The 72,089-nt window shown below is 39.8% G+C and overlaps 1 protein-coding gene and 1 pseudogene across 1 annotated transcript; one reads left to right on the top strand and one right to left on the bottom strand.

Moving 5' to 3' along the window:
- Nucleotides 1-28,634: 28,634 nt before the first annotated feature.
- LOC124101088 (RNA exonuclease 5-like) lies at nt 28,635-31,061 on the bottom strand. The gene has a single exon (XM_046456806.2). The coding sequence runs from the start codon at nt 30,933-30,935 to the stop codon at nt 28,635-28,637; it is 2,301 nt and encodes a 766-aa protein (XP_046312762.1). The 5' UTR covers nt 30,936-31,061.
- A 9,105-nt stretch (nt 31,062-40,166) lies between these two features.
- On the top strand, nt 40,167-66,316 carry LOC124101087 (rho-related GTP-binding protein RhoU-like; annotated as a pseudogene).
- The last annotated feature ends 5,773 nt before the right edge of the window (nt 66,317-72,089 follow it).

Here is a 72,089-nt window from a genome sequence, read left to right as displayed (position 1 = left end):
AAAGGAGGGTTATAGATCAACAGAATCTTTTATCCATTCTTGGTGGATGTAAGTTAAAATACAAACTCAGTTTATAGTTAGATAGTTTGGCATTACCTGGAAAAGTTAAACATGAACATGCTCTTTGTCCTGATAATTCCACTACTAGACCTTCCCCTGGAGCTCTGCTTCTTCAACTGAGTTCTTACCAATGAATGTATTTTGAAAATTGATTTAATGTGTTGCGAGTGGCATTATTTTTTAATAGATCAGTATTCATAACCTATGGTAAAGTATTGTTTTTTTGAATTGTTTTTTACAGTTATATACTCTTCAACTATGTATGTTTCCAGGTTGTAACATAAAATGTGTTAATTACTGTTTGCCATCATTAAGAGTTTGTAAGCCTTATAGTCTAGTAAAAATAAAATTATGCTATTGAAAATTTATCAGCTGAAATTTTCAAGCAATTCTTTATTCTGTAAAAGTGAAGTCAAAACTTCTGATTTTAGTGGGGCCAGAGCCAGCTACATGAGACTCCATGCTCATAAGAGCCCTGTGCTTGGTTTAATGTTCTGCTGTTGCTCTCTTGAAGTTTTTATTAATTTCGACACAAGCGGCCCCTCATTTTAATTTTGCACTTAACTTCACAAAGTAAGTGCCCAACCTAGATAGGGTCAATAGCATACTGATATATAATAGGACAAGATTTCAATTAAAATTGTTTAGTGATGATAAAAAAAAAAAGAGTTTGTAAGCCATCAATAGCCCTAGAGACACTGGTGGCTATCTCGAGAAAGGAATCTTACCAGAGACAAGTACAAAATGTTAATAATGACTAGAAACAAATATCAATGTTCATTAATACTAGAATGAATCAAAGGTTGTATAGCATGCTTGTCCCCACCCTCCCCACCCTCTGAATGCCAATACAGACAGTAATTATAACAAATACAAAAAGTCCCTCCATACATTTTCAAATGTACCTTTGACCCATGGGAACCCTGGCTAATACTTTGTAAGCAATAAGTGATTATGTGTTGAATGAATAAATTCACTAATACAAAGATAAGTAGCCTAAAGCACCTGCCTTTTCTAGAGTTTATCCGCAGGGAATCAGTGCAAGCTAAGCCACTGAAAACATCACATTTTTTTTTCTTGAGTAAATTGTTTGTCTCTTCCATGTTTTTGTGGCTCTAAGGATTCCTTGGCCTGGGCCTGTGAGACTCCAATCTGCTCTATTTTATAAGAGCCTGTGTCTTTCTCCCTTCTTTGTGTCTGTGACTTCTTTTCTAAGGACACATTTTATTGGATTTAGGGTCTACCCTATCCCGGGATGATCTCATCTTAATATCTTTAACTTAATTACATCTTTAATTACTCTTTTCCAAATAAAGCCATATGGAAATATTGTGGGTGGGGCATATTTTAGTTTTGGAGAACAGGGTACCAACACCAAAGCCATTACATGTCTTTTAGAATGATTTCGGTTTAGTTGTGTCTTCTCCATCTTGACTAAATAGGATAAATTCATACAGTTTCATATAATCAATGCTAAACAGAAAAAAATAATTATTTTGTTTTTAAAGAATTCATGTTATTTTCCCCCACATTTTATTGATGCATTATGATGATGGGATTTGCTGTCATATATTCATATGAGCACACAATATAATAATATAATTTGGCCAATATAAAAACCAATTCTTAACATAGAAGAGTTGAAAGATTTTGTACAAGAGCAAGAGACATCTTTATTAGAGTTCTATCTGCCTATGGGAATTGATAATGTTTATCCATGCTATTTATTCTGGCTTTTGATAATTTATCATATCTGTTTATGTATGAAAGTCAGTGGCAAAACATGAAAAGGAATGAGGTTGATATGGATTCAGATACAAGCTCAAATATTTCTAAAATGTGTAATCTTGGGAAAGTTGTTCAACCTCCTTAAGCCTCAGCTGTTTCATACATGAAATGGAGATGATTGCATTATATCACAAAAAAGTTTTTTATTTCAATGAATAAAAATAAGTTTATTAACAATAAGAAATATTATTACCTCATATAATTTGAAGTTCATGAATCAGGCAAGCTGAGTATGTGGCCTACAGGGTCCAAGGCCCTACATTTATACTATCACTTCACTCTGTCATTCTCAGCATCAGCTTCAAACCAAGACTGGCTCTTTTTGTGGTCAGAAGGACAAGGCATTCATAAATTCTTATCCAGACAAGACAACATCCTGAGGAAGAAGAAAAACCATCTCTTCTTATCATTCTTCCTAATGAAGGAGGGAATTTTTTCAGTAACCTGCTGAGCAGCCTTCCCCTCATATCTCAGACCTCCCAGCCCACATTAGCAAGAGGAATTGAAAGATCACAAATGGCTTAGAATCATCCAGTATAGGAGAGAAGTTGAGGATTCAATCACAAATGGCTAGTATAATTCCCCATACCTAATTTTTTCTTTTAGTTGTAAACAGACACAATACCTTTATTTTATTTATTTGTTTATATGTGGTGCTGAAGATCCAACCCAGTACCCCACACATGCAAGGCAAATGCTCTACCAACTAAGCTACAACCCCAGCACCTCATTCCTGTTTTACCTATTTAATAGTTGAGGAGAAAATATGTATTTACTGAGCAAATTTTCTGCCACCTAGAAGGTATTAAAACCACACCTGCCTGTATCTATTAAAGAACTGGGTTAATAATTAATAAGTTCCTGAAACAGAAAAAAAAAAAAAAAACAGGTCAAGATGGGTTCAGTAGTGAATTGTACACAATTGGAAAAGAAATCACACTAATTCTCTACAATCTCCTCAAGAAGATTGGAGCAGAATAAATACTTTCTAATTCATTCTATGAGGTCAATATTACCTTAATACTAAAATCAGACAAAGATATTACAAGAAAATAAAATACAGAACAATATTTCTTGTGGACATACATGAAAAAAATCCTCAAAAAATTCAATCAAATTCAACAATATGTAAAAAGAATCATACATTATGTATGTTGTCCGGTTGATTTAACATTCAAAAATCAATTCATGTGCTGGGCACAGTGGCACATGCAGCTTGGGAGGCTGAGACAGGATTGTAAGTTCAAAGTCAGGCTCAGCAAAAGCAAGGTGCTAAGCAGCTTGGTGAGACTCTATCTCTAAATAAAATACAAAATAGAGCTGGGGATGTGGTTGGTGGACAAGTGCCCCTGAATTCAATTCCTGGTACAAAAAAATAATTAATTGATTGATTAATGTAATCCATCCCATTAATAATCTAAAGAAAAAAATCATGTGGGCATATTAATACATGCAGAGAAAACATTTGACAAAATCCCATACCTAGTCGTGCTAAGAAAACTCAATACAGAAAGAAGGGAACTTCCTCAACTTGATAGAGAACATGTACAAAAACAAACAAACAAACAAAACCCTACAGTTAACATGATAGTTAATGAGGAGAAACTTGAGATTTTCCCACTAATATTGGGAACAAGGCAAAGATATCACCTCTCATCATTTCTTTTCAATATCACATTGGAAATCCTTGCTAGTACAACAAGACAAGGTTGCAGGGCACCAGGTTAATATACAAACTGAATCACTTTTAATGCTAGCAATTAACAAGTGGAATTTGAAATTGAAAACACTAACATTTAGCACCCCCCAAATTAAATAGTTACAAAATGTTTACAAGAGTATATAAAGAAAACTACAAAGCTCTGATGAAAGAGAGCAAAGAACTAAATGATGAGATATTCTACATTCCTGGGTAGAATGACTCAACATTGTAATTATGTCAGATATTCCTGATTTGATTTATAGCTTTGACATAATCCTATTTAAAACCCAAGTAGGCTAATTCATAGACAACAACAAACTGATTTTAAAGCTCATATGAAGAGGCAAAAGACCCAGACTAGCCAATTTAATATTGAAGGAGAATAACAAAGTTGGAAGACAGACTCTACCCAACTTCAGGAACTACTATAAACTTACAGTAATCAAGACAATGTACTATTGGCAAAAGAATAGACAATAGATCAACAGAACAGAATAGAATAGAAAGCTCATAAATAGACCCACATAAATACAGTCAATTGATATTTGACAAAAGAGCAAATATAAGGATTAAAGATACTCTTTTCTATAAGTGATGTTATAACAATTGGATATCCATATGAAAAAATAAATGAATCTGGACATAGACCTTATATGCTTTACAAGAATTAACTCAAAACTGATCACAGATAAAAATGCAAAATTATCCATCTCCTAGAAGAAAATATAAGAGAAAAATCTAGATGACCATAGGTATCATTATGACTTTTTAGATAAAACACCAAGGGCACATTCCATGAAAGAAATAATTAATAACCTGAACTTCATTAAAATTAAAAACTTCTGCTCTGCAAAAATCAAGACCAAGTTAAGACAAGTCACAGATTGGGGAAAACATTTGCAAAAGATACATTTGGTAAAGGACCATTATCCAAAAATATCCAAATATGTTTGAACTCAACCATAAGTAAATGAAAATCCAATTTAAAAATAAACAAAAGACATGAATAGATACCTCACCCAAGAAGAAATGAAGATAGCAAGTAGCATATGAAAAGATTTTCAACATCATATGCCATTAGAAAACTGCACATTAAAACAACAGTGAGGCTGGGGATGTAGCTTAGTGATGTAGCTTGCTTAGCACATGCAAGGCCTTGGGTTCTATTCCCCATATTGCAAAAACAACAAGAAGAATGAGCTGTAATTATATACCTAGCAGATTGGTCAAATTCCAAACACTGACAATACCAAATGCTTACAAGAATGCAGAGGAACAGCAGCTCTTGTTCATTGCTGGTGGGGATACAAAGTGGTTCAGCCACTTTGGAAGTCATCAGGTTTGACAGTTTCTTACAAAACTAAACATAGATTTAACGTATCTAGAAAATGTACTTCTTGATATTTACCCAAATGAAACTGAAAACTTATACACACACAAAATCCTATACACAGGTATTTATAGCATCATTTTTAAAAATAATTTCCCAAGACTTGGAAGCAACCAAGATATCTTTTAAGAGGTGAATGGATAAACTACAGTACATTCAGACAATGGGCTATTATTCAGAAAGAAAAGAAATGAGCTATCAAACCATAAAAAAATTGGAGGAAACTGAAATCTTCATTATGAAGTAAAAGAAACCATTGTGAAAAGGCTACACACTGTATGATTCCAATTATATTATACTCTGGAAAGAGCAATAAAATGATCAGTGGTTACCAGAGATTAAAGAGTAAGGAGAATAAATAGATGAAACACAGAGGAGTTTTTAGGACAATGAAATTACCTCAGATGATACTGCAATGGGAGATACATGTCATACACATTTGTCAAAGCTCACAGAGCGCACAATAGAAAGAGTGAACTCTGATATAAACTATGAACTTTGGGTGATCATATCAATGTATGTTCACCAACTTTAGCAAACACACCATTCTGGTGAGGATATCCAAGGTCGGGGACTACCTATACATGTGGAAACAGGAAAATATGTGGGAACTCTCCATACTTCCTACTCATTTGTGTGTAAACCTAAATTTCTCTAACAAAAAAAAGGTTAATAATTTTTTGTGAATCACAGTCTACAGATGCTGAGATGTGTGAAAAGACCCTTCTCCTTGGAAATAGTATTGTCAAAAATAAAATAAATATTTCAGTTTTTCACCAGGCAAAGTGTAAATAATATAGCTTCAGTGCTGTAAGTGTGTATGTGGGCTCCTCTCACATACACACACACTTTTATATTCTGTGCTAAATCTTCACTGTGGGGGTTAAACTTTTGAGGAGCAGAACACAGCTGTTAGGTGCCACAAATACATATTAAGCTACAAAAGTCTATGAAGGCAATGTTTCTGAAAAAGGCTCATCACCTCATCTGTGATAAGTCTTAGAGCCTTTCACTTATTATAATTAGGTCCAACTGCCAAATAAAACTACTACATGTAAGCCTGACAACTGAAGGTCATGTTCAAAGTTGGAGGGAGGACACAGGGAGTTTCTATAAAAACTTTCCCCTACCCTTTGGAGTCTTAATACACAAAATCCATGTTTGGTGATGGCTATTTGTTTTGTCCTACAGATACTGAGACAAAATCATGTTGGGTGAATCTTAGATAAGGAAGAAAAATGGACATTTAAAAATAAAATTACAATTATTGGATTTTATTGAATAACTACAAGCAGAGTAGTTGTAACACATTTGTGGACAGTAGGCAAACTTCCATCTAAAATCCCAAACTTTCATTATATCAAAGATATCTAGTATATAACTCTCAATAAATCCAAATTTTAAATTTTGCAAGGAATTTTATCATCTTTACTGACACACTTTTCTTTAGGTAAGCCCATGAAATCTTTGTAAGCTGTGAGCTTACAAAGCATATACTACTCAATGAATAAAATGTCTAAGACAGCTGATTTGCCAACATAGTCCATTTTCAACATGCTTTAAGGTAGTATCATTTTCTTCATGTTACAGATGAGGAAACTGATCTGGAAGAGCATAGGAATAGTCCTGGGATCATCAGACCGGTAAAGAACAGAGTCAAGATTCAAACTTAACTTGGTCTGGCCTCAGGGCCCAAGATCATTCATCCATCCTCATCCACCAAGGAAACATGGGTCTTCACAATCTCCAATCCCTGGATCTGACACCAAACATTCATTGATTGTCTGTAATTCAATAGTAAGTTCATCATCTGCCTTGGAAAGTCCTGTTCATACATGAGCACCCCACCTTTGACAGTGGTGTCATTTCTCCTCCTAACTACGCAGTCAACAACATGAAAGCACAGGGAGCTAATTCCTCTACCCTTGTTCTACCCTCCCCAGCATCTGGCCTGCCCACCGTCCACAGGGGAGGCAAGATGACATTATCAAGCAACACTCACTAACTACAAATGTAAAGTGTCTGTGTGAAAGTCAAGGACAGGCTCAGTTTTCTGTAAATATAATTCTACTGAGTTAAAAGTAAAATTTTATATGGCAAATTATTGTATGTATCACAAGCTAAATCATATCAAAATAAATATCAGATCAGACTATCCTTCCCTCCCTGGAGGCTTCAGTAGAAAGAGCACATCTAGACTCTAAAGAGAGTTTGTGTTTGTAGACAGATAGAAAGATGAAGATGTTATGAGAAAGAGAATACCTGGAAGGTGGAAAAATATTAAAGAGATTATGTCTCTAAAATACTCTAGCATAGCAACAAAGGTACAGTCTATTTTCCTTTAAAATTTATATTTTGGCATAACTTCAGATTGTAAGTAAAATTATAATAGTAGTACCCAAATTTCTATAAATTCTTTAGCCAGATTAGTTAAATGTTAATATTTTAATATATTTGTTTTCAGTCCCCCCTACATGTACACATACATACATATACATGCAATTTCCTCCAACAGAGTTTGAGATTAAGTACTGATGATAATCCTAAACCTCTAAATTAATTAGTGTGTATTTCCTAAAGGCACACACATTGTTTTAGATAACCACAATACAATTATCATAATCAGGAAATTAATATTGAAAAATACTGAAGCAATACCATTATCTAAGGTGAAGATTTCACTCTGTTTCACTCTGATTTTGCTCATTGACCCAGGTAAGTTCATTTATAGGAAAAGGAGGCCTCAGGTCCTGGTTTGCATTGACTTATATGTCCTTTAACCTGGAACGATTACTTACTTTTTTGTGTGTTTATTGACATTGATATTTTTGATGAGCGCAGGCCAGACAGTTTGGCATTGTCTAATGTTCCCTCATGATTTGATTCTCCGGTTGGTACTCTTGGCAGGAGTTGGGGAGGCTGTATTTGTCCCAGTGTGTCATATCAAGAGGCATTTGATACCAGTTTGCTTCATTAATGGTGAGATTAACTGATCAAGAGGTACAGCAATGATTGCAAGGTATCTCTACCCCAGAGTAACTATTTTCCTTTTGTAATTAATAAGGATCTTGTGGGGATATATAATGTCATTTTTAAATATGATTTTAAATACCAGAAATTAAAAAGCGACTGCTTTCCCCGCTTTTTGTTCTTATTAGTATAATACAAGCATCTACAATTCTCATTTTTCTAAGAGACTAAAAATATTCATTGTATTTGAAATACCCATGTGTTTTAAATGATATTAAGTTACTGTGTATCTACTCTATCTAAAATATGAACTTTTCCATACATTTTTATGGGCAAAAAAATATGGTCTCACGTTAATAGGTTAATAGCAGCTTGAGGACAGAGAAAACATTTCCACTTTTATAATCATCCTTGTTATTTTTGAAACTAGAACCCTATTCATCTAAAACAACTTAGATGGAAACAATTATAATTCAATGTAAGGCAAAGTCTGTTATTATTTTCTAAGAAATGTTTGTTTTGAAAAAGTGCCCATCTTATCCTACAGCATTAAATACATATAATCTAATTACCTGCAGAAAAATTCAAGATTAGTGATAGTTCAGAATTACTATGACTTTCCACTGCATAAAGTATCCCTGACTTTGTTCATTGGCATGTCTGCAGACAGACCCCCTCAGCAATCTTTTTAGCTAACAAAAAAGTCTATGAGTTTTGCAAAGATCATTCTGACTGCTACATGAAGAATGTGTTTGAGAGGAGGAAGGAAACAGGGAGGCCACGGAGAGGGCTGCTGCAGTAACACAGAGAAGAGATATGAATGCCAAGTTGAGATGAGTCAGAGAATAAATGGATAGGAATTAATGATTATTTGGATATAAGAAATAAGATACAGAGAGATGTCAAGACAACTCTCTGGATTAAATTTGATCAACAGTGTAGACATTTACCAAGAAGGGGAGACCAGAGAGGTGGGAGGACTTTGGCATATGTTGCTTTTGAGATACCAAAGAGGCGTCCAGGTGCATCTCTCCAGGAGGTGTTTGGAAGTAGGAGTCTGGAGTGGAGGGAGGTCGGGCAGAATCACTAGCCTTAGTGCTCTCATGTGTTGACAACAGTCAATCAGCCTCCAGCAAATGCTCACAACCACCATGAGAAACCAGATGAAGTGAGCAGTAACCAGGTTTTCAGCAAGGTTGCCCTTGGGGGATGGCAGAGCCAAGACAAGCTGTAATCATACCTTTAGTGAGGCATTCTAAGTCCTCTTTCTCATTTAGATACTATTTTTAGTATTAACAAGGAGAGACTGTACTGACCATTGTGAAACATCATCTGACTTTGATGTCATTCGAAGCTATGGACCTGTCCACACACAAGCTTCTTTCTCTAAAAGTAATCTACGTGGCCCTGCCATGTTCTTTTCCCCACTACTGCCTTGAGCTTCCTATTCCTATTTTCTCTATGTTGATAAAATATGACCCAATTTGCTCTCCAGACTTGATTGCTATAGTGAGGGAAGGTGGTACTACATCAAAGTTTTGCCAACATTTTCCCCCAGGAATTTATGATCAGAGTTAAAGATTTCATTCCAGGGTAGGTGGTCTCTGGAACCAGGGAACATAAATGGAAGAGAAGATTGTGCACCCATATTTTACACTTTGGGCACAGAACATCATAAAGAGCTGATGAGCAAGAGAGGCCATATGACACTGGTGCAAAAAAAGAAGCAGAGTCAATGAGAGAGAGAGTTCTGGGGGCTCTGACTCCTGAGACAGACACATGGCAATCTTTGGGGTCCAGGAAATACTGAGTACCCTTAGTTAACTCAATTGAAGTTGAGTTTAGTTTCTTACACTCATCAAGGCTACCCCACTGCTGTGAGCCCCATCTACCAGCAGCAGGAACCCCCATCAGGATCTCAATGTGGAATCATCCCCTGGGTTGAATAGGCAGTGCTGTAATTTCAAGCTGATTGCATTAGAACCCTTCTATTATATAAGATACACCACTTCATTCTTTACCTTATCCACATCATGGTATTCTATACAACATTGTTTCTGATCAAGAAAATTACTTCAAAGAAAATGATATGCAGCAGTGGGCTGAGGCAAGGATCTCCAGGAGATAATCAGTATCCAATATATGATACTATTTCTCCCATAACCTGGATTCATAGATCTAAGAATCAATGGGTAGAAAATTGCACCACTTACTATTATGCCTCGTGATACACAAGAAAATTTTTTTTTTCTTTCTCTCCCTGCAACCTTATATTCTGCTAGAATAGAAGTCTTAGTTCCCATAGGAGGAATGATTTCATTAGGAAACACAATAATTTCATTGAAATGATATATTAGACTTTTATCTTAACTATTAGTCACTTCAGGCTCTTCATGCCTCTGCAACAGCAAGCAAAGGAAGCAACTTCTGTTGGAAGGTGATTGATCCTGATCACCAAGGGGAAATTGGGCTGTCACTACCCAATAGAGGAAAGAAGGTATATGTCTGCAATACAGGGGATCCTTAGGGTATATCTTAGTACTACCATGTTCTCTGATCAAAGTCAATGCAAAACCACAACTATACTATTCATGTAAGGTTATTAATGACTCAGACCCTCCATAAATGAAATTGTTTTTAAATTTTGTTTTGTTTTGAACAATAACCCAGTGAGGTATGTGTTAGAGTATAGAATGTATGGTAAAATAACAGTTTAAAATAACAGCTATAACCATATGACTGTTAGCAGAGATGAGGGTCATATATTTCTTCCTTATTTTATTTTACTTTTGGGTGTGTATATATATGCATATGTATGTGCATATATATGTATGTCTATATATAAAGTAAATATTTTTCTTTCCTTCTTATCCCCTTATTATCTATTATAAGATGTATTAATGATAGTTAACTTTACATCACTGGATTTTAATTATAGTACATTAAGAAGGGTGAATATCTCTGAATTGAAAAAACAAACCTTTCAATACTAAGTGTTGGTTAAGATATGGATTCACTGGAACTCTTATGCACCAATGGTGGAATGCAAAATTGTACTGCCACTTGAGAAAAAGGTTGGCAGTTATGTTTAATTACCATATGACCAATTCATCCTATGCCTAGATATTTATCCTGGAAAAACAGGAAACCAGCTAACAATAAAAACCTCTGTGAAAATGCATAAAGTGGTAGTATTCATAATCACTAATACCTGGAGATGGAAGTAACACAAATGCCCTTCAGTAGATGAATGGGGCACACCACAGGTACATGCATAAGATAGAACATTACCCAGCAATAAAAGGAATGGACTATTGGTACATTCAGCAACATGGATGAATCTCATAAGCACTATGATCATTAAAAGTCACCAGAGTCAAAAGGCTACATACTCTATTATTCCATTTATATGATTTTCCAGAAAAAGTACAACTACCCAGATGGAGAACAGATCAGTGGTTGCCTAGGGGTAGAGTTGAAGCTGAGTTTGACAACAAAGCAGTATCATGAGGGAAGTTTTGAAAGAGGATAATTGTTCTGTATCTTGATCATGATGGTAGCAGTTATAAAACTCTATGGATCTGTCAAAAACTCTACGGATCTGTCAAAAACAGAACTGTTCAACAACTAAAAAATGTGAATTTTAATGTGTGCACATTTTTAAAGTGTCCTCTAAAAGGACTTTAAGCAAAGATGTATGTTTAAGAAAGATAACCATAAAGAATGAATCAGATGCACCAAACCCCAGAAGCATAAAGCCTGGTTGGGGGGTGTTGTATTAATCCACTGAGACAGTACTACAGTCTTAATTAGGGTCACAAGAGAAAGGATGGAGATAAGTAGATACATTTGAGAAACACTATTGTAAAATTTGTAGAATGTGAGGAAGAAAAGGCAATGCTCATGTTTTTTACTCAAATAAGTATTAACTACTTAGTTAATAAGTATTAACTACCAAGATTGCAGGCAGATATTTACATGGTGTTATGGCTGAATTAAAATACTAGTGTTCTGAGTAATGGTGCTGAAGAATGACATAATACACTATAATTTTATAACTGACATTTCCAGGAACCCAAAGAAGTTCATTAAAAATGCAAAGTGTGTCTTTTCAATTCACTGAATTACTCCTCCTGGAGACATTTCCAGTTTGGGGACCCGGAGCCTTCTGCACATTAATTTGTTGTCCACACAGAGGTGCAAATCTGATGACTTGAGTTTGAATAACAAGGGCAATTACTTCATTCCCCAGAGAAGCTTGAATCTCTCTTTAGCTCATGCCAGTTATTAGCTCCACTGAGAGCAAGCTCTTCAGACTAAAGGGGAAAAAATTAAAAGCTGAGAATAGGACAGATGTTTTCAGAAGTCCTTGAAAACCTTACTTTAACAATAGGTTCTAAGGTAATCTTTAATTTTATAGCTCAAGGACAATGAGAACAAAAAAAAGTCTGCTTTTTGTCACATAATATTTCTCAGTAGGCTTCACTATGTTTATGGTACTTAATACTTAAAACAACTGGTTGAGTTGTTGGTCTCATTAGTACAGGCAGTAAAACAACACCTGACCTGCACGTGCTCACTTTTATGTCATCCAATGACTTATGTGTCATGTCCTTACTATTCTTCTCAACAAAGTGAAAATGCCAATAAAGCATAAGTGTTCTCAAAGTCACAGATGGCAATAATTGTTTCTATGTTGTTTTGAGTTCTTTTAATTATTTCATCTGTATAGGTCTGATCTTCATGAACATGATGTTCTTCAAGAAGCAGTGCTGGCTACACATTCAGAATTCAAAAAGTCCTAATTGCTTGCAATGTACACAGGTTTATCTTAAAAGGTTCTTAATTGACTCAAAGGTACTTATGTCTATAGTGAAGTACTGTCTTTCTCCATCTTGTCTGCTCCTGTCATACTGCACCTCTCACCTCAACCCACACACAAACCATTTTTAGTCTCTTTCCTTCACTCATTCCCAGGTTCCTAAAGGTAGGGAGAAATCTGCCATAAATGTTAGGAAATGAGTCAAAATCTTTATGGCAAGCATTTCTAGTATCTCAGAGATTCAGCTGAGCCTGATTGGGATTCAAAGTCTGTCTGGTTGTGGGAACTGGTGACTTTCTGATACCCTCTGCCCTACTCTGGAAAGATGTCCTTTGTGGGGAAGTAGGAGAAAGCAAATAGGACTCAGAGGGAGACACTTTGTATACACATGGGCTCATGGCACAGAGGAGAAGAGGAGCACTAGAAGAATAGGATGACACTGGTTCCCTAAGTCAGACCCTGAACTAGGTCTGATTCCCAGGGAGAGGGAAAGTCACAGCTGCTTAGCAAACTCATCATTTAAACAATTCTTGAATGATTCTATGTGTCATAGGATCCAAGAAGAGATATTTTGTGGCCAGGATAACCAATTTTTTACCTTCATTTAATGACCTTTAATGACTTTTCAAAGACATTTTCAAGGGCCCTTTCAGAATATGACCAGGAACTCCATCCTCCTAAGAAAATGAGACGGAATGATTGAGTAGGAGGTTAGTCAGGTAAATACTGAAAAGGTAGGGGAAAAAAACAGAGAGAGCAAATGAAGTATAACCTCTAAGACTGGAAGAATCTCAGGTAATTCAGGATTCATGAAGCTATCTAAAAGCTGGGATTTCACCTTGAAAGCCAGGTGTTATGGTTTGGATGGGGGATGTCCCCCAAAAGCTCATGTGTGAGACAACACAAGAGGTTCAGAGAAGAAATTATTGGATTGTGAGAGTCTTAAACCAATTGGTGAATTAATCCCTGGTGGGATTAACTGGGTGGTGACTAGAGGCAGGTGGGGTGTGGCTGGAGGAGGTGGGAATTGGGGTGTGGCTTTGGTGTGTATATTTCTATCTGGAGAGTGCAGTTTCTCTCTCTGCCTCCTGTTACCATGATGTGAACTGCTTCCCTCTGCCACATTCTTTCACCATGATGTTCAGCCTCACCTTGAGCCCTGAGGAATAGAGCCAGCCTTCTCTGGATTAAGACCTCTGAAACCACGATCCCTCAAATAAACTCTTCTTTTACAATTCTGCGGGTTGGGTCCTTTAGTGACAGCATCAAAAAAGCTGACTAAAACACCAGGGATTGCCAACTTCAGTTCAAGGATTGTGGCTGCCTAAATATCTGAGTTAAAAGAAGATGGTTTTTGTTTAGCTTTATCAAGAATGTCAGTATTAGAGGCAAGGGAGGAGAGTGAGAGCATAGACCAGGTCTTGATGCTCCTGCTTAGACAGTGAGAAGACATTGACGACTCTTTGCCTGAAATGAATGTGATCTCATACACATGTTGTACATCTTCAGATTATGTCAATTAAATTTGGCCTATTTTTCTAGATCTTGAAAAATCTTTTATGTTCACAGCATCCACTCTGCTCCCCCTTGTTCCCTTGGGGTCTCCTGGTAGGGCTGAAATGTATACTGATTTAGCCAATAATATCCTGATTCCTCAGCAACTGAGTGGCACAAATTTCTGCTGAGGCATGAGATCTATAGTTCTTAATCCTCCCATCTCATTGTGAACTGCAGCTTAAAGAGTCTCTTAAAGGCACTGAAGTTCACCTGCCAATTAGGAAGTCATATTATTGCCTTAGAGAAAAACCTCAGATTTATCTAATTCAAGCCATATAGACTTGACTTCCCATTTTTCAGGGTTTTTCTTGAGTTCTCCTCTCTTTAGATATAGAGTCAAAGAAAGATCTCCACTTGATTATAACCAATAAACCAGTCAAATTAAAAACTATAAAAGTTTTACATTATCTTAAAATGTTACCTGGAGTGCCGTATATTATGCAGATGTTGAGGGAGGGGTGGCCACAGCAAAACCTGACTTGGAGGTACACAATATAGGTTGTTAATTGAGCAATGGCCTATTGAAGCATAACCTGTTCCAGAGAAGAATGCAGGTGAGAGGAAAAAGATAACTGATTTAGATTAGAAAGATCTGGTTGTATAAATGTGGAGCCTTAGCCTGTAGTACATCATTATTAAAGTATATATTAAGAATTGATCAATAGCCTCTCCATAATAAAGGTCTTTTAAGTTACACTATATTTAAGCTTTTAAGATTTTATTATTTAATAAATGATCGCAAATCTTTCAATGTTATGGTAGGCTTTCCTTTCCAACCATTTAATTATCTTTATGGCTTACCACAAAGTTTCCTGCTTCTCTTACATTTTTGTGCACAAAATTGAAAATAATACAACTGCCTTGGCTGGCTGATTTTGATTTTTTTTTTAACTTTTTAATTTTACTCCACTCTTTGATGCTCTCATGCTGCTAGGAGCTTTCTAGAGTCCTCCATTTGGCTAATCCACCCTCAACCCCTACACAGTACCTATTCTGTTCCACCATCCTCCTCATATTGGCTTTCACCCTAAGACTCTTTCTCTAATATAGCAAGACAGCTGCTGCAGTATAAGCAACATATTCTCACATGACAGTACCCCAAAAGGAGTACTGAAGGAAGGAAGGAAGATGAAGGCAAAGTGTGTTTTTCTCCAATATTATCAAGGAGCAAAAGCTCTCCATGAAGCCATCTGATGACCAACCTACCATTTTGTTCATGAGCCAAAATGAGTTGAATGGCCCCTCCTCCATACAGAAGAAGTTGGGGGAAAAGAGTATGACAAAAACGAGAAAGGTTACCAAGATTGAAATAACTAACTCATAATTCCTCTTTTTAAACTTGGTGTATGAATGCTCATAAAGGAAAAAAATCAGGAATAGCTATCGTTTAGCCCACCAATTCTTGAACAGTTGGAACTGGAAAGTAATGTGAGTAAAGGTTTTCTTTCTTTAGAAATCTGGTAGACAATAAAGGATGCCGGAAGATGAGAAAGTCTGGGTGTGATAAGAAAGATGATTTTCATTTTGGACATATCAACTTTGAAATGCATATGGTGAATTGAGGTGGGTGTGTCCAAGCAGGTGGGGGAAGACATGGACCACATGTTGGAGAGAAAGGTGTGGGCCAGAAAAGACTGGAGAGCCGACAGTGGACTTGATGGCATTTGAAGTCAGGGATTTGAAAGGGACCAGCCTTGGAAAGTCTAAAGAGAAGGAACAGGAACTAATATGAAAAATCACAGTTTAAGCATAGGAAGAGAAATTGAGATCCTGGAAGGCAGCTCAGAAAGACAGAAATAAGGGGAAAATCAGGTGAGAACAGTGTCTTAAAAATCCAGAAAGAATTTCAAAATATGATTTAACAGAGAGTCAAATACTGTGGAAAAGTCAAATAAGATGAAGATGGAAAATAATGATACAACTCAGGCTGTTAAGACATCATTGTTTGGTAGCAGCATTTTCAATAGAATGATTAAGAAAAAAGACAAAGTATAGGAGGTTGAGTAAATGAGAACCAAGGAAAAGGAGAAAAGTGTTTAGTAAGTTAACACACACACACACACACACACAGAGTACAATTACATACAATTATCACTAAGGTTTGTAATATCTTTAAAAAAGAATGAAAATTGTAGAAATTTTAGGCACTATGGGTTTTTTGTCATTGTTGTATGTGTCTTTTCCACACACCCTCTAGTTTATCTGCAGTGTCTATGTGAGGACACGTGTATTTAGTATGAACTTTTCAATCTCATAAGTGCTATAATTCAACCTGAAATCTAATAGTACTTTCAATCCTTACTAGCTTTGAGATCTTAGGCTATGTGCTTTGCCCAAAGTCACACGTCTAGTGTGTAAAGCAATCAGGCTTTTTAAGCTCAGATATGACTCCAAAGCCACATTCTTCACCACTGAGACCTCTGGTAAGCCAAATGAAGGATGAGTCAGAGCCTTTCTTTATCAATGCCAGCAGACTTTAATTTTTCCACATGAACCTAACTACCCTCCCTTCCACAAAATGAGAGTTAAAAGAGAAGATGTTAAATAGAGGACCTCTGATTAAGAAACTTCCAAGATGTAGGTGTGGAAATGGTGGTCTCCATACTCTTAAGGATGAGAAGTCCATCCCTTCCTCCCATCCAACTGCCCACTTTCTTGGAATTTCTATGGATAACTATAACTGAGAAACAGATAACCTGCTCAACAGAGAAACTCTTTAGCAAAGAGCTGTTTGAAAGAGGAGTGTAATTCAGAGTTGTAGATAACAGCAATCAATCATATGCAAACTTTACAAGTCATGCCACATTCACTGTCCAGGTCTTCAGCATCACATTGTTTGTGATAATAGGCAGTATGTTAATTATGTCATCATTCGAGTGGGAAAAAAAGTGTGGTAAATAAAAAGCTCAAAACATTCATTTGAAGTCAAGAACTCATATTTTAAGTGGCTGGCAGTGCGAGAAAGAAAATTATTTTTCAGTGAAATAGAGAAAAATAATTTATTATGAGAAGTTTCAAGAGAAAAAGGATTGTTATCTGAAACTTCAGCTTTTTTAATGAGTTTTCCATGACCAAGAGCTTGTCTTCTTTGCATTTAACTTTCTCTCTTCTCTTACTGAGGAAACAAAACAAAACAACAACAACAAAAATGACAGCAGCTAATGCCAGATCTTCTGAGCTATCACTCTATAACAAAGTAATTTAGTGAGGCAGACAAAGGATGGAGTCAACTTTTATGAGAAAGCTGTTCATGTTTTCCTCTGATACAACTTTTCCATTCAGATGTTTTATGACAACTACAGCCTCTAAGGACTCACTATACAAAGACTGATATTTTAAAATGAGACTTCCCTTATTACTTAATCACTGCAATCTGACAATAAAACCATCTGCCTATCATGGGCCAACTTTACAAACTGCTCAAGTCCTGAAAGCTGAAAGGATTCATTGTTTTAGTCTGGGATGCCAAATTTTACTCTTAGACAGAAATCTTAAGACTGAATTTTTCATGCCACCAACAGGATGCAACATTTTGCTATTTCTTCTCAACTGCAGGCATCTAAGTAAAAAAAAAAATCTGATTCATTTTACACTAGCTGATAAAAGTCATCATCAAAATTCTTTTATAAGTTCTACCTTTGGTAATCTGTTGTTCTACCTTCTCAATAGCAATGCTTCCTGAAATTTATTAGGTTGTTAAGCTAGCCAGTATGCCTTACATGCAATTTACCAATGAATGCATGCAAAGACCTTACAGGATAGGGAACATTATTATATCCATTTTATGGTGGAGAAAACTAAGGCTAAAAGTTATTTCCAAAGTCACAATTATTAAAGGGTAATGGTGGAACTCAAGCTCTGAGGTTTGAGATCAGCATCCAGAACTTAACTCCAAGGAAAACAGAAGGCATCAATTACTACAATCAATGACAGCTTTCATTTAGGTGGCCTCATCAAATGGCTAATAAATTAATGCAACTGTAAGACAAGGGGCTAACAAATATTCATTTAAACTCTAGATAGCATGGAAGAGACCTATACAATGAGCCATTTGTTTTCACTTTCCTTGTTAGTATAAGAGACAATTTTGAAAAATAAACAAGAAACTAAATGGATGACTTAAGGTCAAGAGCATTTTCAGGAGACAAAATCTTGGTAAGAAGAGCCAAAGACTTAGAAACTTTTCTAACCCTTTTGCAAGAGAGTTGTACCTTAGCTCAACTTATTAGGTTTTTAAAGATTCAAAGCAGGGGAAAAAAGTAAAATATGCATTTTGTTCTAGTGATAAACTTTTTAATCATGGCATCATTTCTTGGACTGATGCTTCAAAATCAGGCTAACAGACTCCTTATGTGACTTGTTAGCTGAAGGCCCATTATTGGTCCATACAGAACGGAATTAGAATAAGATGAAAGTTATGGTCTCTGAGGTGCCCATGTTTCATCAATTGGATTCTGTTTAAATTTGGATGAACAAAATCTTAGGGGTCATTCTGAATGGCCATATCTCCTCAGCAGTTTCTTCTCTTCAAACTGGTGATGAGTAATATTTTTGAACCTTTGCCTTTTTTAATGCAAATTTTACAAAGTTCATACTTGCAGTTCTGATGAACTTCCCAGTTTACCTATTTTAATAATTCAAGGCTGTACATAGAATAATTTTCATCGTTCTGTTTTATGTTTTCATATAGAACATTCTTCAGATTCCTCTTTCCATAGGGAAAGAAATTACTTCCTTTCAGAAGTTTGGGGTGTGAAGCATATACTGTGCAAGAAAATCTCTGAGGTTGGACTCACTTGACTCAGAAGGAATTGCTCCACACTGGAGATCCTGTAGCTAACTTTATCATTATCACACCTCTTTGCTTATATTTGTCCTTAAAAATGTCAAGAAATTAACCAGTATTTTAATGAGATATACTGAAAAGGATCAATGAAAACCTCACTTCTCATTCTAACCAAGAGCTCTAACTAGAATCATAATTTAGTACAAACTTGTAAGAGAAGAAACTAAATAGTTCTTTGGTCATGAAACTGCAATGGAACTTCATAGCTGAAGCATGAATTTTCAATTCAGAATGATGGGGTTTAATCCTAGCTCCACAACTTAGCTGTGAGGATTGATGATCAATGGAAAAGGAAAGGAGATTATGGCCAGGAAACAGAAGTTACAGCCTGCTAGAGATGTTGGAGCATGTTAGTTCTCTAATCAATTCATATTGAAGATGTGAAGTTAAATAGAGTTTTAATGGGCATGGAACCATGAAATAAAGGTCATTGTAGAGTGGAGAACAGGTTCAGAGAAAAACAATAAGCACATGTTCAAGTCTTCCAGAAAATTACACACAGTCAGGAGGATGTTAAACGAGGCAGGTGACAGCAGTGATAATTTGAAGGTGTTTTAAAAGAAGATGAACTTCATTCATGAGAAATGGGAATAATGGCCATAAACTTAATGAGCCCTAAACCTGACAAAAACTAAATGCTTTATATGCATCCTCTTACTTAAACTTCACAAGTCTATGAACTACATGCTCTTCTTATACCCATGTCACTGAAGAAGAGAGGGAGATCCTAAAAGGCTAAGTACTTTGCCCAAGGGCACAACATTTAGTGAGGCCAGAATTTGAGCTAAGTTCTTTTTTTATTCCAGAACTTTTGCTGCATCTACAGCCATACTGGTACCTCTGTATAATAAATCCAGGGTAGGATGAGAGAGGCCCTGCTCTGGGGATTGAGAAAGGGCTTACTCTCTAATGACAGCAATGAGCTGTCAGGATTTTGCAAAAAAGGAAGATAACCACAGATAGCAATGTGGAGGATAAAAAGTGTGTCCAAGATAAAGTTATTAGGATGTAGGTGTTCAGAGCTTTCCTCTTCTTTTCTCTGGTCTCTGAGGAAAGCAAGGACAAAGTCTAGGTGAGTGAATTCTTACAAGATAAGCTATCAGAAGAGAAGAATTACACTCCCTAGGAGGACTTCAATGTGACACAAAAAGAAGGTAGGAGCTGTGATCATTACAAAAGAGGGCTTAGGTTAAATGTTTATTCAGGAGAAAGGTCAATGGAAATTATAGGATTTATGGAGGAAGGATTAAGTTGGACTGTCTACAAAATTTACAGTCCAAACTGGGGCACTTTTGAATGAAAAGAGTCACTATTCATGGTTATGATGAGTCAGCAGCTACCACGCCATGGACATCATCCTAGCTAATGCCTCCCATTTTGTTTGTGCCCGCTTCCTGTTGAAAGTAGGAAAGTGAGACTTGTCATGGAGTTTGGACAAGCTGGAGAATCCAGGAGGTCAGGGACTTTGATAAGAGTGGATGTGTACAAAGTTCTTGGGTCCTGTTTGAGATAAGATCGAAATTCTTGTTTGAGCCATGTTGCTTTAAATGCAAAACCACTCCAGAGCAGGACTAGTGGGTCCGGGTTTAAGAGTTTTACTGGAGTTCATACATAAAAGAATCCACTCATACATGTGGACCTAATCAGAGTGAGGCTGGTAGAAGCTAGTGGATGAAGCCCATGTGGACACAAGTATGAGAAAATAAAAGAGCACTGGAGGATCTGAACACTGGAAGAGAGCAGGCAGCTCTCTTCTGTAAGGAACAGACTTAGGTTCCCCCTGTGGTAAATTTTCTTGTAGGACACATGCTTGCCACAGTCTGGCTGGGCACAAATGCCGCAGTCTGGCTGGGCACACAATCACGAGCCACCACACAGCTTGTAGATTCAAACAGCAACTCTTTATTCCCGAACTCACACCAGCCGTCTACAATCACGTTCTGGGGAAATCCAAGTTCTCTGCCCAAATCCACCTCCACTGGGCTTCTATCTCCAAAATATACTGTCTGAATCCCGTGAGAACTCAAGGGGAACTCAGGCAGCAGGATACGCCCTATTCCCAGCAGGAATAATCTTAAACCTTAAACCTGGAACCTAAACCGGGAACGCCCTAATCCGCCTTGGTCCTTGAGCAAGGTCACCTACATTCAATGTCACTGCAACCTGGGGTACGCTGGCAAGGAAATTGTCATACCTACTTGGCTAATGTCTCCCAGCACATGCTGAAGTAAGAATTATGAGACTAATCACCAAGTAGCCTTTGTTTATAAAACTGTATAAACAACCACAAAGTTTGGCTTCACAAGGAAGGAAAGTAAATTCTGAGACTGAAAGCTTGTTTAGAATCTAATGTAACTCCAGACACCGGTTATCTCGTCCCCCTGAGCAGCAGGGGCTCCATTCTCACTCTACCATGATGGCCACTCATCTGCCTTCTCTGCCTGGAAGACATTGGTTTCTGCTCTGCTCCCCAAGGACTCCCTCCTTCTGTGGGTCTGGCATTCAGCATCTCCAAGGCAGAGGATCCAATTTATTCCTTCACCCACCATCCATGCAGAGCTCCTGCTGGGAAGAGGGGTTGTGTGAGAAAACCTCATCTGCTTCTAGTTAGCCTGCAGACTAGCTGTACTTAGATCTGTTGGGAAAAGTATAAACGGCAGCCATACCCCAGAGAAAAAACCCCAACATGGCGCCTAAGCACCTCTTCTTCCTACCTTCTTCTTTTCTGCAGTGGTGCGAAAAGTTCCCGCCCGTGTGAACTCTCCCGCCGGCGCCAATTTCAAATCTCGCTGGCGGGGAACCTTAGCCCCAATGAGAACTAATTCCTGGGCTCCGGAGCTGATATCTGAAAGAACTTGCCAATAAACGGGTTGCCTGCCATTTATCTAAACCCTACCATCTCCCCCTTAGTTCTATATAAGCACACTACTTTTTGCAATAAAATTGGAATTCTCCCGGCGAAGTGTCTTTGCGTGGGGAATTCTTTCAAGATCAAATGCCTATTTCTTTCCCAATAGCCATGACCAGGTCATGGGGTCACAGCAAATAGAAATAAAATGTGGTTTCCCAAGGTCCTGGGACATCACATGCTTCTAATGTCCTACCACCTCTCCAGCAGCTCCTCACATTTTTATCAGGCTCATGCTCCTCTGCTCAGGCATTAACTTTTGAATTTCCTCAAGACTGAGACATCGCCCTTGTTCTCTTTTCCCACTTGTTCTCTCTCCTTATGTCATTTCTTCCATGTCCATTGCTGCAGGTCCTGGGTCTAGTTCCTGCAGACATGGACCATTATTTCCCAATGTGCATCCCTGTGCTCAAACTCTCATTTGAATTTCAGTTCTGATGTCCAATGACCATCTGACACTTCCACTTTTATGTCTCAGAGGCATGTCAGATGCAACATGTTCTGGAGTTAACAGATACTCTTCTGCCTCAAACTTGCCTGTCTTCCAGAACCTTTCTTTGGTGGAACCATGCCTATTTGTATTTACTATCATATTCTCAGAGGCTGGTACCTGGAAAGTACAGACTGAAGATCACGTTTTAAATGGACAGATGGATAGATGGATGGATGGATGGATGGATGGATAGATGGATGGATGGATAGACTGATAAGCAAATACTTGAGAAATCATCATGAGCTATTGATCTCAATATAGGAATAATACACTTATCTTTGAAGTTTATCTCAGTCCATCTGGGCCACCATAACAACATGGCTTTTAAGCAAAACTATTTCTCTCAGTTCTGAAGATTGAGAAATCCCAGATCAAGGTACCAGCAGGTACAGTGTCTGGTGAGGACTCCTTTCTTGGTTCATAAATATCCGTCCTCTCATTATGTCATCATGATAGAAGAGACAACAAATTCTGAAGTCTCTTTTTATAAGGTAACTAATCCCATCCACAATGCCTCCATCCTCATGACCTAATCCTCTTGCAAAGATCATACCTCCAAATATCATCACATGAGGGGTAGGTTTCAACACATGAATTAGGAGGGGCACAACCATTCTGTGCATTGCAACTGGATTTTTCCAGCCTGCATATCACTCAGTCTCCTAGATTCCTTGTAAGATAAGCAGAAACAACAAAAGCAAAAACTATATAAATTAACTAGTGTGATATTACTGTGATCTCAACAAAGTTCAAGCTCTACGCTAAAAAATGTTATTAATCTGAGATGAGAAAAAGGTCAGCCTATGCTTTGAATTAAATATGAATTTAGAAAAAAAAGCATGAGACAAGCAATATAAATAAGAAACATAAATAATTAGATCCTTTGGCTTGAAGTAGAGTGGTAATTTGTGCTTTTAGTGACAGACATGAGATTATTTTAAAATTCTCAATATTACATGGATGCTACAACATAGTATTTATGTTGTGAATAGTCTACTCTAATACCAAAGACAAAATACGCAGGTTCTAATATTGAAAAATTGAGAGAACTTAGGAAAATTTAAATGTTTACATAGTTGGATGAGAAACATGTTATACCAATACAACTGTCATAACTTTGTGGCTATGGAGTTAACATGTCTAATGCACTAAAACTGTTATAACATTTATTATAGTTATCTACTTTATAAAGGACACATACATCTCTCACTTAGAGACCAAATTCTTACAATCCTGATAAGATAATGTAAGTATAATATTAAACATAAAAAGCATATTCAAAAAATTTATAACATATTTGATATTTTTATAACATATTTGATGTTATAAAAATATCAAACTTCTGAAAATTATGAATAAGCAGCACAACTGTTATGCTTGAATTCTGGACCCCCAAAAGACCACAAAAGACCAAGATCGATGTAAGCAGCAAAGAAGTGTCCACTGCAAGGTAGCTGGGTCCTCTGCGCACACACAAACAAAACCCAATCCAGAGTGGAACTAGGACCTAGGAATTAAACCAGAGACCTTGGGTCTAACAGAAGAAAAAGTAGGCTCTAATCTTCATCATGTGAGATTAGGCCTCAACTTCCTTAATAAGACTGCTTTAGTGCAAGAAATGAAATCAAGAAACAATAAAACAGATGGATTCCAACTAAAAAGCTTCTTTGCAGCAAAAGAAACAATAAGAGAGGTGAACAGAAAGGCTACAAAATAGGAGGAAAATTTTACCACACAAAAAATCAGATAGAGCATATATATATATATATATATATATATATATATATATATATATATATATATATATAAAGAGTGCTCTGTGGGTCTTTCCAAGGACAAAGGTCATGTCCCTTCCTTGGGCAGGCTTTGCTCTGAGGTAGAAGCTGGTTTTTCAGAGGGGCTTGGAGGTAGGAAAGATGGTGGAAAGAGACAGACATCCTTACCCTAAGTACATGTATGAAAACACAAATGGTGTGACTCTACTTTGCATACAACCAGAGACATGAAAAATGGTGCTCTACTTGTGTAATATGAATTGAATTGCATTCTGCTGTCAAATATAACAAATCAGAATCAATAAAAATTTAAAAATGCATCATAAAGTAAGCGAAATATAGAAAAAATTATGATACATTTTATAACGGAATATTGTGTGACTGCTAAGAAGAATGAGAAAAACTATATGTCCACTGAGGTAAGACAATCTCTAAGATATCAGGTGACAAGAACGAAGGGCAGAAGGGTGTACACAGTGCTATTAATTGAAAATGAGGGGATGTATGTATGCAGAGATGTACTTATAGATGCAATATAGATGCAATGAACATTTCTGGAACTGGAACCATCGTTATGGCTTCTGTGAAAGTCAGGAAGTGATGGAAGGAGACCTTTTTTTTTTTTTGTTAACCTTATATGCATCCCGTTTAAATATTTATCATCTACACTTATAACATTAAAACATAAGGATGAAAAGCAGTCAAACCAAAACAGAGAAGCGCATTTGAATCAGGCTTTACAAGAAAAATAGCATAGATCTCTTTTTGGCTCATGCTTCCAGTCCAGCTAGGTCCAGAGATGCAGGAAGCTCCTTGATGGAGTAAGCCACTGAGCAGATGACTCGCCTGAAAGTGGCTGTGTTTTGCAAATACTTATCTGCCAGCACTGCTTTCTTGCAAGGGAGTCCTTGGGCTGGCTCTGAGCCTCTAACTGGACCTTCAGGACAGACACAGGCAGGATCTGGGCAGTGTCATGGAAGCAAGGGGCATAGGAGGAGTCATGAATGTGGATACCGCCCAGAGCCAGGGACCTCGCTAGATATGGAGGCAAGCTAGGCAGAAAGCGGGTGGCAGGAAGCTCTGAAAAAATTAGTTGAGATAGGCGCAGTGTTCTAAGTGATTTTTCCTCTGGTGTTTGGAGACATGTTAAAGTGCCTTAGAAAAGTCTACTCATTTGAAAGAGGACATCCTTGTTCCAGTTTTTAGAGGGAATGCTTTCAATTTTTCTCTGTTTAGGATGATGCTGACCTTGGGGTTTGCATAGATAGCTTCCATGAGGTTGAGGTCTGTTCCTTCTATTCCTAGTTTTTCTAGTGTTTTGAACATGAAGGGTGCTGTATTTGTCAAATGCTTTTTCTGCCTCTATTGAGATGATCATATTATTCTTGTTTTTAAGTATATTGATGTGATGAATTATGTTTATTGATTTCTGAATGTGAACCCCACTTGACTGTGGCACACTATCTTTTTAATATGTTTTTGTATGCTATTTGCCGGAATTGTATTGAGAATTTTCGTATCGATGTTCATCGTGGATATTGGTATGAAGCTTTCTTTCCTTGATGTGTGCTTGTGTGGTTTCGGCGTGAGGGTGATATCAGCTTCACAGAATGAGATTGGAAGGGTTCTCTCCTTTTCGTATTCCACGAAACGTTTTGAGCAGTATTGGTGTTAATTCTCCTTGGAAGGTCTTATAGAACTCGGCTGAGAATCGATCTGGTCCTGGACTTTCCTTGATTGGTAGACCTTAGGTATTCCCACCACAAAAATCTAACAAAGAAAAGAAAATGTTAACTATTCTGAAGTGATAGATATGTTAGATGATTTGAGCTATCATTTCACAGCATTTACATATAGCAAAATATCATGTTATGCAACTTAAGCGTAACTGACCACATGTATTTTGTCAATAAATTTTGTCACAAAAAAAAAAAAAGGGCTGTGACTATGGATTTCTTTCTTGAATGAGTAGAATTTTCTTTTTTAAAAAAATCGTTAAAATCTGTTTTAATTAGTTATACATGACAGTAGAATGCATTTTGATATATCATAAATAAATAGGGTATAATTTCTCATTTTTCTTCTTGTACACGTTGTCAGATCACATCGGTCATGCAGTCATATGTGTACGTGAGGTAATAATGTCTGTTTCATTCTACTATTCTTCCTATCTCCATATCCCTCCCCTCCCTTCACTCTCTTCTACCTAATCTAAAGTAACTTTATTCTTCCCTAGCACCTTGGCCCTGATTGTGAATTAACATCCACATATCAGAGAAGGCATTCGGCCTTTGGTTCTATGGGATTGGCTTATTTCGCTTAGCATGATATTCTCCAACTCCGTCCATTTGCCCGGAAATACCATAATTCCCTTCTTCTTTAAAACTGAGTGATATTCCATCAAATATTATATACCACATTTTCTTTATCCAACCTAGGTTGGTTCCATAGTTTAGCTATGGTGAATTGAGCTTCTATAAATAAATCTTGGGCCTCCCAGGAATACCATAAGGCCGGTCTATTGCCCCCAGGGTTAGCATTTACCAAGAACTCGAGACACAATGGGGATGAGTCATCTCATGCCTGGTCTTAACAAGACAGGGCCATACACGATGGGGGTGAGTCATCACTGGTGTTGCAAGAAGGCAGCTTAACCAGCTTTTCCAGGTTCGCACAAGAGGGTGGAGAATTTCCTTGCGGGGAGGGGTGACAATATGGCATAGGCCGCTCCCCTTCCCGACTTTTTCTACCGCGTGTTCCAGGACAGGAGCACTTGGTGTGGGACCCAGAGGACCAGGCCAGGCATCAAAAGGGTCCAGGAGGCCATTGTCAGAGTGAGGCTTTAAGCCTTTCTCCTCCTGGGCAGTGAGAGGACTGACTCGCTGTGACCCAAGTCGCTCCTCAACAATGGCTTCCCAATACTGCTCCTCATACTTAGTGTGAGATTGCCCCATCTTTTCGGGGAGACCCCTACCTCGAAACTCTCTTGGCTTGGCTTGGCGATACTCTCACTTTTGGTGAACCGACTTCTTAATGCCCCACGTTGGGTGCCAGATGTGTGTGAGGGGGGGTTAGCCCCCCCACCACCACACCCGCTTCCCTCCTGACCTGCAGGAGAGATTGGGAGAGCACGCCCCGACCATGAGGAACCCAGAAAGGAAGGACTGACTGACGCCCCCCCCCCCAGCACCCAGCCCTCCCCCACGGGAGGACAATCAGACAAGCCAGGGAGACCAGTCAAAGCAGGATCTCAGTTTATTGAGAAAACACACACAGCTAATACAGGGCACAGGAGCCAATCAGGATAATGGTCAGCAGGGTGGGGAGAGTTCACGTGTTCACCCATCTCAAGGGCCCTAATGGGAGACCCGAGCTGTCCAGAGGGCGGAAGGGTTCTGAGCCTGTCCTAGAGGTCATCTGGTTTTTCCTCACAACCCAGGCAATGCCCTCTGGCCGGTCCCCAGGCGCTTTCTTAGCCACAGGTGGCCCCAGGACCCTGAAGCGGGCAGCAAGTTCGGTTTCCTCCTTTCTGATGCAACATGCCCCACATGTTACGTAGTGCCCTAAGTCTGTGTTTCCTTTTTCTTGCCATCATTGTCAGAAATTCAGGGAGGTCGATTTTACCATTACCACCAGCAGCTACTCCCTTAATCGCGTCCTGAAACTTCCTGTGGGATTCCACCCAAGAGACCATCTCATTACACTTCCCGATTCCTTTGTTAGTATAGTATAGTTCCATCCCCTTTCCTGTCAAATAGTGGGAAAGCTTCTTTGAATTCTGCAATCTGCCCTTCGGTCAGTTGGTCAGCCACGCTGCAAGCCTTACCAGTTTCTGAGACTCAACCACATAACCACTGGGCTCATTCGCTCCACTCAGATCCCATCACATTTCTAAAGTGTCACATAGCATGAATGGAATTTTAAACGTCTGAAGATATCAAACACGTTTCCATTTATTTTGGTTTAATAATAAGTTGTGTTTATTTTGTTTCCATTTTACTTTATTTTTAATCATATATATATATATATATATATATATTTTATTCAATTGGCACATAGTAATTGTACAGACTCATGGGGCACAGTGTGGCGTCTTTTTTTGTTTTAGTTTCCCGCTCCCCCACCCCCCCTGTCTTAAGATGAGGAAGGCTTGAATTTTAGGCATTCATTGAATGCTTGTGCATGCCATGTCAATGGATTAGACCCGTTAGCCGGCACACCAACTTCCCACACAAAGCCGTCCACTGAACCAAGAGGCCCAGCAGTCTCTGGAGAAGCTGCAGCCTGACCGTCTTCTCCACCATCGCCCAGGAAGGATGAGACTCACAAACCCATGCTTGGGCCGGTGCTTTCCTCTTCTTCATCTTTTATTCCCATGAGTCCCAGGCCAGAGAGAGATCCATGAGGGCTAGCGGTTCCTGGCAGGAGGATGACGCAAAGGGTACCCGGGCTCAGGCTTCGGTAGAGCCTTCCAATCTTGCGGCTCCAACGCCGGGCTGCACTCTTTGCGTTTTCCGCCTTTAAGTTCTGCAGGGTCTCCCGCTCTGAGGGAGGAGGTCTAACTGTCAGACCTGCGGGCCTTCTTGATTCAGGTGGTGAGCTCCTAAGCCACGCGTGCAGGTGCCTGGGCGTTAGGGCCTGCCTGCCTTTCAGCTTCCAGTCCTTGCCTGTGAGGACATAGAGGGCCCTCTGGGCATTGCCAAAAGTTTTGAATTGCAGGAAGCAGTATTTTTCCTGTCTTCCGCTTTTAGCATCTGGAGGCACGATCACAGCTTCCAGGCCACCAAAGAGTTTCGGTAGTTCCTGAGTATGTCCTAAGAAATCTTTACTAACTCCAGACAGATAAATAGTGGCTCGGTTCTCAGAATCTCGTTCCAGCTCCTTAACAAGTGTGTCACAATCCAGAGTGAGTTCTGTCACAGGTCTCTGTACCTTTATGTACACACCTTCCACCAGAACGCCATTCAAGGACTCGATGGCCAGCTGGGCAGCTTCCAGGACTTCATACTCTATAGAGAGATGAGGCTGATGCGTTTCCAGAACAGCAGTCATTGTACGAACTGGGCCAAAGCTCCTAAACAGCCTCTTCAGAGCACTTAGTTTACAATCTTTGCTCAAGGGCCCAGCATAGATAGTTGACATCTCTGTCCACTTGATCCGCATCCTTTTGTTCACTTCCTCAGTGAGGAGAGGTGAAAAGGGCTCAAAAGAGAACCGAATAATGCTGAAGGGGTACAGGCGGACTTGCCTTCGGGCCTGCTCAAAGACCTCTCTGTTGGAAAGGCACTTAATAGTTTCACAATCTTCAGGAGAAGGCAGTTCAATATCATCTGTCTCTCGGGTTACAAAAAGGAGCTTCTGATGCGCCGAATCGAAACAAGTTAAAGCACCTCTGTAGGGGTACTGGAACTTTTCTCTGACATTTCTTGGGTCTTGGGCTCTCCATAGCGCCTCCAGATTGAGTTCTGCAATCTTCCTTGGGCCATACTTGAGGAAATATTGAGCCAGTTCAAGGGTCGCGGTAGCGTCCTCTGTGGGATCATGACCGTCCCTTTCCGAACGTTGAATGTCCCTGCCCAAAATAGCTTTGGCTAAGAACTTTAGCTTGAATCTTCTGCCCCGCTCCCTGGCATAAAGCAATGAGGTGTCGATAACATACGGATGGATCATGTTCAGTGCTCGGAGATCAACGTCTAAGGAATGACCTACCAACACCGCATCAGGAGGAAGCAGTGCTTTTAACCGCCTCTGAACGTCTTTCAGTTTCGTCGTCACCGGCTTAAGCATCTCCTCCGTGATCCCTGAATAGCAGGTGGCGTAGTCTACAATCTCCTCATCGGGTTTCACCAACTCATCCATGAGACAGGAGCCCCCTTCGGCAACCAGTGAGATGCGTGTTAGTTCTCTCCCCTTGGACGTGATGCACATTTCTCCGTCCAGCCCAAAGAGAGGGCTGTTCTCTGTGACAGACGCATTACAGCCGGTAGTTACAAAGTCCTCACAGTCGGGAGAACCTTGTAACGGAAAGTCAAATGTTCTCATCTCCTCCTCTGTCAGAAGGCATCGCAGCACGCCCACCTTCTGAGAGCCATACTTCTGAATGACGGGGTCATTCTGCAGGTCGACCTCGGGTTTTGTACTGGCGGACGGTAAAGATCCTCCCATGGTCTTAGGCAGATATCCAGCCCTTTGATTTGGTAGCCCGATAACATCAGCTAGAAAAGTAGATGATGGAGGAGGCAAGCGGAATTTGTGTCTGAAGGCTTTTCGGAGAAATCCAAACTCCAAATAGAACCTGTAGAAGTGGAGTTGACTCATCCCTTGAAGGATGACAACCACTGTTCTGCTCAGGTGCTTTCCGTACAGAAGCTGGCACCACCTGGGTCTCTCAATAACCGGTTGAGCCAGAACTGCATACTTGAGCAGCTCACATAGCTGCTCGTGGGTTATTTCACAGTTTTCAGCCATTACGATGCCAGACAACCGGGCTCTCTTGGGCTCGGGCTGCCTGTCCACGAGATCCGAACCGGGGGGTATCCTTACCTCGGGCGTCCCCATCAGCCAGTCGGGGACCCGTCTCCTCTGGCTGTTGAGCCTCCCGGTCTTCTCCTTCTCTGGCTCCATGATCCTGTACTAGAGTCCTCGTTGTGGAACGCTGTCCTTGGTGTAGAAAGCGGTCCCTGGCGTAGAAAGCTGTCCTTGCCTTGATGCCAATCCAGCAAGAGAAAACGGTCTCGAGAAGGAAAAAGGGTGGTTTCTTGCTTGGCTAGCAAAGGAGAAACAATGATTCTCACTTCAGCAGGAGTAGGGGGTTTTTATACAGGGGGTTTTCATAAGCGATTCAGAGAAAGTGAGATTAGGGAGGAGAGAGCAGGTAGGAAAAGATTAGGGAAAAGAAGAGCCCAGAGGAGGAGACCAGGGAGGGGAAAAAGAACAGGGAGGAGAAGTTTAGGGAAAAGAAAATCAGAAGATCAGGGAGGAGAAGGGTAGGGGAAAGAAAATCAGGAGGAGAAGGTTAGGGCAAAGAAGATCAGGGAGGAGAAGGTTGGGGAAAAGAGAAACAAACATGTAAGTTTCAAAGCGACAAGGGATGTAGTCAAAGCATCCAGTGAACCCCTGTTGCAACTTCAGTAAAATCTTCCCTTTGTATTCCAGCGTATTGCCTCTGGGGGACCTTTACAGTGGATTACCTTCCAATAGTTTCATTACCCAGATTCGTTAAGTTCCAGGGGACAGGACCGTGCCCTGTATTTCATATTTTCTCAGAATTGTGCTGTATATGTAGCAAAGACCTGAAAAGGGGCGGGGAAAAAAAGTGTAAAGACAAAAATAGCTAAAGGTCTTCAGTGTTTCTGTACCCCTACAATCATGAGTTCCCCAACATTACTGTAAAATACAGGGAGCAGATAAAATTAAGCTAAGTTTGCTAATATGTGCTTGAGGCCTATGTAGGTAAAATGACTACTAAAATAAAAAAGAGGATGACAGCCCAGCAGCTCTGGAGGCTGAGACAGGAGGATGGTGAGTTCAAAGCCTGCCTCAGCAACTTAGAGAGGCACTAAGCAACTCTGTGAGACCCTGTCTCAGAATAATATATATATATATAAAATACAAAATATGGCTGGGGATGTGACTTAGTGGTTGAGTGCCCCTGTGTTCAATTCCATGTACAAAAAACAAAACAAACAAACAAACAAAAAAGCCTTACCGTACAAGAACCCAGGTCTTTCCTCCCAAAGTCTTGTTTAGTTTCTCTTTCATCAGAACACATTAAGGGGTACTTGGCCATTTGCCCCGTAGTGTGAATGGGTTCATTGATCTTATTGGGTTGTTTTCAGTGTGGCATCTTAATACTTGTGTTCCAAGCGTAATGATCAGATCAGGGTAATTGGCATATATGTCACTCACACATGTATCACTCCTTTGTATTGGGAACGTTCAAAACCCTATCAGGTTTCCCCCTTCCAGTACTGAGGATTGCATCCAGGGCCTTGTACATACTCAGCAACTATTCTACCACTGAGATACACCCCCAATCAGGTATTTTGAAATATTTAATATTGTTGTCAATCACAGCTATCCTACCATGCTGTGGAATACTAATAGTAAGTCATTTCTCTTATCCAAGGGCACCCCCCATACCTATTAACCATCCTCTTGCCATGTTCCCTCCCCTACGCCCATTCCGGGCTCTGGTAACCACTATTCTCTGTATTCTATCAATTTTATTTTATTTTAATTATTAAATTTTTTTAATATATGACAGCAGAAGGCATTACGATTCATATTATACGTACGGAGCACAGTTTCACATCTCTGGTTGTAGATAAAGTATATTCACACCAACTCATGTTTTCATACGTGTACTTTGGATAACGATGGCCATCACATTCCACCATCATTTCTAACCCCCTGCCCCCTCCCTTCCCTTCTCACTCCTCTCTCCCCTATCTAGAGTTCATCTCTTCCTCCCATGCTCCCCATCCCAGAGAAAACACTTGGCATTCGTTTGTTTGGGATGGGCTGACTTCACTTAGCATCATCTCCTCCATCTCGGTCCATTTACCTGCAAAAGCCATGATGGTATTCTCTTTTATTGCTGAGTAACATTCCCTTGTGCATATAAACAGACTGGTAGACCAATGGTACAGAATAGAGGTCACGGAGACTAACCCGCTAAATTACAATTATCTTCTATCAGACAAAGGTGCCCAAAACATACTTTGGAGAAAAGATAGCCTCTTCAACAAACGGTGCTGGGGAAACTGGAAATCCATAGGCAACAAAATGAAATTAAAACCCCAGTCTCTCACCATGCACAAAACTCAATCCAGAGTAGAACTAGGACCTAGGAATTAAACCAGAGACCTTGGGTCTAACAGAAGAAAAAGTAGGCCCTAATCTTCGTCATGTGAGATTAGGCCCCAACTTCCTTAAAAGACTGCTATAGTGCAAGAAATAAAATCAAGAATTAATAAATCAGATGGATTCCAACTAAAAAGCTTTTTTGCAGCAAAAGAAACAATAAGTGAGGTGAACAGAGAGCCTACAGAATAGGAGGAAATTTTTACCACACACAAATCAGATAGAGCACTCATCTATATAAATATATGTGTATATATATATATATGTAAATGTATATAAAGGACTCAAAACTCTTAATACCGAAAAAACAAATAACCCAGTGAATAAAGGGGCCAAAGAACTGAACAGACGTTTCTCAGAAAACGATATACAATCAATCCACAAATATATGAAAAAATGTTCAGCATCTCTGGCAATTAGAGAAATGCAAATAAAAAATCACTCTAAGATTTCATCTCACTCCAGTAAAAATGGCAGCTGTTAAGGATACAAACAACAGTAAGTTTTCACAAGGAAGTGGGGGGGAAAGGCACCTTCACGCATTGCTGGTGGGACTGGAAATTGGTGCAGCCAATATGGAAAGCAGTATGGAGATTCCTTGGAAAACTCATAATGGAACCACCATTGGATCCAGGTATCCCACTCCTCATTTTGTGCCCAAAGGACTCAGAAGTAGCATACTACAAGGATGCAGCCACATCAGTGTTTACAGCAGCAAAATTCACAATAGCTAAATTGTGGAACCAACCTACATACACCCTTCATTAGATGAATGGATGAAGAAAATGTGGCATATATACACAATGGAATATCACTCAGCATTAAAGGAGAAGAAAAAATCATCGCATTTGCAAGTAAACGGATGAAGCTGGAGAATAAAATGCTGAGTGAAGTAAGGCGACCCTAAAAATCCAAATGCTGAATGTATTGTCTGATACAGGGATGATGATTTATAATGGGGACAGGGTGGGGGGAGCATGGGGAAAATACATGACCTTTAGCTAGGGAAAAGGGGAGAGAGGAGAAGGGAGTTTGTATGCTCGAATTCTGGACCCCCAAAAGGCCACCAGAGACCAAGCTCCATGTAAGCAGCAAAGAGGTGTCTATTGCGAGCTAGCTGGGTCCTCTGTGCGCACACAGCAACTGGTGAGGCTGAGAGGCCCCGAGCCCAGGGTTTGCAGCAGTTTTATACATTCTTTGGAGAAGGCAGGGACCCCCACAAACATCATAGCATCTCTTGGCAAATCATCACACTTTGCGGGAAAATCAAAGAACAACTCTAAAACATGATTAGCACATTCACTGGCGGGAACAAGTTGGGTAGTGATGATTGGTTACTACAAGAGGGGGATTCATTTGAACTGATTGGTTTTCGCCAAGAGGGGTGTTCTTGATGAACTACATGGTTTCCCAACACCATAAACTACTGGGAGGGTCATCTGGCATCCCAGGTATTTCCCTGTCTCATGCTGATTGGTGGCTGCTAGTGGGTTGCTAAGGGTCCCCACCTAGCCTGACTGAGTCAGGGACACCTGGCCCAGCAGATCTCTCCTGTTATTTGTAGATAAACCACTTAGCAGGGTGGGAATGTGCCCAGGAGTGCTCTGTGGGTCTTTTCAAGGACAGAGGTCATGTCCCTTCCTTGGGCGGGCTTTGCTCTGAGGTAGAAGCTGGTTTTTCAGAGGGGCATGGAGGTAGGAAAGATGGTGGAAAGAGACAGACATCCTTACCCTAAGTACATGTATGAAAACACAAATGGTGTGACTCTACTTTGCATACAACCAGAGACATGAAAAATGGTGCTCTATTTGTGTAATATGAATTGAATTGCATTCTGCTGTCATATATAACAAATCAGAATCAATAAAAATTTAAAAATGCATCATAAAGTAAGCGAAATATAGAAAAAATTATGATACATTTTATAACGGAATATTGTGTGACTGCTAAGAAGGATGAGAAAAACTATATGTCCACTGAGGTAAGACAATCTCTAAGATATCAGGTGACAAGAACCAAGGGCGGAGGGTGTACAGAGTGCTATTAATTGAAAATGAGGGGATGTATGTATGCAGAGATGTACTTATAGATGCAATATAGATGCAATGAACATTTCTGGAACTGGTACCATCATTATGGCTTCTGTGAAAGTGAGGAAGTAGACCTTTTTTTTTTTTTTGTTAACCTTATATGCATCCCATTTAAATATTTATCATCTACACTTATAACATTAAAACATAAGGATGAAAAGCAGTCAAACCAAAACAGAGAAGCGCATTTGAATCAGGCTTTACAAGAAAAATAGCATAGATCTCTTTTTGGCTCATGCTTCCAGTCCAGCTAGGTCCAGAGATGCAGGAAGCTCCTTGATGGAGTAAGCCACTGAGCAGATGACTCGCCTGAAAGTGGCTGTGTTTTGCAAATACTTATCTGCCAGCACTGCTTTCTTGCAAGGGAGTCCTTGGGCTGGTTCTGAGCCTCTAACTGGACCTTCAGGACAGACACAGGCAGGATCTGGGCAGTGTCATGGAAGCAAGGGGCATAGGAGGAGTCATGAATGTGGATACCGCCCAGAGCCAGGGACCTCGCTAGATATGGAGGCAAGCTAGGCAGAAAGCGGGTGGCAGGAAGCTCTGAAAAAATTAGTTGAGGTAGGCGCAGTGTTCTAAGTGATTTTTCCTCTGGTGTTTGGAGACATGTTAAAGTGCCTTAGAAAAGTCTACTCACTTGAAAGAGGACATCCTTGTTCCAGTTTTTAGAGGGAATGCTTTCAATTTTTCTCTGTTGTTGTGGGTTGCTATGGGTCTCCACCTAGCCTGAGTGAGTCTGGGATACCTGGCCCATCAGATCTCTCCTGTCATTTGTAGATAAACAACTTAGCAGGTTGAGAATATGCCTAGTAGTGCTCTGTGGGTCTTTCCAAGGACAAAGGTCATGTCTCTTTCTTAGACAGGCTTTGCTCTGAGGTAGAGGCTGGTTTTTCAAAAGCAGAAATAAAGAACCTGCAAGATAAGCATAAACTAAAATGATTTATGACATCTAAGCTGTAGGGAGTGATGCAATGTGGGGCATGTTGCATCAGAAAAGAGGAAAGTTAACTTGCTGCCTGCTACCTTCTTCCCAGTCCTGGGGCCAAATTGGCTAAGATAGCACCTCGGGATTAGCCAGAAGGCATTTCCATGGGTTGTGGGGAAGAATGGGACCACCTCTAGGATAGGCTCAGAACCCTTCTGCCCTGACAGCTCCAATTTCTGCCTATAGGATGGGTGTAGATGTAAATTCTCCCCACCCTGCTGACCTTTAACCTGATTGGCTTTTTTACATTATATTAGCTGTGTGTGTTTTTTCAATAAATGAGATCCTGTTTGACTGTTCTCCCTGTTGCATCTGATTGTCCTCAGGCAAGGGAGGGCTACTTGTTGGTGCCAGTGGACCTTTACCATTCTTGGCCCATCCTAGTCAGGTCATACTCCCCCAATGTCTCCTGCAGGTCAGGAGGGAAGGTGGGGGGGGGGGGGCTAAAAACCCTGACACTAAGCCAACATCATGGCAGAAGGTATGAAAAGGAATCCTACACACACAAGGAATATTGCAGCCACATACACAGTGAACAAACATTTCTCCTACCACAGGTGGTGAGTGGATTATGAAAATAAGAAATTATTAGAAATAAAGACAAAGACTCAATTATAAGTGAAAGCAGGACGCCATGGGTGAACCAGCCCTGCTGGGGTCTGGCTTAACCATGAGTGAGAATCCCCCTGCATATTATATTATATAGGCTTTAAACATCAAAGGAATTCACTGTGAAAATGCTTCTTCAAGGTAACAACTTAGTTGGGGTTTATCAGTTTGCCCAACTCTTCTACTTCCAGACAAGTGGGATTTGAATTCAAGGCTTTTGAACTAGTAAATTCCATGAAAATCACAGAATTCTGCCTATCAACCGGAGTCATCCACAAATGGTCATTTCTCTGTGCACTCTTACAGGGAGAGATTCCCAGGAGAGGCATCTTGCTGTCCAGGGTTACATAGTTCCAAGCAAAGATTCACTCACAGCTCTTGACAAAGGAGATTAAAATCAACTATGAGAGCATAGGAAAGAATAAATCTCACTACAAGAATATATATAAAAATGAGAATTAGGAGTGAATTCTATATTAGAAATAAAACAAAATAACAGAAAATAACACACAACTTTTCTATATTAACACTAACTATAAATTGACATAACTCTCCAATTAACAATTTTAGGCTAGAATATTGAATTAATTCAAAAAGTCCCAACTATATGTTGTCTGCAAGAAGCACACATGACTGGCAGACAGACACTCACAGAATAAAAGTGAAAGATGGACAATGATATTCTATGCAAATGGAAGCCAAAGGAAAAAAAGTAGCTATTCTCATATTCAATAAAGAAGACTTTAAGCAATAATTACCCAAAGTGACTACATATTGGTAAAGGGAACAACCCAACAAGAAGATCAATGATAGTATATATGTATGTCTGAATGACATTGCGCCTAATTTTATTTAAAAAAATACTACTAAGCCAAAAGAGACAAATAGGCAAAAAGACTATGAGGGATAACAACATCAATACATCACTCTCAGAAACGACTAGGTGGAAATATCAACAGAGTTCCTAGAGTTCAGCTGTATTTCACATCAAATGGACTTAACAGATGTCTACAGAATATTTCATTTGACAATAGGAAAAAACACATTCTTCTCAGCAGCACATAGAACTTTCTCTATAATAGATCATATATTAGGACATAAAGCATATATAGATCATATATTAGTACATAGGAAATACCAAAACAACAAAATTCCCTCAAATTTATCATGTCATAATGGAATGAAAATTAGATATCAGCAGCCAGAAAAACCACAGAAACTGTATAAACACACAGAGAAGGAACAATGTACTTTTGCAATCGCAAATGGGTTCTTAAAGATATCAAGGGAAAAACTTTAAAAGTTTCAGAACCAAAAGAGAATAAAAACATAGCATCCCAGAATCTGTAGGATATAGTAAAAGCAGGGTTTTTTTAAAATATATTTGTTTTATTTTATTGGTACAGCATAATTAACATAGTAGTGGGAATAATTGTGGAAGATGAATAGAGACACATAACACATTTTGATCAATCTTTTTTCCCTGTACTTTTGTTTTGCCTTCCCTCCTCCTCACCCCTCTGATCCAGTGAAAGCAGTTAACAATGGCTACTTTATCTTGACCCTCTAATATGAATTCTTCCTATGCATCCCTCTTTCTCAGTTTTATATTCATCAAGCTGGTTTCTTGTTTTGTTTGCTTTTTTGGCTTGCTTTCTAATTTTTTTCCCTTCCATATGGCATAACTAAGGATTGTTTACTCCTACAAAAATCTATAAGGTTAGACCTGTACATATACCCGACCTATTGGCTATCCTTGTTTTCTATTATGATTTGGAGGTCTTTTATTTCTTACTTGAATGTTTTCCATCATCATATGCATATGGAAGATGATATGTGAAAAAGGCTGAGAAAAACAAGAGTTTATAAAAACACCTTAATTTTGAGTCAGATGATGAAAAGAAAGGATCAGAAAAGCTCTTTACTCTGATGGATCTTACAAGTGTGGTTTCAGCCATTTCTCCCTTTTGACTGTCAGAATTACTGTTGCCAAGCAAGATTCTATTTTCTGGTTTCTCAGTGCCATATTTTGCTTCTGTGACAAGAGAAACAAAGAAAAGAGTACTTTAAAACATTTTCAATTTTAAGTCATTGAGTACCACAAGAATAAGTTGTCTTCAAATATACCATCTCTTTTGGATTGCTGAAAAGCTTTATGTAATTTTCCTTCTTCTTTTGTCATATTCTAGGTAGGGGAAAAACTCTCTATTTGGTTTAATTTGGTTTAACAAACACAAAACTTGATAAAAATAATTATAATATTCTCTATTACCACATGATACAATAGAGTAAGCATAGGTTTTGAATTCATTTGAATGTACAAACACCAATTCTGCTCCTACATCTTTTATGGGGTGAAGCTTATGAGAGATGATACAGCGATCTGCAAAGTGTTGCTCAAAATACTGTCAACTGATTATTACACAAATACTGACATCCAATAGACTATTCTCTTAAACCAAATAACCTGGGGTAAAAAATTTTGGGAAAACATATAACGGTGCAGCACCCCAGAAAAAAAACCCCAACAATGGCGTCTAACGACCCTCTTTACCCTCTTTGTTTCTTTCACTGGCACAAAACGTTCCTGCCGGTGCCAATGTTCAAACCCTGCCGGTTGGAAGCCTTAGCCCCAATTAGAATTAACTTCTTGGGCTCCAGAACTGACATATGGAAGAGCTTGCCAATAAACGGGTGACCTATTATCTACCTCAGCCCCTGCTACCTCTCTTAGACCTATATAAACACACAGCCTTTTGTAATAAAGTGGGAAAACTCTTTGGTAATCTGTGTCATGTGGTGTGGCATTTTTCCAGCCTTACAGTGGTGCATAAACCCGAGAGACGGTGTGCTCAACAAACCGAGCCCTGTCTCTGCCACCGCCGTCACCAACTACACATTTTGCCCTTGTCTGTCTTTTTGGGTGCACGCTCCGTGCACTCACCACTGATCGGTCATAGGTAAGTTTTCCCCCCTCCCCGGTTCGCCAACTCCCTTCGGACTCTCAGCAGGAGACGCGACCGTGATCATCCAGCACACTCCTGATGCCCGGTAGGGAGGAGGGAATACACCCCACTAAGACCAGCACACTCCTGATGCCCGGTAGGGAGGAGGGAATACACCCCACTAAGACCTTCACTGGTTGAAGTGGACCCTCTGGCGACCCGCTTCCCTTTGAGGCGTGAGGCTTCTGGGTTTACAGAGAGAGGCTCCCTGGTCTCTTCCTCCTCCGCAGAGCTGCGCACCGTGGGAGCCACGTGCCCCTCCAGGCCAGCAGGGCCCAGAGCCGCGCCCCTCCAGGGAGCCATGCGCCCTGCCCAGCCAGGAGCGGAGGGCCCCGCCTGGTGGAGCCCTGCTCGAGCTGAACTTCTGGCTCCGGCCGCACCCCACCCGGTGGAGACGTGCACCCCGCTGGAGCTGTGTTCAGCCCAGAGCTGAACTTCCTGCCAGGAGCTGCGTTCCGCTGGGGCTCTGCTCTTTCCTTCCTTCTTTAAACTTCTCGTTCCAGTAGAAAATTGTCCTGGCACCAGGTGATCCGCAGCCTCGACCCTACAGGGTCACACAGACTGTACTTTGTTGGTGACGACCGAGCTGTGCCCTCTCTGCCTACTCGCAGTAGACTGGTCACTTCGGGGACGCCCACGTGACCCTCCATCTGCTCTACGCTTCCAGAAAGCTCCTACGGCCCAGTTTAATTCTTTTTCTCTCTTTGCTGTCCCTTCCTCCACTCTTTAACCATGGGTGCCTCCTCTTCTGTACCTGAAGGCTCACCACTCAAGTGTCTCCTTAAGAATTTGGCTACTCTCTCTCTCTCTCCCCAGATGTCATGCCCAAAATTCTTATTAGATTCTGTACCCAAGATTGGCCCACATATCCGTTAGATAATGACAATCATTGGCCTCTAGAAGGCTTGTTAGACCCAAACTTTCTTCAGGATCTTCTTAACTACTGCCTGCACCTAAAAAAAATGGAGAGAAGTCCCATACGTTGAATGTTTTAGCCTTCTCACCCAATACCCCACCCTCTGCACTTCCTGTTCTCCCTCTCAGGTCCTCCTTGCTTGTAAACCCCTCTCTTCCCCTACTTCTTCCCCTGACTCCGCAGATTCCTCCTCTTTTGACCAAGCAGATGAACCCCCACCTTATCCCCCAGCCCCATCCGCCCCTCCTCTCCCACTATCCCCTCCGCTTCTTCCGCCTGATTCCACAGATCCTCAGCCTTCCGTTTCATCCCCTTCCCCCCCTCCCCGCTCTCTCCCACCAGTCCACCCTCCTCCTCCTCCACTGAGACATCCCTTCCCCTCCCTCTCCTTCCTGTCCACCGTCAACTGCCTCTTTCAGTCCTCCTGTCACCACGTCTAAGGGACCCCCTCCTACTCCCGTGACGATTGTACCACTTCATGAGGTAGTTGGTCCTGAGGGTGTTATTAGAGTACCTGTGCCTTTCTCCATGTTGGACATTACTCAGTTAGAGAGGAAATTAGGCTCATTCACCACTGATCCCACCACTTACATTCGGGAGTTCCAGTGGGTCCTGCAGACATACAGCCTTACACATCACAACATCTATATGCTCCTGGCCAATACACTTCTCCCTGAGGAAAGGTGATGGGTCTCGGAACTAGCCCAAGCCCATGCTGATGAAAATCACAGGACCAATCCCAACCACCCCACGGGCCCTCATGCTGTCCCAGAGCAGGATCCTCTATGGGATTACAATACCCCTGGAGGCTTACATTCTCGTGACCTTTTTGCATCCTGCCTCTTGGTGGGCCTAAAAAAGGCCACCCACAAGGCTGTTAATTTTCAAAAGGTGCAGGAGGTCATTCAAAAGAAGGAAGAAACACCTTCATAATTCCTGGATAGACTAAACAAGGCCCTCCAGCAGTACACAAACCTCGACCCAGAAAGCCCTGATGGCCGTCAAGTCTTAATGACATATTTCCTGGCCCAAAGCTACCCTGACATTAAAGCCAAGCTTAAGAAGCTTGAACAGGGCCCTGCTACTCCTCAGACTGAAATCCTTGTGGTCGCTTTCAAGGTGTTCCATAGTAGAGAGGATGAAGTGAACGTCGTAGGCAGAGGGCTGAAAACGCCAAATTTCAAATGCTGGCCCAGGTCATTCAGAGAAGGTCATCACCACACCATCCTGATAAGACACCCCCTGGAACTTGCTTCAAATGTGGTAAGGAGGGACATTGGGCCAGGGATTGTCCTTCGCCGAGAATACCCTCCACCCCCTGCCCAAAATGCCACCAAAGGGGACACTGGGGGGTAGACTGCCCAACAACCTGGAGGGGAGGTTGGTCAGCCACCCCACAACCCCAGCCTCTCCTGGGCTTGGCAGAGGAGGATTGACAGAGCCCTGGGCCTTCCTTCCCAACTACTACCATCAAGAAGCAAGAGCCTAGGGTCACATTTCTAGGGGATGGACGCTTCATTACCTTTCTCTTAGACACTGGTGCCACATTTTCAGTCTTGAGGGAGTATTGGGGTCCTACCACACCCTCAAAAACTCCTATTGTAGGGGTAGGAGGTAAACAGATTTTCCCTTGAAAAACACCCCCCTTATCATGTTATATGCAGGGATCCCTTTTGTCCTTCACACACTCCTTTCTCATTATGAGCCACTGCCCCATTCCCCTTGTGGGAAGAGACATACTCTCATTATTGAAGGTCACCATATCACCCCACACCTCCCCACCTCTCATTTCCTCATGATGTTCCTAGGGACAGATACACCTCCATCATGCACTCTCCCGCGACTATCTAAACCAGTTAATCCTGAGGTTTGGGACACAACTACACCCTCTTGCCTAAGAGCTCTGGCTGCTGGACAAATTTTACACAAAGAAGCCTCTAAGCTGACTTTTGGGGCCCCTTTAACTATCCACTCCCCACATCACTTGAAGGATCTTTTAGCTTATAAGGGCCTTCAAACCCTTCCTCCATCCAGAGTTCTGTCACTCCTCACTTCCTTTCTGGAAAACCCTAATATTGTGTTCCTCCCCTGCTCTGCACTGAACCCTGCCTCACTGCTCCCAACAACCCCTACATCTGACATACCAACTCATAATTGCTTGGAAACCTTGGATGATTTCCTCCCCTGTCATTCTTCCATTTCTGAGGGACCACTCATCAAGCCTGACCTTATCTGGTTCACTGATGGCAGTTCCTTTAGGCAGAATGGCACTCATTACTCTGGATACGCTGTAGTTTCATCCACTGAGATTATAGAGGCCAAAGCTCTGCCTTCAGGAACTACCAACCAGCAGGCTGAACTTATAGCAGCCACTCATGCCTGCCTTCTTGTGCAGGGCAAATCCCTCACCCTTTATACTGACTCAAAATATGTCTTCCATATTCTATTATCCCATGCTGCAATATGGAAAGAGTGAGGCCTACTTACCACTAAAGGTAATGCGATCACTAATTCGGCTCTTATAACCAATTTGATAGAGGCCTCCCACTTACCCACCCAGTTGGGAGTTGTCCATTGTAGGTCCCATCAGAAGGACGGCTCTCTTATCACTGAGGGCAATGCCAAAGCTGACCAGGTGGCACGAATGGCTGCTATCACTTCCAATTATGACCCCCCTGGGGGACATATAATGGCCGCTTTAGACTGTCCATCTGAAGCCCCTACTTCTTCCAGTAAGAACAAGGATCTTTTTGAGTTCCTCCATACTCTATTCCATTCCAATTCTCAGTCTTTGACCCTCTTTTTACAGAGCTTCTTCTTCCTCACTCCCTCTGACAAAGCCATGCTACAGAATATAGCCTCTAATTGTCAGATCTGTCAGTGGACCAATCCTCATACTCCTTTAAGGCCTAAACTGTTTCCCTTCCACCAAGCTCAGGGACACATTCCTGCTGCTGACTGGCAGGTAGACTTCAACAACATGCCTGCAGTACGGCGCACTAAATACCTCCTTGTCTTTGTGGACACTTTCTCTAGTTGCGTTGAAGCATTTCCCACTTCCAATAAAAAGGCTTCCACTGTAGCTTCAATCTTACTGACAGACATCATCCCCAGGTTTGGTATGCCCACTTCCCTACAATCTGACAATGGCCCTGAGTTTATTTCGAGGATCACACAAAAGGTCTCTTAAGCCCTCTCCTTCAAGTGGCATTTCCACTGTCCATATCGCCCCCAGGCTTCAGGGAAAGTGGAAAGGGTAAATTGGACTCTGAAGGAAGTCCTTACCAAATTAACAATGGAATTAAACTTAGACTGGGTCAAACTCCTTCCCTTGGCTTTGCTTCGGATCAGAGCTCTCCCTAAGAAACCATCTTTACTGTCCCCCTTTGAGATAATGTATGGAAGACCTCTTATACCCCCTGGGTTGGTCATTTCACAAGGACTTCTCACACGAGATTTATCTTTACCTCTTTTGTTTCATCTCCGCTCGGAACTCTGGAAATATCAAGACTGGCTTCTTCCAGACCCAGACTCCTCTCCAAACACTCCTCCCTTAACACCTTGGAGTTTAGCCTATTATAACACCCTGGAGGAGAAAGGGCCTCTTGCCCCAAAATGGGAAGGCCCCTATCCTGTCATTCTCTGTATCCCCACCGCCGCCAAACTTTCCTTACCAGGCAACCGTCTCACCCCCTGGATTCACATTTCTAGGTTGAAGCCATATTGCCAGGAGGCCCCATCTTCTAATGACAGAGGAGCCTCAAGAGTCACCTCCTAGACCTCCCCTTTACTCCTGCTCTCCACATCCTAACTATCCTCTAAAGCTTCGCCTGTCTCGTGTAACCACCCATACTCCACCATGACTCCCACTCTTTTAAGTGGTATTTTTACAGTCATCACCCTTCTCCAGGGGACATCATCATCCTCCTCTTATACTTGGAGATTCAAAGTCAGAGAGACATATGTCCAAGGCAACACTCGTTACGCTAGCCTAGTTTCTTTGGTTGATTGCGCCCCTATGGGATGTAATGCATCTATCCTTTCCCTCTCTTCCCAGAATTCTGAACTTTTAAAAAAAGCCACCAGGCCTTACCTTTGCTTCTTATATGATCAGACAGAGGATTACTGCAAATGGTGGCCCAAAACCTAAGGGGGGTGCCCCTACTGGTCATGCAACATTCATAACCCACGTGCATGCATCGGGGATTCCTGCGTTAGAAATTTCAGATTGATCTCAGGGGGCTATCAATTGGCTATCACTGACCCTAACCATCCACGCTGGACCTCTAGGGTAAATGCTTCCTTCTACTGTGACATATCCTCTCCCACCACCTGTGGCTCCATCTCCATCTCCCGAGAAATTCAACCCTCCCAGCCCTCAGTAGCTATAATCTCTACTGACATAAAGCATTCTGAACAGCAGTTGTTAGACTCCATACAGGATCCATATGAGCCTAATGTCGGGAGTCCACCACAGTATTCATGGCTATGACTACTTACTGAAACTGTAACCTTCTTAAATCTAACCCTCCCCACCATCACACCAACTGATTGCTACTTATGCGCCTCTCTGACTCGACCTTTGCTTGCAGCGGTTCCTTTGAACTTCTCGGCTTCTGACCTCTCAAATTTCTCCACTCCATCTGCCTGCCATTCTCTCCAAACCCTTTCACCGGATGCTCCATTATGGGAGCCCGAGGAGTCTAACCATACTGTGATTCCCCGATGCTGCCTCCTGGGCTTGGGTGTCTCACAGTCAAAGTTTCACCACTCTAACATCACCTTTAACTTCACACTCTATGCACCACCTGGCTCATTCTTCTGGTGTAATGGTTCTCTCATCACTATCTTATTCACCAACACCTCTACCCCATGTATACTGGTGACTCTTGTCCCGCAATTGACTCTCTATACCCTAGCTGAAGTGCAGGCCCTCTTGTCTCCCCAAATGCCGAATAAGCGGGCTGCTTTCCTTCCAATATTGGTGGGTCTCTCACTGGCTGTATCTGCGGCAGGAGCAGGAATTTCTGGTGGAGCTCTAGAACACTCCTTATGGGCTGCACAGGACTTAAGTTCTAAACTTGAACAAGCACTCACTTCTATGGCAGAGTCTCTAGCATCTTTACAAAGGCAGATCACATCCTTGGCTCAAGTTACTCTTCAAAATCGATGAGCTATAGACTTACTCACAGCCAAAAAAGGTGGAACCTGTCTTTTCTTGAGGGAAGAATGCTGTTACTACATCAATGAATCAGGCCTTGTGGAAACTAATGTAGTCAAGCTCACCAACTTGGCTACCTCTTTGAAAAATACACCAAACCAAAACCCATTTGCTACCTTCTTTTTAGCCCATTTCCAGTCGTGGCTGTTGCCTCTTTTAGGGCCCATATGCCTTCTTTTCCTGATGTGTCTGTTCCTGCCCTGTCTGCTTCGCTTCCTACAGGGCCAATTACGGAAGATCTCTAGCCAAACTTTCAACCAGCTTCTGCTTAGGTAATACCAGCCTCTGATGACCAATGAACCCCCAACACCCTCAAGAGAACAGCTCACTCATTGCTGAAGCTCACTACCAGGCACGATGGAATGCATCAGACAGTGGGAGACAACGAGCCTGGAGAACCTCTTAATCTGCCATCCTGGATTTTTAAGCCTTTATGTCCTTTTAAGCCTCCTCATGGCCCTTGGCCTCTTCTCTGTCAGTCCACCGACGTGGAACTTCTGCCAAAAACTGACATTTGCTTTAATTTTTATCTTCATCCTGTTTTTGTTCACTCTGATTTTTTTCAGGTGCTGGTGACACCATGTCAAGGCAATGATTCCAGTATTTCCTAGAGTCTCTGTTATAGGACCAGAGGCTGATACCAACTATTTCCTCCATCCAGGACTGGTTCGACGCCATTGACGACCTGTGGTTTCAGGGAACTTTCATAGACTTCACCCCTACGGAAGTAGCTGTCATAGCCACTGGGTTTTATTTCTGGTTGCCATGATATCCCCAGACCTGCCCCCCCAACATTCCTCCACTTCCCCTTCTAGGCCCTATGTACTGGTAGCTGTACTTCTATTTTCCTAAGTACTATCTAAATATCCTACTTCCTGTGGGCTTCCACTCCCCAGTTCCTCATCTTCAGGACTCAGGGGAAGTCTCCAACCTTTCAATCTACATCTTATAAAAATACAGATTCCTGACACAAGGTTGGGCTCAAAAGATCAAAAGTTGGAATTCTCTTTCCTTGCACCTAGTAAACAAGAAAAATGGAGTCTCAATCACTGGCATCAACATAAGCATGTTACCATCTACCCAACTGAAGCTCCATGATGACTTTGCCAACTAGTCATTCTCCTGCCCTACCCTACAGCATGTGGGGAAAATGAGTGGAAGTGAACAGACATCTGCTCTGGGCCATAGATTCAGCAAATTCTAGTCCCCTTGTGCTTGAGGCTCTCTAAACCATTTCATATTCTTGTGTGTTCTTGATACTTGGCCCACTTGAATTTTGTCAGATCCTCAATTAAACAAACAAGGAAAGGATGACCTGTTCAGTATGACCTTCAATGTCCTATTTTAATATGCCCTTCAAGATAGCTCCCAATATCCAATATCCCAATATCCAGTGTCATGAATTCTTGTTTTGTCTTTATTGAGCTGGTCACAAACCCCGATGTTCTGATCTCTTTTCCAAACCCTCATTCCTACCCAACGCAGTGTCATTGTTCTTCAACCTTGTCTTTTCTCTATTAGTTCCATTCTGATCCTATACCACCAAATTTACTTCCTAATTGCATTATTATCCTCTTAAGTTGGGTTCCTAGATTCACTTTCCCATTCTATTAGCAAAACCTTCACCTACAGAATGATAATAACGAAGAGTACTGTACACCTAAAATTAAGAAACCTGAGCGCAAATCTCATTGCTATCACATTCTAAACCTGGAAAATTCTTTTTTATTACTGTAACCACAGTTGAAGTCCATATTAAACACATTTTGAAGTACTACAGGGTATTTCAATTAATTGTTAAAATCCTTACAATTCTGTACTTCCCTGTGCTTTGCATTTTGTCAATAAAAAATATATTTAGTGGACAGAATTTTTTAATTATTATTTTTTATACATTTATTTATTTATTTATTTGGTGCTGAGGATCAAACCCAGGGCTTTGCATATGCTAGGCTAGCACTCTACCACTGAGCCACAACCCCAGCCCTGGACAGAATTTTTTTTTAACAACTAAAGAAACACCAAGAATAGACAGTAAAAACAAAAACTCAAAAAAAGTTTAGTCATATAAAAAGAAATAAAACTATAAAAGAAGAATAGTCTTTACAAGACTAGATAGGAGTAGGAGTCTGAAGGGAAAACCAAACAGGGAAATCAACAAGTACAGAAATCAATTGCAATATTGCCGCAGTCTGGCTGGGCACACAATCACGAGCCACCACACAGCTTGTAGATTCAAACAGCAACTCTTTATTCCCGAACTCACACCAGCCATCTACAATCATGTTCTGGGAAAATCCACGTTCTCTGCCCAAAATCACATTCTCTGCCCAAATTCACCTCCACTGGGCTTCTATCTCCAAAAATATACTGTCTGAATCCTGTGAGAACTCAAGGGGAACTCAGGCAGCAAGATACGCCCTATTCCCAGCAGGAATAATCTTAAACCTTAAACCTGGAACCTAAACCGGGAACGCCCTAATCCGCCTTGGTACTTGAGCAAGGTCACCTACATTCAATGTCACTGCAACATGGGGTACGCTGGCAAGGAAATTGTCATACCTACTTGGCTAATGGCTCCCAGCACAATATCATCTAAGTCGAAGTTTAATGTAATTAACATAAAATGGTCTCCATATAGGTATTCTTCATTTCCAGTTGACTAATTCTTCTCCAGAAATTGCTTGATCTTGCTTATGAAAAACCATGATTCTATGACTACAGCTGCATGAGATTTTCCCTAAAAGATTTGATGGATGAAAAAGATATTGGTTACCAGTGCAACTATCAAATATATCAAAACAAACTCTTGGATTCTAACCAAGCTTCTAAAGTAAAGCATAAATCAGAATTAACATAACTAACTTTGCCTTTCTGAATTGATCTGATATGGACCTGCATCTTAATTATAATATTTCATGGGTCCCTATCAATCTATGCAGTGGGTCAAGAGAATGGTATTGTAAGCTAGACAGGCTGACAATCTAATCACAGGCCAGCTACTATCAATTAGTAGGTCATAGGCCAATTAGTCAACCTCTCTCAGTGACAGTTGTTTAATTGGTAAATAATAGGTTATAAGAGAACACTTTCAAAGCTATTGTGATGACTATAACAAGTGTTACAACCTAAAGTGGTTTGTGACGGAACCGACCTGGCCCAGGGCTGGGGAGCCTGCGGAGGCTGCTTCTTGGACCCTGCTCCTATCAGAGCATACACCAAGCACTAAGTGGCCGAATTCCGGCTCCCAGAACTGAGCCCGCGGGGACTGCTTCTTGGAGCCTACCCTTATAGGAGCTTACACCGAGCACAGAGCGGCCAAGTTCTGGCTCCCGGAACTGCCCTGGCCCAGGGCTAGGAGCCCGCGGAAACTGCTTCTCGGTCCGGGTCCTGCTGAGGGCCGGTCAGGACTCACCCGTTGCTTTGGTTGCCTGGCAAGGGGAACGAAATGCTGCCATTCGCATAGGATACCAACATGGCAGAGATCTGATGTCATCAGAAAGTGGCAGAGGAGAGAACTTCATCAATACCAGCGGTGACATAAGCAGTTGGTCTCCTGGTAGGGGGGGTGAGGCACAGTCACCCGAGTCTCCTCAATTTGTCGTCGAGCCAGAGGGGAGGAGCCGGGCCGCCGCCAGCGCCCGGAGCAGGCCCAGCGGCTCGCCAGCGTGGTGACCGCGTGACCCCAATTGGAGAGGGGGCGGAGCGGAGCCGCCACCCACACCCGCAAGGTGGGCAGACCCGCGACCCAGTGGTACATGGGCGTGGTAGGAGGGGCAGGGCAGAGCCGCCGCCCGCGCTTGCAAGGTAAACAGACCTGTGACAGACTGGCGGGTCAGGCCCAGTGGCCTGCCAGTGTGGTACACACGTCACCCCAACTGGAGTAGGGGCAGAGCAGATCCTTCTCCCACGCCCGGATCAGGCCCTGCCGGTGTGGTGGCCACGTGACCCCAATTGGAGTGGGGACAGAGCGAAACCGCCACCCATGCCCGCAGGGTGAGCAGACCTGTGACCAACCTGCAGATCAGGCCCAGGGGTCCACAGGCGTGGTAGGAGGGGCAGGGCAGATCCGCCGCCCGCGCCTCCAAGGTAGGCAGACCTGCGACAGACCGGCGGATCAGGCCCAGGAGCCTGCCGGCGTGGTACACACACCACCCTAATTGGAGTAGGGGCAGAGCAGAGCCGCCACCCGTGCCCGAAAGGTGGGCAGATCTGCAACCGACCAGCAGGACAGGCCCAGTGGCCTGCCGGTACTACAGACACGTCACCCCATTTGGAGTAGGGGCAGAGTAGAGCCGCCGCCCGTGCCTGCAGGGTAGGCAAACCTGCAACCGACCGGCGGATCAGGCCTGCTGGCCTGCCGGCGTGGTACACTCGTCACCCCAATTGGAGTAGGGGCAGAAAAGAGCCGCTGCCAGCGCCCAGAACAGGCCCAGTGACCTGCCGACGTGGTAGCCACGACACCCCAATTGGAATAAGGAGAGAGCAGAGCCGCCGCCCACGCCTGCAGGAAAGATACGCAAGCAGTATGAAAAGACAAGGAAAGAAAGGACCACAAGCAATGCAGGTCAACGCAACTTTAGAAGAGGTAACAGCTGCAGCAGATGGAATGTCAGATAAAGAATTCAGAATATACATGCTTCAGATGATCTGGAGTATCAAGGAAGACATTAGACAGCAAACTCAGACAATGAAAGATCACTTCGACAATGAATTACGCAAACAAATCCAGGAAGCAAAGGATCAACTATACAGGGAGATAGAGGTTATAAAAAACAAACAAACAGAAATCCTAGAAATGCAGGAAGCAATAAACCAACTTAAAAACTCAATGGAGAATACTACCAGCAGAGTAGAACACTTAGAAGATAGAACATCAGACAATGAAGACAAAGTATTTCAACTGGAAAAGAACATAGACAGCTCAGCAAGACTGTTAAGAAACCATGAGCAGAACATCCAAGAAATATGGGATAACATTAAGAGACCAAACTTAAGAGTCATTGGGATACAGGAAGGTACAGAGCTCCAAACCAAAGGAATGAGCAGTCTATTCAATGAAATAATACGAGAAAACTTCCCAGACTTGAAGAGTGAGACAGAATCCCAAATCCTAGAAGCCTACAGGATGCTGAATGTGCAAAATCATAAGAGATCCACACCTAGACACATTATAATGAAGATGCCCAACATACAGAATAAGGAGAGAATTTTAAAAGCTACAAGAGAAAGGAAGCAGATTACATTTAGGGGTAAGCCAATCAGGATAACAGCTGATCTTTCAACACAGACTCTGAAAGCTAGAAGATCCTGGAATAACATATTTCAAACACTGAAAGAAAATGGGTTCCAAACAAGAATTGTGTATCCAGCGAAATTAAGCTTCAGGATGGAAGATGAAATTAAAACCTTCCACGATAAACAAAAGTTTAAAGAATTTGCAGCTAGAAAACCATCTCTTCAAAACATCCTCACCAAAACATTACAGGAAGAGGAAATGGAAAATAACAATGAAAACCAACAGTGGGAGGTAGGACAGTAAAGGGAGGGGGGAATAATCAAAGAGGAAAAAAACCATGTTTAGTAACAGAAATAAACAAATATGGTGGAAAACAACCCATATCTCAATAATAACCCTAAATGTTAATGGCTTAAACTCACCAATTAAGAGACACAGACTAGTAGAATGGATCACAAAACAAGACCCAACAATATGCTGCCTACAGGAGACGCATTTGATAGGAAAAGACATATATAGGCTGAAGGTGAAAGGTTGGGAAAAATCATATCACTCATATGGACTTCGGAAACAAGCAGGAGTGTCCATACTCATATCAAATAAAATAGATTTCAAGCCAAAGTTAATCAAAAGGGATAAAGAGGGACACTACATACTGCTTAAGGGAACCATACACCAACAAGACATAACAATCATAAATATTTATGCCCCAAACAATGGTGCAGCTATGTTCATCAAACAAACTCTTCTCAAGTTCAAGAGTCTAATAGACCACCATACCATAATCATGGGAGACTTCAACACACCTCTCTCGCCACTGGACAGATCTTCCAAACAAAAGTTGAATAAGGAAACTATAGAACTCAATAACACAATTAATAACCTAGACCTAATTGACATATATAGAGTATACCACCCAACATCAAGCAGTTATACTTTTTTCTCAGCAGCACATGGATCCTTCTCAAAAATAGATCATATATTATGTCACAGGGCAACTCTTAGACAATATAAAGGAGTAGAGATAATACCATGCATCTTATCTGATCATAATGGAATGAAACTGAAAATCAACGATAAAAGAAGGAAGGAAAAAGCATACATCACTTGGAGAATGAACAATAGGTTACTGAATGATCAATGGGTTATAGAAGATATCAAGGAGGAAATTAAAAAATTCTTAGAGATAAATGAAAACACAGACACAACATATCGGAATCTATGGGACACATTGAAAGCAGTTCTAAGAGGAAAATTCATTGCTTGGAGTTCATTCCTTAAAAAAAGTAAAAACCAACAAATAAATGATCTCATACTTCATCTCAAAATCCTTGAAAAAGAAGAGCAAAACAACAGCAAAAGAAGTAGAAGGCAAGAAATAATTAAAATCAGAGCTGAAATTAATGAAATCGAAACAAAAGAAACAATTGAAAAAATTGAAAAAACTAAAAGTTGGTTCTTTGAAAAAATAAACAAAATCGACAGACCCTTAGCGATGCTAGTGAAGAGAAGAAGAGAGAGAACTCAAATTACTAGCATACGGGATGAAAAAGGGAATATCACAACAGACACTTCAGAAATACAGAAGATAATCAAAAACTATTTTGAATCCTTATACTCCAATAAATTAGAAGATAGTGAAGGCATAGATAAATTTCTTAAGTCATATGATCTGCCCAGATTGAGTCAGGAGGATATAGACAACCTAAACAGACCAATATCAATTGAGGAAATAGAAGAAACCATCAAAAGACTACCAACTAAGAAAAGCCCAGGACCGGATGGGTATACAGCAGAATTTTACAAAACCTTTAAAGAAGAACTAATACCAATACTTTTCAAGCTACTTCAGGAAATAGAAAAAGAGGGAGAACTTCCAAATTCATTCTATGAGGCCAACATCACCCTGATACCTAAACCAGACAAAGACACTTCAAAGAAAGAAAACTACAGACCAATATCTCTAATGAACCTAGATGCAAAAATCCTCAATAAAATTCTGGCGAATCGGATACAAAAACATATCAAAAAAATTGTGCACCATGATCAAGTAGGATTCATCCCTGGGATGCAAGGCTGGTTCAATATACGGAAATCAATAAATGTTATTCACCACATCAATAGACTTAAAAATAAGAACCATATGATCATCTCGATAGATGCGGAAAAAGCATTCCACAAAGTACAGCATCCCTTTATGTTCAAAACTCTAGAAAAACTAGGGATAACAGGAACATACCTCAATATTGTAAAAGCAATCTATGCTAAGCCTCAGGCTAGCATCATTCTGAATGGAGAAAAACTGAAGGCATTCCCTCTAAAATCTGGAACAAGACAGGGATGCCCTCTCTCTCCACTTCTGTTCAACATAGTTCTCGAAACACTGGCCAGAGCAATTAGACGAAAGAAATTAAAGGCATAAAAATAGGAAAGAAGAACTTAAATTATCACTATTTGCAGATGATATGATTCTATACCTAGCAGACCCAAAAGGCTCTACAAAGAAACTATTAGAGCTAATAAATGAATTCAGCAAAGTGGCAGGATTTAAAATCAACACGCATAAATCAAAGGCATTCCTGTATATCAGCGACAAATCCTCTGAAATGGAAATGAGGACAACCACTCCATTCACAATATCTTCAAAAAAAATAAAATACTTGGGAATCAACCTAACAAAAGAGGTGAAAGACTTATACAATGAAAACTACAGAACCCTAAAGAGAGAAATAGAAGAAGATCTTAGAAGATGGAAAAATATACCCTGTTCATGGATAGGCAGAACTAACATCATCAAAATGGCGATATTACCAAAAGTTCTCTATAGGTTTAATGCAATGCCAAACAAAATCCCAACGGCATTTCTTTTGAAATAGAGAAAGCAATCATGAAATTCATATGGAAAAATAAAAGACCCAGAATAGCAAAAACAATGCTAAGCAGGAAGTGTGAATCAGGCGGTATAGCGATACCAGACTTCAAACTATACTACAGAGCAATAGTAACAAAAACAGCATGGTACTGGTACCAAAACAGGCGGGTGGACCAATGGTACAGAATAGAGGACACAGAAACCAATCCACAAAACTACAACTATTTTATATTTGATAAAGGGGCTAAAAGCATGCAATGGAGGAAGGATAGCATCTTCAACAAATGGTGCTGGGAAAACTGGAAATCCATATGCAACAAAATGAAACTGAATCCCTTTCTCTCACCATGCACAAAAGTGAATTCAAAATGGATCAAGGAGCTTGATATCAAATCAGAGACGCGCCGTCTGATAGAAGAAAACGTTGGCTACGATCTACATTCGGTGGGGTCGGGCTCCAAATTCCTCAATAGGACACGCATAGCACAAAAGTTAATAACTAGAATCAACAAATGGGACTTACTCAAACTAAAAAGTTTTTTCTCAGCAAAAGAAACAATAAGAGAGGTAAATAGGGAGCCTACACCCTGGGAACAAATCTTTACTCCTCACACTTCAGATAGAGCCCTAATATCCAGAGTATACAAAGAACTCAAAAAATTAGACAATAAGAGAACAAACAACCCAATCAATAAATGGGCCAAGGACCTGAACAGACACTTCTCAGAAGAGGACATACAGTCAATCAACAAGTACATGAAAAAATGCTCAACATCTCTAGCTGTCAGAGAAATGCAAATCAAAACCACCCTAAGATACCATCTCACTCCAGTAAGATTGGCAGCCATTAGGAAGTCAAACAACAACAAGTGCTGGCGAGGATGTGGGGAAAAGGGTACACTTGTACATTGCTGGTGGGACTGCAGATTGGTGCAGCCAATTTGGAAAGCAGTATGGAGATTTCTTGGAAAGCTGGGAATGGAGCCACCATTTGACCCAGCTATTCCCCTTCTTGGTCTATTCCCTAAAGACCTAAAAAGAGCATGCTACAGGGACACTGTTACATCGATGTTCATAGCAGCACAATTCACAATAGCAAGACTGTGGAACCAACATAGATGCCCTTCAATAGACGAATGGATAAAAAAAATGTGGCATTTATACACAATGGAGTATTACTCTGCATTAAAAAATGACAAAATCATAGAATTTACAGGGAAATGGATGGCATTAGAGCAGATTATGCTAAGTGAAGCTAGCCAATCCCTAAAAAACAAATGCCAAATATCTTCTTTGATATAAGGAGAGTAACTAAGATCAGAGTAGGGACAAAGAGCAGGAGAAGAAGATTAACATTTAACAGGGATGAGAGGTGGGAGGGAAAGGGAGAGAGAAGGGAAACTGCATGGAAATGGAAGGAGACCCTCAGGGTTATACAGTGGAGGGGGTAGAGAGAGAGGAGGGGAGGGGAGGGGAGAGGTGGGGAGGGGGGATGGTGGAGGATGGGAAAGGCAGCGGAGCACAACAGACACTAGTATGGCAATATGTAAATCAATGGATGTGTAACTGATGTGATTCTGCAATCTGTGTATGGGGTGAAGGTGGGAGTTCATAACCCACTTGAATCAAAGTGTGGAATATGATATGTCAAGAAATTTCTAATGTTTTGAACAACCAACAATAAAAAATTAAAAAAAAAGTGGTTTGTATCCCAGATTAACTCACTCAACACATATTAGTTCCTTTTCTCTACATTCCCTAAATAATCAACATGAATTTTTCAAGGCTATAAAATCCCACCTGGTTAAAGAGTCATATTTAGAACTCATTCACTATTAAAGAAAATGGTAAAATATATGTTTAATCAACAAAAGAAAACTATAAAATATTAAAAATATATGCCTAATGCTTTCTTATACAGTATTCCTATGGGAACATGCATGGAGACTATTCTAGAATTAAAATCAATTATATTGCTAATGGGAAATCAATATATTAAGAGCCCCTATGTCTCCTTCTTTTGCATTTTTTGACCTTTTTTGACAATATTAATTCTACCTATTCAAAAATATGGAAAAATCTTTCCATCTTCTAAAGTCTTCTTCCATTTGTTTTTTCAGTGTTCTGTAGTTTTCACTGTAGAGATCTTTTCCCTCTTTGGATATATTAATTCTCAAGTATTTTATTTTATTTATTTTTTTCTTTTTTTAATTATTTATTTTTTAAATATATGGCAACAGTGGAATGCATTACAATTCTTATTACACATACAGAGCACAATTTTTCATATCTCTATATGTAAAGTATGTTCACGCCAATTTATGCCATTATACATGTAATTTTTTTGCATTACAATTCTTAATACACATATATACCACAATTTTTCTTATCTCTGTTTGTATATAAGGTATGTCGACACCCAATTCAAGTCCTCATACATATACTTTGTATAATGATGACCATCATATTCCACCATCCTTGCTAATCCCCTTCCCACTCCCTTTCCCTCCCACCCCTCTTCCCTATCTAGAATTAATCTAATTCTCCAATGCTCTTCCTCCCTATTTCACTATGAGTCACTCCCCTTATATCAGAGAAAATATTCCGCATTTGGTTTTTTTGGATTGGCTAACTTCATTTAGCTTTATCTTCTCCAACTCCATCCATTTACCTGCAAATGCCATAATTTTGTTCTCTTTTAATACTGAGTAAAATTCCATTGTCTATATATGCCACATTTTTTTTACCCATTCATCCACTGAAGGACATCTAGGTTGACTACACAATTTAGCTATTATGAATTGTGCTGCTATAAACATTGATGTGGCTGTGCTGTATTTATCAATTATGAAGAAAATGGAATTCTTCAAACTTTGATTGCAAAATGTAAACTATTGTGTTCCGTGACCACAATCATAACTAAAAACTGTCAAAACAATATCATTAGCAGAATCAGTATCATAAAGCTGACAGTGTTGAACAAACAGCATGCTTTTTCTGGGTTAATGGCAATAGGAACAATTATAAGAGATTACACTGACATTGTTATGACACACAGCACCTTCTCCAGATTTTCAGTCAATGCTGTTCAGTTTAGAATGAACAAACTATCTTAAGCAGGCTTTGAGCATTGCACTTTGCAATATGGAAAAAACGCAGGCAACAGACTGGAGATGCTTACAAAGACATTCCAGTTTAAAGTTGAGAAAAGCTTATTAGAAATCTAAGTGCTTACCCTCACTAATGCTATTCTGATGAAGATGCAAATCTCTTAGTTCCAGCTATTTTCTCTATTTTGCATTTGGTGCAAACAAGACTTTACCCCCAGTAGAAAGAACCATTAAAAAGATGACATCCTTGGGAGCTCATACACTTTGATTCATATCTCAATGTCATAGAGAAGTTTAAAAAGAAGTACTAGGGAGATAGCAGAAAGTTGCCAAATAGTAATATGTAGTATGAGAAAATATTTCAATAAATCTATTAACTCACTCAAGTTTTCAGAATATGCCAGTCATTGGCTCTCCCTAGTGGAATAAAACACTCTTCTCACTTGTATCAAGTATGAAACAAAACAAAATAACAATGTGACATTTTCCATGGGACAGAATGGACTGATAAGTATTCAGGACAGAGGATGGAACTTAGAGCTTTCATAGCATGTGTGAGCCCTGGGTTCAATCCATAGCACTGAAATAATAATAATGATGATAATAATCATTTTAAAAAATATCAGTGCTGTGATAATAATTTAGACTGATTTCATACTCATCCCACAAAGGAATTAGATCATTTTAATTTATGCATACTATTTATCCGCTTTCTGGTCCTAATTCCAACAGAAAGGTGCTTATTTGTAAAAGACTCTGGATGATAATTTTATGAATTCCAATTCTTGAGACTTTCTACTTCTTTTGGGAAGAGTACATCTGATCCTAATAGACCAGGATGGTAAACTTGATGCTGTGTCATAGAGCATGCTATCAATTTTATCAGTCCTCCTCATTAGACAGCAAATGTCTACAGACATCATGCTTTTTAAGCATGTAAACTATATGTCCTCATTTCCTAAGTTTATGAAAATGCATCACAAAAAAATTGGAAAACAAGGGCTAAAAATGTGGCCTATTCATTAAGTACATTCCCAGATTGCATGATGCTATGGGCAATGACTAGCACCACAAAAGAAAATAGAAAAAGCAATCTTAAATGATGGCATTTAATTACCTAGGAAGTTTACTATTTTAAATATTCAAAAATATTCCTAATAGAATGTTCCAATTACATGATTTTTCCAGAAAAAGCAAAATTCCGGATGGGGTAGATATCAATGGTTGACGGGTGTAATTATTACAGGGGATAATTAGTGGGGCACTAGGGACACTTAAGACACAGAAACTGGTTTTATGTGATACTACAATTTTAAATACATGCTGTTACCCTTGTTTCCAAAACCATATAAAGTAAAGCACCAAGAATGAAGCCTAACATCAACTACAGACTTGGGTGATAATGATGTTATCAGTGTAAGCTCACCATTCATAACAAATGTACCACTCTTGTGGTGGGTACTGATAATGGAGGAGGACTCACATGTGTGGGTGGTGCAGGGAATACAGAAAATGTCTGTGCCTTCTTCTCAATTTTACTGTGAACCTAAAACTGCTCTAAAAAGTAAAGTTATTAGGGTTCAAGGGTATTCTTCAGTAGTAGAGAACTTTCCTAGCATGCAAAATGCCCTGAATTTGGTCCCCCATACTGCACACACAGAAAACTATTGACTAAAAAAAAAAAGATATTCACTGAACCTACTGTTCCCCTCTTTACAGCAAGACAGTCACCTTCAAATTGGGGGCAAAGAGCAAAACAATAGAATATGGACACTACCTCCTAAGTTGAAAATTTGAAAATACACAAAATGAATAATTTAATCACATAACTTAGGTAAGGAAATAATTAATATCTTAGAATATTTCATCATCTTGTTTTAGTGACAAACTCATTTTGGGTGACACAAATAACTAATATTTTTTATTTATTAAATGCAATCTACTTATAGTAAAAATTGAATAGAAAATGCATGTTTAGAACTAACTGGTCTAAGGAGAAAAATATCTGAGCAATCACAACTCACAGTCCTTTTGAACATGCTGTATTGATGGGGAAGCAGATGGTCACAGAAGACAGTTATAGATAAGGGACATGATGAACAAAAGCCACCATGTGTTTTGAACAGCAGGGAGCATGGGTTGAGATGAAGAATGGAGAATCAGCAGTTAATGGTTCCACCCTCTGTGATGAGAAGCAGAAGCAAGGCCAGTAGCATGAGTTATTTAGGGAGTCTCTAGTGAGAGCACTGAGATAACGGTAGCAAATCGCTTGGTTTCCAAATTCCCTGTCTAGGATAGAACCCACTGATTTGACTGTTTCCCACATACTCCCTGAGGCATTTTGGGTGAATACTGGAGCCTTGGACATTTGCCATGTCCTTAGACAAATGTAGTCCTATGGGTGAATACATGACTTACTTGCATAGTCCACATAATGCCAAATTTCTACAGGTATAAAGGGCTTCTAACACCCAGATTCACCATGCCCCTGGGGTACAGACTAACAGCCACTGGACAGTACACGCACATTCTTGGAAAGAGATGCCTCCGTCCAGATTCTCATTTTGTCTATTCTATCTTTTTAGTTATTTTCTTTTTAATCTTATCATCTATTTTTTTTTTACCAAAAATAATGCTATGTTATGTATGTCAACAGAGAATATGATGGTAACAGTCACATCTCACAGGGGCCCAGGATGGAGTATGAGATGGTGGATAATTCCACAAATATATTTTACCTTAGTTTATAATGCTACACTCACTGATAGTCCCTGCTTATACAGAGTCTTTCAGTGGAGAAAAAGAAAAATAAGCTGTCATCTTATAAAAAAAAAGTAATGCAGTAATTCAAAAATTATCAAAGAACAGCATAAAAACACATTGTGGAAAGACATTAAAAAGTCAAAATGAGTCATTTGCCCATGATCTTGTCAGACTAAATATTTCCAGGCTTAGAAAAATGACTTTTTTCAGGCACAAGAGCAAGACAATGAATACTGCTGTTTTCGGATATAATAACAACAAGCTGCATAATTTGGAAATGTTATCCTCAAGCAGTTGCTCTCATTTGAGCAAAGAGATGATAATCACAGGTGAGTCTTGCCAATGACTCTTCAATCATGGAAGTTGGGGTCATTTGCAGTTTAAGTATGATGCTCTCAAATCAAATCTGATACAAATGAAGTCTCACAATAAAAAAATTTGCAGCACCCATAAATCTGTTATTTCCAAGTCAGCTGTCCATTTGTTCTTGTAGACAGAGAGCACATATTCACTCTATTGTCAGGGCAAACTAATTTAAATAAATAGATACCAGAGGTAGAGGAAGATAGTATTTATTCATGAACGTGTGTTGCTATGTAGTAGATCTTTTTTAAATATTTTTTACTAGTTCCTTGAAGATATGCAAGACAGTAGGGTGTATTTTGATATATCATACATATATGGAGTATAACTTATACTAATTAGGCTTCCATTCTTGCAGTTGTACACAATGTGGAGTTCCACTGGTTATGTATTCATATATGAACATAGGAAAGTTATGTCTGATCTATTCTACTACCTTTCCTATTTCCATCTCCCCTCCCTTCCCTTCATTCCCCTTTGTTTAATCCAATGAACTTCTATTCTTCCCTCCTTCACCCCCTATTGTGTGTTATCATGCTCATAGTAGAGAGAACATTTGGCATTTTTTTGCAGGGGGCAGGATTGACTTATTTAACTCAGCATGATTGATAGTTTCCCAATCCATCCATTTACCACCAAAAGTCATAAATTTGTTCTTTTTATGGTTAATATTCCATTGTGTATATATGCCACATTTTCTTTATCCATTCATCTGTTGAAGGGTACCTAGGTTGGTTTCATAGCTTAGCTATTGTGAATTGAGCTGATATGAACATTGATATGGTTATGCCACTGTAGTATGCTGATTTTAAGTCCTTTGGGTACATATTGAGGACTGGGATATCTGAGTCAAATTGTAGTTCAATTTCATATTTTCTAAGGAATATCTTCACTGCTTTCTAGAGTGGTTGCCCATTTTCTAGTCCCACCAGCAATGTGGTCAACCTTTTACCCCACATCCTCCCCCAACATTTATTGTTACTTTCATTCTTATTAATTACCATTCTGACTGGTGGGAGATAAAATCTCAGTGTAATTTTAATTTACATTCCCTAATTGCTAGAGATGTTGAACATTTCTTTTCATATATCTGTTGACAACTTGTACTTCTTTTGTGAGGTGTCTTTTCAGTTCCTTGGCCCATTTGGGCTATTTGGGTTTTTTTGATATTATTGTTGTTTGTTGGTTGGTTGGTTGGTGTTAGATATTTTTGAGTTCTTTATATATTCTGGAAATCAACACTATCTGAGGTGCAAGTAGCAAAGATTACCTCCCATTCTGTAGGCTCTCTCTTTAAGTTCTTGATTGTTTCCTTTGCTGTGAAGAAGCTTTTTAGTTTGAATCCATCCCATTTGTGATTCTTGATTTTTCTTCTTGTGCTCTAGGAGTCTTGTTGAGGAAATCAGTTCCTAAGCCAACATGTTGAAATGTTGGGCCTATATTTTCTTCTAGTAGGCACAGGGTCTCTGTTATAATGCCTACATTTTTTATCCACTTTGAGTTTTGCATGGGGTAAGACATAGGGCTTCCATTTCATTCTCCTACATATGGACTTCTAGTTTTCTGAGAACCAGTTGTTAAAGAGGCTATCTTTACCATACCACCAAAAGCACTATACAGATTTAGTGCAATTCTGATCAAAATTCCAATGACATTCTTCATAGAAATAGAAAAAGCAATCATGAAATTTATCTGGAAAAATAAGAGACCCAAAATAGCCAAAGTAATCCTTAGCAGGAAGAGTGAAGCAGGTGGCATCACTATACCAGACCTTAAACTATATTACAGAGCAATAGTAACAAAAACAGCATGATATTGGCACCAAAACTAGACCAATAGTACAGAATAGAGGACACTAACCCACAAAATTATAATTATCTTATATTAGACAGTGGTGCCAAAAAAATGCAATGGAGAAAAGATACCATCTTCAACAAATGGTGCTGAGAAAATTGGAAATCCATATGCAACAAAATGAAATTAAACCCCTATCTCTCATCATGCACAAAACTCAACTCAAAATGGATCAAGGACCTAGGAATAAAACCAGAGACCCTATGCCTAATAGGAAAAAAAGTAGGCCAAAATCTCCATCATGTGGGATTAGGCCCCAACTTCCTTAATAAGACTCCTTTGGTGCAAGAATTAAAATCAAGAATCAATAAATGAAATGGACTCAAACTAAAAAGTTTCTTCTCAGCAAAAGAAATAATCTATAAGGTGAATAGAGAGCCTACATCTTGGGAGCAAATCTTTTCCCCTCACACATTAGATAGAACACTGATCTGTAGGGTATATAAAGAACTCAAAAAGCTAAGCACCAAAAAAATAAATAACCCAATCAATAAATTGGCCAAGGACCTGGACACTTCTCAGAAGATGATATACAATCAATCAATAAATATATGAAAAAAAAATATTCATCCTCACTAGCAATTAGAGAAATGCAAATAAAAACTATTCTAAGATTTCATCTCACTCCAGTCAGAATGGCAGCAATTATGAAGACAAACAACCATAGTGTTGGCGAGGATGTGGGGGGAAAAGGAAGACTCATACTGCTAATGGGGTTGCAAATTGGTGCAGCCAATATGGAAAACAGAATGGAGATTTCTTGGAAAATTGGGAATCAAACCACCATTTGACCCAGCTATCCCTCTCCTTGGTCTGTCCCCAAAGGACTTAAAAACAGCATACTACAGGGGACACAGCCACATCAATGTTTATAGCAGCACAATTCACAATAGCTAAACTGTGGAACTAACCTAGATGCCCTTCAGTAGATGAATGGATTAAAAAATGTGGCATATATACACAATGGAATATTACCCACAAATAAAAGAGAATAAAATCATGGCATTTTCAGGTAAATAGATGGAGTTAGAGAAGATAATGCTAAGTGAAGTCAGCCATTCCCCAAAAAACAAATGCTGAATGTTTTCGAATATTTTCTCTGATACGAAGAGGCTGATTCATAGTTGGGTAGGGAGGGGAAACTTGGGAGGAATAGACAAACTCTAGATGTGGCAGAGGGCGGGAGGTAAAGGGAAGGGGTATGGAGTTAGAAATGATGGTGGAATGTGATGGACATTATTATTCAAAGTACACACGAATTGGTGTGAATATACTTTGTATACAATCAGAGATATTAAAAATTGTGCTCTATATGTGTAATAAGACTTGTAATGCACTCCACTATCATATATAAATAAAAAATTTAATTTAAAAAAAAGAAGCTATCTTTTTTACAATGTATGTTTATGGCACCTTTGTCTAGTAGGAGATAACTATATTTATGTAGATTTGTCTGTGTATCTTCTATTCTGTTCCATTGATCTCCTGTCTGTTTTCATGCCAATACCATGCCATTTTTGTTACTATAATTTAAGGTCTGGTATTGTGATGCCTCCTGCTTCACTCTTCTAGTTAAGGATTGCTTTAACTATTATAGATCTCTTATTTTTCCAAATGAATTTCATGACTGCTTTTTCTGTTTCTAGGAAAAGTGTCATTGGAAGTGCAATAGAATTTGCATTAAATCTCTATAGTGCTTTTGGTAGTATGGCCATTTTGACTATGTAAATTCTGCCTATCCAAGAATACAAGAATATGGGAGATCTTTCCAACTTCTAAGATCTTCTTCAATTTCTTTCTTTAGTGTTCTGTAGTTTTTATTAGAGAGGTTTTTCATCTCCTTTGTTAAATTGATTCCCAAGATTTATTTTTTTTAGGCTATTGTGAATGGGATAGTTTTTCCTCACTTTCAGCAGATTCATCACTGGAGTATAGGAATGCAATTGATTTATGGGTGCTAACTTTGTATCCTGATACCTTGCTGAATTTACTTATGAGTTCTAGAAGATTTCTGGTGGCGGTATTTTGGCGGGGGTCAGTTTCTAAATACAGAATCTAGTTATCAGCAAATAGGGAGGGTTTGAGTTCTTCTTTTCCAATTCAGATCGATTCAATTTCCTTCTTCTAATTGCTCTTGTTAGGTTTTCAAGAACTATGGCAAATAGAAGTGGTGATAGAGGGCATCTCTATCTTGTTCCAGTTTTTAGAGGGAATGCTTTCAATATTTTTTTTAATTAGAATGATATTGGCCTTGGGTTTAGCATACTAAAAAGTTTCTAGCATTCACAATGTTGAGATATGCTCCTACTATCCCTAGTTTTTCTTGTGTTTTGAGCATGAATGAATGCTGAATTTTGTCAGTGTTTTTTCTGCATCATAAAATAATCATGTAATTCTTGTCTTTAAGTCTACTGATGTGATGAAATACGTTTATTGATTTATGTATGTTGAACCAACATTTCATTCCTGGAATGAGGCCCATTTGATCATGCTGCACTATCTTTTTAGTATTTTTGGTATGTTATTTGCCAGTATTTTATTAGGAATTTTTGCATCTATGTTCACCAGAGATGTTGGTCTAAAGTTTCCTTTCTTTGATATGTCATTGTCTGGTTTCAGTATGAGGGTAATACTAGCTTCATACAAAGTATTTGGAAGAGTTCCCTTCTTTTCTATTTCATGGAATAATTTGAGGAAGATTGGTGTGAGAAAATCTATCTGGTTGATAGATTTTTTTCTTTGTTGGAAGTCTTTTGATGAAATCTTCCATTCCATTGCTTGAAATTGATCTGCTTACATTTTCTGTCCTCATGATTAAACTTGTGTAAGTTATATGTCCCTAAAAATTGTTCAATACCTTCAAGATTTTCTATTTTATTGGAGTATAAATTTTCAAAATAGCTTCTAATTATTCTATCTATTTCCATAGTGTCCATGGTGATATTTTCTTTTTCATCATTAAAAAAAAATGTATCACTACCTAAAGTAAACTAAATGAACCAGAAAAATGAATCATTTGTATATTGAAATGACTAAGACATATTAGATCAGAAAATGTTTCTTCCAAACTGGGGAAACAAGTCCATGTACTCTTTTGTATAGATAAATAGGATATATGCCATGGAGATAGAGAGAGGCAGATACATACAAATAGAAAGAGAACTATTGGAAGTAAAAATCCACTGGACTTTTGCTGCTGAGGCATGAGACTGCAGCATGAGCCTCGGCTCAGAGAGAAGGATCCTGGCAAAAGAAAAAAATTAACTAAAAAATAAGAAAGCTTCCTCAAAGCGTCAGTAAAGATCTTTCTCAAGAATCTTACAGCAATTTTTTAAAAACTTGCATTTTGAGCCACCTTGCAGCTGAGGGCAGAGCTGCCACGGAGGTGGCAACCTAGCGTCTTTGGTGGCCTCTGATCTGGGCCCACAGTAAGGGTGCCCATGCTGTCTGGCCACTGTGACCCAGTAGTCAAGCTGGGAGCTGGGGCCCAGGGCAAGGGGCAGAAGTTGGGCGGGGCACTGCTGGCACCAAGGAGCGTGATGTCCAACGCTTGCTGGTAGGCAATGGCATGGTGGGCAAGACCAGCTACCCCACCAAGTACATACATCCCCGCTGCCTTGAACAACTTCTTGGCTGTGGTGTCAGTGAGCCTGTGAGACTCCAGCTCAGTGACCCAGCAGGACAGGATGAGTTTGACAAGCTGAGGGCCCTGTGCTGTACCAACGCAGACATCTTACAGCTCTGCTTCAGTGTGGTGAGCCCCACCTCTTTTCAAAACATCAGGAGAAGTGGGTGCCAGATATCCAGTGCCACTGCCCCAAAGCTCCCATCATCTTGGTGGAGATGCAGTTAGACCTCAGAGAAGATGTCCAAGTGCTCATCTAGCTGGACAAAGGCAGGGAGAAGCCCGTGGCTGAGGAGGCAGCCAAGCTGTGGGGCCCAGGAAATCAAAGATGCCTCCTACATGAAGTGTCCAGCCTTGACTAAGAAAAGCCTCAAGGCCAAAGACTGCTATGACTGGCATCTGGCATCCAGCAAGCAGACTCCCTGCAGCAGCCCAGGAAGTATTAAGACAGGACTCAGGACAAAGTGAGGGACCTGTCCAGGTCCTAGTAAAGAAAGATACCTCAGATATGGAAGTTTGCTGTAAAGAAGGAGAAATAAAAAATTAAGGAAGAAGAAATAGGAAAATCTGGCTATTAGTTGGGGAAGAGATTGAAAAAGTTTCAATAAGGGGATAAAAACTCTGTGCAAGCAAACAATCAAAGGTAACATGAAAACAACTCAAACCCACGGATAATTATACCCACCTATGTCAAACCAAGGCTTAACTACAAACAGGCTAAGAGGAAAGCAGTCATTTGAATGTATTGCTAATATGAATATATGTATATTTTCAAATCTATTCACAGTGAGAAAACACAACCATATACATTGAACACAAATCTTGCAAAATGGAGAAAAGTTCAAAATAATACAATAACAGAAAAAGATATTTGAAAAATTGGAAAAGTTCAAAGTTAAAAAAATGAATAAAAGGGGCTGGAGATGTGGCTCAAGCGGTAGCGCGCTCGCCTGGCATGCGTGAGGCCTGGGTTCGATCCTCAGCACCACATACAAATAAAGATGTTGTGTCCGCCGAAAACTAAAAAAAAATAAATAATTAATTAAAAAATGAATAAAATATATTAAAATGTGGGGAAATATGGAGAAACATAGACAAGAACATTGAAAGAAAAATAAGAGAAAATCAAACTGTTGAAGGAAACAGTATACTGAACCAGGAAAGTCAAAGGCTGCTTCCCACTGGCACTCCAGATTGGATAAAAACAATATCATTTCATTGATTAAGGTGTATATACCTGGCAAATTGATTTGCCTTCAGGATGTTTACTTCTGAATGTCAGATTCTTTGTATTCTTTTGCACTGAAAATGAAAACAGGACACTTTTTCCTGAACATACTAATGTCTCCTATCTCATTGATAAAGTGGCAATTCACAGTCTTTTGTCATTTCCTTTTTGTCTTTAATTTGTTCCATTGTTTAATACTCCAAGAATTGCTACTGTCTCGTTAGAGCTTCTGTGTAAGCTTCTATAAGACAATTATGTATGGATCAGAGTAATCAAACTTATAAGAGAGTCATCTTTCCAGTGGTTCTCTCTGTGAAAGGAAAAGCCTTGTTTGCACCACACAAAGAGAGAGGTGGTGAAAGGAAAGTGATCACTACACTCCGAGTAACCAAGAGTTCTTTATTGCAGCAGGCAGTGTCTGACTGACAGGGAAGGAAGAGAAGAGAAAGAGAGAGAGAGAGAGAGAGAGAGAGAGAGAGAGTGTTCTGGCAAGAGAGAGTTTTTGTAGCCAAAATCTAATGGGGTCTCTGGGTCTGCAAGCTGCCTTATTGGCAAACAATGATTGGATCATATAGTAGTTGCTAAGGGTGTCATCTTCTGCCCAGGCAGACTGGGCAGGGGTCAGATGTGGGGTTCCATTGCACCAGACGGGTGGGGGCTTAGTGTTCAGCTTTGAGTGGGGCTGAGTGTTCAACCTTGAGGCAAACAATCAATAAGGAACCAGTCGGGTAGGGCTCCAGTGTGCAGCCCACCCTGCAGCTAACATTTATTCAGCCTGCCCTGCAGCTAACAGGTGGAACTAAGAAATTAGCAAAAGAGGATTAGTGAGAGTAATTGCAACAATTTCTAACAAGCACTTCTCAATGGAAAACTGGATTTTCTTTGTAAGTATTTGTCCCTTGTCTGTTCCTGTATTTTGCCATGCTACTAAGTACATTGCCTACAGAACTAGCTTCTTTGTGGTGAGGTGTTTCATCCAAACTAGTTTTGACTAAAAACTTGGGGACATTGTTGTGTGCCATGATACAATAAATATACTCCTTATAGTTGTTCTATTGCCATTGTTCCAGAAAACTCCTGCTATGTGTTTTTGTTTGGCCCTGTCAGTTATATGCTAATGATTTTGCTAGTGACTTGTTTTTCTGTCAGCCTTTCAGCTTTCAGTTAGTGTTATAGGCATAAACAATCAGTTTAGGAATCAAACACTGAAAAATCTTGTTCTTTCATTTGACAAATCCCCCCCCAAGAAAAAAGGACATAAGAGTTTTTATTGCCTTAGTTGCCTCTCAGTAAAATAAATAATATTCATTCAAGAAGAGTCTCCAGGAATGGTCCCAAAGAAATACTTTGTGTCAAAATATCAGTCTCATATACTTTTACTATTTTACATTTTATACTTTTGATTATTTTACCATTTTATTTAATAACAGATGAGAGTTATAAAAATGAAACTTTAACCAGTAATTTATGGATTTGAAAACTGTATTTGTTAAGTACCTAGAGCATACAGAGAGACAGAAGATGTTTTGAGTGTTTTGTTCTGAGCTAGAGCTGCTATCATGTGCCTGACACTTGTGTTTCCTTCCTTCCTTCCTTCCTTCCTTCCTTCCTTCCTTCCTTCCTTCCTCTTTCTTTCTTTCTTTCTTTCCTATCTGTCTCTCTCTCTCTCTCTCTCTCTCTCTCTCTCTTTCCCAAAAATTGAACTCAGGGGCACTTACCCTGTGAGCAATATCCCCATTTTTCTATACTTTTTAAATTTTGAGACAGAGCCCTGCTAAGTTGCTTTGGACCTCGCTAAGATGCTGAGGCTGATCTCAAACTTGGGATTTTCCTGCCTCATCCTCTCAAATCACTGGGATTACAGGCTCCACCACACCCAGCCACTATTTTTTTCTTAATAGTAATCACATGGCTTAAAAATATTTGTGCTTAATGAACAATTGTTTAAACCTATTGTTTATTAATTAAGTCACTGTCATTCAGAGATTTTGAGTGATTATCCCATGATTCCCAAATCAACAAATAGCTGGCCTGTTATCTGACCTTCTACCAGCATGGCTGACAAAGCCATTCTCTCACCCCTGAGAATAGATTGATAGGGACCCATGAGTCATTAAGATCAAGGTGTAGATCCATACCAAATGAATTCAGAAACTCATTTGATTGATAGGGACCCATGAGTCATTAAGATCAAAGTGTAGATCCATACCAAATGAATTCAGAAACTCAATCTCAGTTATGTGTTCATTTTGATTCAGACTTTACCTGAGAAGCTTGGATATAGTGCAAGAGTTTGTCTTAATATATGATATAGTTGCTTTGATAACCAGGACCATTTTTTTAATTATTTTATTTTATTTTTTAAATTTAAATGAATTTATTTATTATAATTTGTTATACATCATAGCAGAATGCATTTCAATTCATAGAATTGTGCTCATATAGAGCACAATTTTCATTTCTCTGGTTGCACTCAAAGAAGAGTCACACCATTCGTGTCTTCATACATGTACTTAGGGTAATGATGTCCATCTCATTCCAACATCTTTCCTACCCCAATTCCCCTCCTTCCTCTACCTCCCCTTTGCCCTATCCAAAGTTCCTCCATTCCTCCCATGCTCCCTCACCCCACCCCCATTATAGATCAGCATCCACATTTCATAGAAAACGTTTGGCCTTTGGTATTTTGAGATTGGCTTACTTCACATAGCATAATATTCTCCAACTCCATCCATTTACCTGCTAATGCCATGATGTTATTCTCTTTTAATGCTGAGTAATATTCCATTGTGTGTATATACCACAGTTTCTTCATCCATTCATCTATTGAAGGGCATCTAGATTGCTACCATAATTTAGCTACTGTGAATGCTGCTGCTATAAACATGGCTCTATCACTGTATTATGCTGTTTTTAAGTCGTCTAGGTACAAATCTGAGGAGTGGGATAGCTGGGTCAAATGGTGGTACAATTCCAAGTTTTCAAAGGAATCTCCACACTGCTTTCCATATTGGTTGCACCAATTTGCAGTCCCATCAGCAGTGTATGAGTGTGCCTTTCCCCCCACGTCCTCGCCAACACTTACTGTTGTTTGTATTCTTAATTGCTGCCATTCTGACTGGAGTGAGATGAAATCTTAGAGTAGTTTTGATTTGCAATTCTCTAATTGCTAGAGATATTCAACATTTTTTCAAATATTTGTTGGTTGATTATATATCATCTTCTGAGAAGTGTTTGTTCAGTTCCTTAGCTCATTTATTGTTTGGGTTATTTGTTTTTTGGTGTTAAGATTTTTGAGTTCTTTATATATTCTACAGATTAGTGCTCTATCTGATATGTGTGTGGTAAAAATTTGCTCCCATTCTCTCTTTATCTTACTGATTGTTTCTTTTGCTGTGAAGAAGCTTTTCAGTTTGAATCCATCCCATTTATTGATTCTTGATTTTATTTCTTGTGCCATAGGAGTCTTGTTGAAGAAGTGGGGGCCTAATCCAACATGATGAAGATTTGGGCCTACTTTTTCTTCTTCTATTAGGCATATGGTCTCTGGTTTAATTCTTAGGTTCTTGATCCACTTTGAGTTTAGTTTTGTGCATGGTGAGAGATAGAGGTTTAATTTCAGATGGATTTCCCGTTTTCCCAACACCATTTATTGAAGAGGCTGTCTTTTCTCCAAAATACATTTTTGGCACTTTGTCTAGTATGAGATAATTGTATTTATGTGGGTTTGTCTCTGTGTCCTCTATTCTGTACCATTGGTTTACCAGTCTGTTTTGGTGCCGATACAATGCTGTTTTTGTTACTATTGCTCTGTAGTATAGTTTAAGGTCTGGCATAGTGATAATATCTGCCTCACTGTTCTTGCTAAGGATTGCTTTAGCTATTCTACTCTTATTTTTCCAGATGAATTTCATGACTGCTTTTTCTATTTCTATGAGGAATGTCATTGGGATTTTGAATGTTATTGCATTAAATAGGTATAATGCTTTTGGTACTATGGTCATTTTGACAATATTAATTCTGCCTATCCAAGAACAAGTGAGATTTTTCCATCTTCTAAGCTCATCTTTAAATCTTTCCTTAGCATTCTGTACTTTTCATTGTAGATGCCTTTCACCTCTTTCATTAAGTTGATTCCCAAGTATTTTTTTAGGCTATTATAAATGTGGTAGTTTTTCTAGTTTCTCTTTCAGAGGATTTGTAACTGAGGTACAGAAATACCTTTGATTTATGGGTGTTGATTTCAGCTACTTTGCTGAATTTATTTATTAGTTCTAGAAGTTTCCTGGTGGAATTTTTTGGATGCCCTAGGTATAGAATCATGCTGTGAGAAAATAGTGATAGTTTAAGTCTGTTTTTTTTTTTTTTAATATCCATATACCTTTCATTTCTTTCATCTCTCTAATTGCTCTGGCTAGAGTTTCAAGAACTGTTAAATACAAGTGATGAAATATGGCATCCCTGTCTTGTTGCAGTTTTTAGAGGGAATGCTTTCAATTTTTTTTCCATTTAGAATGATGTTGGCCTGTGGCTTAGCACAGATACCTTTTACAATGTTGAGATATGTTTCTATTGTTCTTAGTTTTTCTAGTGTTTTGAACATGAAGGAGTGCTGTATTTTGTCAAATGGTTTTTCTGCATCTATTGAGATGAGCATAGGATTCTTACCTTTAAGCTTATTGATGTGATGAAATACATTTATCAATTGCACCCCTGGGATTAACCCCACTTGATTGTGGTGCACTATCTTTTTAATATGTTTTTGTATTCAAATTGCCAGAGTTTTATTGAGAATTTCTGCATTGTACACTAGACATGTACACTAGAAATAATGGTCAGAAGTTTTCTTTCTTTGATGTGTCTTTGTCTGGTTTTGGAATCAGGGTGATATTGGCCTCATAGACTGAATTTGGAAGTGTTTCCTCTTTTTCTATTTCATGAAATAATTTGAGGAATATTGGTATTAGTTTTTATTTGGAGGTCTTATAGAACTCAGCTTTGGATTCATCTTGTCTGAGCTTTTCTTGGTTGGT

This window comes from Marmota monax, unplaced genomic scaffold (assembly GCF_021218885.2).
Source record: "Marmota monax isolate L192 unplaced genomic scaffold, Marmota_monax_Labrador192_F-V1.1 WCK01_AAM20220418_F8-fsc00166, whole genome shotgun sequence".
Taxonomy (NCBI): Eukaryota; Metazoa; Chordata; class Mammalia; order Rodentia; family Sciuridae; genus Marmota; species Marmota monax.
Note: the sequence above shows the minus strand (reverse complement) of the source record. Positions and strands in the feature narration are given on the sequence as shown.

Coding starts and splice junctions, on each gene's coding strand:
- LOC124101088 (XM_046456806.2), bottom strand. CDS start 30,935: ATGGAGCCAGAGAAGGAGAAGACCGGGAGGCTCAACAGCCAGAGGAGA.